A 72,089-nucleotide genomic window follows, 5' to 3' on the forward strand; every position below is an offset into this window, starting at 1 on the left:
CACCAAAGTAGATAGTGGTCTGGATTTAGTCAAGCTTTACTAGCGAAGCAGTGTTGGAGAATTCTTTATAATCCTAATTTATCGACCAGTCAGGCATATTATGGAAGATATAATTCACATCAAACTTTTTTGATAGTATTGGTGGGATGTTCCTGTTTCCTAGTTTGGCGTTCCCCTTTATGGGGTCATGAATTACTTATTCAAGGACTTCAATGGAAGGCAGGTGATGGTTAGTCCATAAAAATCTATTATGATCCTTGGTTACCATTATCCTCAAACTTTCAAGTTTCTTGTCCTCTAATTCCTACCGAATGTTGCTTGTGTTCATGAGCTTATCCGTACAGATGGTTGTTAGCATTTTGATCATATTGCGCATGTTTTTATTGAAGTTCAGGAGCTGTTTATGTTTATTTCAATTTCTTTACCTAGTTTACAAATTTATTATAATTAATATTGCACTTTCAGAACAAGGATGTCTATATCATAAATGCAGAGCCAAAAATAATCCAAAAAAAAATTAGAGCTAACACGTGAAAATTTATCCAAAGAGACAAGAATGTGCTCATTAGGCGAGGTCCACATTTGTTCCACGCGCAGTTCTACGCTTGACAAGACCTAGCTGCTAACTACAACGTCTCTAAGCTCCTCTACTCATGATAAGGAGAAAAGTCAAAGGAATGATAAGATTAATAACTAAAGCCTTTCTTTATGCTTTCCTTATTGAAGACCAACTTAATCAAGCAAGGAATCACAATCAAATCCAATCAATGATACAACGAGATAATCCCAAGATATTGTTTAATTAATAACCTTTGGAATAATTTTCTCCTCCATCCAACGGATGATAGACCTTGGCCAACCGGAGGACGACACATGACATGCATAACCCTACACATATGGCTGGCCCTATACTCTATAAATACCATTCTACACTAAATTCTGGTAAGCGTTTGCTATGTAATTAAGCTCTATACTTTCACTCTTTTTAGAGAACCTAACTTAGGCATCGGAGATCCATTGGCCAAACCCTCTCCCCTTTTCCAACTCCTTGGGTGCGTGGCTTTGGTCTTTGATCAAAGGTATTTAATTGTTTTGTAGGTACAATTTCGTCATGACTAAAGACGGTGGATCTATGCTACCACAAATTGGTGCTTTCATTAAGAGCTTGATTTAATTCTCAAAGAAGTTCTAGCAATTCCTTTCGGAATTTCCCCTTTCTAATTTTTCTAGCACTTCCAATCTCTAAATTTTTTAATTCCTTAATTTGTGTGCCTTAGAGAAAGGAAAACATGGTTGAAAATTCTGAAACCACAACGAAAAGGGTCCTCCGTATGCATAAGACATGGACCAAAGATTGGAGTCAACGGGGAGGCATTGACCCTAGCCTTGCTCCTCACGACAGACCTCAGAGCAAAGGTAGATGCCATCACCCATTGCCGCTACCACTGCCACAACCTCTCAAATTGAAAGTCAACAAGCAAAAGCTATAACAACAGTCCAAGGAACAAGGCCACATGTTAGGCTCTCCACACATTAAGCTTCTTAGGCAACCAAACAATCGCAGCAGGCTGAGGAAGCCGGGGCTCAAGTGTTGGAACATAATTTTGGCTTTTCGATGGTCAAGTTAGTAACCAAGTTCTAGACTTAAGTAGTCGGTAAGAGAATTAGAGTACAAAGATTGCGTTACGAGAGATGAACCCTAGATAGGCAGTTTGGGAGAGAGACCCTTTTAGCATAGAATCCTCGTTCTAAGCTGAGTGAATCTTAGAGGATATCTAGAAGTAGATATTGTACTCTCTTAGGAGTTATGATTACTTGCAAGGCACGCCAATTCTTAGATTGTAAGAATTCCAAGGCTTATGAAGAATCTAATTGATTATGTATCCAAATCAGGTCTCATGTCTTGTAGAACAAGCATGGTCATTCTAGCGAAGTCACTCAGACTTCGCTTGTTTCCCCAAAAGAGGGTGATGGTGGCATCGCTGCTCCGTCTGATATAACTTCGTTCAGAGCTGTTCAGTCTATGACTGAACTTCGGAGGTAACTGTATTTCGATCAGCCTTACTCCAGCCCTGGAAAATCATGGTCCACTTTTACCCCCTAACTATGTATTTGAAAGGTAACCTATTCCCTTTAAGGATGGATAGTTATCCAAATACCATGGTTTTTTGAGTAAGCTAGAGTACGTACAGTTAGTCTTCCTTTGTGTGGTAATCCGGTTCTCCGCAGAGTAGTAAAGACACTTCAGATTCAGACTTGTGGTCTCGAGTGTCGTGCCACAAAGATTGTAATGATTATGCGTAGGCATATTTTGCAAGAGGCGACCATTCATTTTTCCTAGTAACTTTGATCTTTGTATCCACCAATCTTGAGGCAAAGACTTTTGTATTCAACATTAAGATTGCTTGATGATTTGTCTTTAAATAGCCCCCTTCATGATTGTGACTCTTTATATTTTCTTATTTCTTCCATTCAGTTTACATCATGGAGCCTAATCGTTTGCTTCATGATCCTATCTTCAAACCTAGTTTACCTAAAATCCCTAAATCAGAAACTCGCTTCCATCATATCAATCTTTGGCAAGCAAGGCTAAGCAAGCCTGAATTAAGTTGTAATCCCATAATAATCTCCCTTGTTTCTTGTGGTTTGTTCCATAACATTCATCCTCATGAGTCATCTTCCTCGCTATTTTTGCGCACGGGTACAGTCTCAAGAAAGTATTGAGATTCTTCAGAGGGTTCTCCATTGAAGCCTTCTTTGTCTTCATTTGGAGTGGACACCGGTAATGACTGAGCTTCATTTAGAGTTAATGACCTTGGCCAGGCTTACTTCATAGTCTTCATAGAAAAACAGTTGTACACTTTCGTGCCTTTTTTTATGGGACTTTGACAATAAACATGTGTTTGCATGAATCCTATCTTTTTCTTATTCTTCATTTCCTTATTCATAGAATAAAATCTTAATCTCATAAATCTTTCCAAAGTAAATGAACTTTTAGAGAAAATGAGTAGCGAAATACGAGTAAGTTTTTGGCTTCTAGGTCAGGGCACCATGTGTTTGTGCCCGTAGCTCGCCAATCATAACCGCGCTTATTACGACCTAAGTCTCTCACTGCTAACCGAACAATACGGGATAGCCTAAGGGAGACTTCTCTGACAGCCTTACTTTGAAATTTTAGACTTGCAATCAGGCAAAGTTTTCAAAGTTTGTGCTTTATCCAAAAGAGTGAGGAGTTCCCTTCATCACAAAAAAAATGAGAGAAACAAGCATTGAACATAAGAAATAAACTTCAGAATTTCTTTGTTGATAAAGGGAATATGATTGTTTGACAAAAGGGTGTGATTGAATTCGAGAAGGAATTACCTACATATCTTCAGGAAGGAGAATCGAATCATTGGTGTAGTTCTAAGAAAAAATGATATAATGTAAGGATTACATCAGGGATCACTTTTGAGGACAAGTCTATGGTGGGGCGTTGGGATATGAGTTCTCTATGTACTTGTCTTAGCGCAGATGGCGGCGTTGCCATTGAGCTCGGAATTGACATCCGATGATAGGATTTTTACCACTTGCAAAAGTAGGGGTAAAACCACTTAATATTCTTGCAAGGGAACAAGGTAATTATAGTATAAACGGCTCAAACAAGATTGTTCTCCACAGGGATTATTAAAACAATTTATGTAAAATCAAATCTTAATTAATTATTTGAAACAAAGTTTGGAAAATATTGATTTTGAAAATGAATTTAAACAAAAGAAGAATTTTAAGAAAATCAATTTGAAAGTAAACAGTTTTGAGAAAACAATACTAAAAAGACATTAAGGTTCCGCCGCCACCTTAACAATCCTACGTAGTTCTCCCAATCACTTATGAATTACCCATGCATATTTTGAAGGTTAGGTTTTCCTAAAGTATGCTCTACTTGGACCTCCAACCTAGAACTTATATCAAACATACAACCTGTCCGAATGTTCCTATCAAATGTGAACATGAAAGACTCATTAAACTTCATCGAAACCCTTTGAAAAACCATGCAACCCTTAAGACGTGGTGTTCGTCCTAAGTGAACTTACAATTATTAACCACAAGAATCCATCACCAATTTCAGGGAACCTTCCGACCAAAATTGCATCAAATTACTTTTCTAAATATCCTAATGGTCGGGAATCACTAAGACACATAAATAGTTTAAATAGGGTGAAATTGTTTAAACACAGTGATTAATAATTCAAAACATGCATGCATAATATCATAAGTGAATTCAAAAGAAACTACATATTCTTGCTAAAATTTGTGGCTTTACCTTAGTAAAACAAATTAGTTACGAATAATCATAAAACAAATATAATTAAGAACATGGATAGAAACACCTTGAAAGAAGAGTACAAATCGTCAAAGCCTAACAAAGTTCTTCGAATTGATCCTCTCTAATCCAATAGCCAAATAGCCTTATTTATACTACTACAAGATAAAGTCCTACCTAGAAAAGCTCTTAGAATGAAACTAGGAAACATAATAAAATAATAAACTAACAAAGAAAAGGTTTCCTTTCCTATTTAAAGTCTAATTGGGACATCTTAGAAAAACAGACTTTTGACCAACCAAGTCAACTCCAATTTGGTCCCAAAGGTCTCTTGTTAAAGCTTAAGACGTCCCCAACAAATCCTCAAAAGGAATCCTCCTCAAAATATGCCAAAGATGCGATATGGGAAAGTTGCACGCTGGGCATTCTTTTCTTAGCCACAGTCAAACGGCTTGGTAGAAAATTTTGAAATTTTGATACAATCAACGTGAAAGACCCATGAACATCCTCCAATTGGAACCACTCTAAAATTCATCCATTTGGTTACTTTATGCCCAAGATGAAGTAGCATGTCCTACATTGAAAATACATAACAAAGTATCAAAATTCTACCAAAATAACCAATAAATTATAACTAGGAATAGGGTAAAATTTATAGTATCGACTCATTAGCCTACATATCCCAAGAAGTGAATCAAACTGCATGTAGTTTGGGTGGTGCATCTAATGGTAGCATCGCTTGAGCTTAGCGATGTTCCATTTTTTGTGATCAAGGTCTCATCCATTCGTTCTAGATAGTAGGTTCCTTTGCCTCATACTCCAACAATCTTATATAATTCTTCCCAATTTGCCCCGAGCTTGCCTTCTCCTAGAATATTTGTATTTTTGAAGACTTCTCTTAGGACCAGATCCCCAACTTGTTGACTTCTGAGTTTGACACCTTTGTTGTAGTATGATCACACTTGAGGATTCCCACATTTTCTAAAGTGGTCCGTTCTTTGGTATGTAAATTTGGCATCGTGGTGACTTATATGGGAATGACGGCTTCTATCTTAAAAGCCATGGAGAACAATGTTTCTCCTATAGCTTTCCTTAATGTTGTTCGATACACCCCACAAGACTCTAGGCAGCTTTTATGGCCACTTACTTTTCTTTTCAAGTCTTTTCTTCAAACATTGCAAGATGGCCTTGTTTGAGGCTTCCACCTGCCCATTGCTGTGTGGGTATCTCAGAGTGAAATTGAGATGATGGATCCTAGGTTTTTTTGTACCAGTCTGTGACTTCGGAAATGATGAACTACAACCTGTTGTCCGTGAGTAAAGTGTGTAAGATTTCGAATCAGTAGATGATGCTCTTGTAGACAACGGACTTGATAACAACACCCGTGATTCGTGTCAAAGTTTCTGCCTCTATCCATTTTGAGAAATAATATATTGCTACTATTAAATCTTCTTTAGTTCCTTGAGCATTCTTAAGGGTCCAACCAAATTGATGCCCCATTGCATGATAGGCCACGACCTATTAAAGTATTAAGTTATTCTGCATGTTGATGGTTTATAGGTTTGTACCTTTGACACTTGTTGCAACTTTGCGCCCAACTAGTAGCCTTTTATCACATGGTGGGCCCATAGTATCTTGCAGTTAATACCTTCTGGGCCAACAATCTTCCTCTGGTATGGTTGCCACATACTCCAGAATTGATGTCATTCAAGATCTGCAAGCCTACCTTCGAAATGACACACAAAGAATGAGGTCCAAAATAAGAGCATCGGTAAAGTTTTATGTGGATGACTGTGTATCTTGAAGCCTTTTGGACCAATTTCTTGGCCAAGTAATGGTTCTCTGGTAACCTTTCATCGTGTATATAGTCGATGATTTCGTCCATCCAGTTATTTCGTGCATCAATAACGGCAACTACCTCTGGCACTTGTTCGTGGACACTTAGAATAGTAAGGTACTCGAAGAGGATCGTTCGTTGAAGAAAATAGTCAATGGTCAATCCTATACTCCCCAGTCTATTAGAATGACAATTTTCTCCTCTTGGGATTTACTGGATTTCATATTTTCAAATTTCTCGAGTAGCACCTTGACTTTGTTAAGATAAAGTTCCATTGTGGGATGATGAGCAGCATAGTCTTCTGTGACTTGGTTGACTATGAGCATCGAGTCGTAGTGGATTGATAATTCCTTCACTTGGAACTCCTCCACCACCTTGAATTATGCTACAAGTGCCTCGTATTCTGCTTCATTGTTGCTTACCTTAATTCGAGCTTTAAGGCTTGCTTGAGTATGGAACCATCTGGTGTTACCAAGACCACTACTGCTTCAACCATTATATGTTCAAGAATCCATCCATGTAAACCTTCCAAAGGTAAGGGTTTTCTAAAGTCTCTGGGGAGTTCATTACATTTGCAGTATCTTATGCTGTTGAAGTGCACTCAGCCATGAAATTCGCCAGCACTTAGGCTTTAATCGAAGTTCTAGGCTGGTAAATGATCTTGTGTTGCCCCAATTCAATGGCCTATTTGGTGAATTTGGACAATGCATTGAGGCTGTGTAAAATGGACCGTAGCAAGTATTCCATCATGTAGACTACTCTGAATGATTCAAAGTATAATTGCAGCTTTCTAGCTACTATTACCAATGCGAGGAAAAGCTTTTCCATTTTTTGGTATCTGGTCTTTGGTTATAGAAGAACTTTTGACACATAGTACACTAGTTTCTGCTCCCCTGAGTCTTCTCGAATCAAAGCTACACTTGCTGCACAGTCTGATACTGCCAAGTATAGGTACAAAACTTTTCCCTCGATTGGCTTGGACATTAGTGGGGTTTGGACAGGTATTCTTTTAACTTTGTAAAGGCCTCTGCGCAATCGTGTGCCCAAAGTAAGCCTTTACTTTTATTTATTTTTTTACAATGAATAAGGGTTTGCACTTGTTGGTGGATCGTGATAGGAATCGGCTGAGGGTGGTTGCTCTTCCCATTAAGCTTTGTATCTTATTTTGGGCAACTTTATCTCCATGATTGCCTTGATTTGGTTGAGATTAACTTTGATTTTGTGTTTAATGACCAGGTATATTAGGAATTTCCCTGATGCTACTCCAAATGTGCATTTTTCCAAATTCAGCTTCATGTTGTATTTTGGGAGTAGGTCGAACAATTCTTGGAGGTGGATTAAGCAGTCCTTCTTATCCTTGCTCTTGACGGCCATGTCGTCTACATAAACTTCCATCATTTCTCCAATATTTTTTTTGAAGATTCGGTTGACAAGTCTTTGATAGGTTACCCCTGCATTTTTAAAACCAAATGGTATAAACTTGTAACAATACATACCTCGGTCAATAACGAAGGATGTTGCTTTCATGTCCAGCTTATACATCTTTACCAGATTGTATCCGGAGTAAGCGTCCATGAAGCTCAACAATTCTTGGCCAGTAGTTGAGTTCACCAGCAGATCAATCCATGGTAAAGGGTTCAAATCTTTTAGGCAAACCTTGTTTAGGTCCGTGAAGTCCACACACACTTTTCATTTGCCCTTTTTCTTCTGCACCAATTCACGTTTTCTAGCCAGTTTGGGTAGTGCACTTCAACGATAAAGTTGGCTTTCTTGAGCTTGTCATTCTCATCTTCTATGATCTTGCTCTGTTTTGTTCCATGAATTTGCTATGTTGGATAAATGGTCTTGCAATTGGGTCCATGTAGAGGCGATGGCATATCACGGACGAGTCGATTTTGGGCATGTCATCTACAGACCAGGCAAACACATCTTTGTTGGCCACAAGAAGCTAGTAAATAGTTCTTTCTCTCGATCGGTCAATTCTAGTATGATCCTAGCTTTTTGCTCCAGTCTGGCGGGATCGAGGCTGATGTACATGACATCCTTATTGGCTTTCGACTCTAATCTATTATTGTCTTGAGGGTTAAGATCTAGGTCAAATTTTTTTAGATTGTTTGTTGACCCCTTAGTTATGATTGCTATGACGATTCATCAATGAGAGCATTAGAGCTTCACTTTCATTTTCAGATCATGTTCATGTTTTTAACAACGCAGTAGTGTGCTGCCGCTTGATATATTTTTATTTCTTTTACTTTATCTCAAGCGGTGTAACGGATTAGTTGATGGTAGGAACGAAATGGCTCTCATCTTGTGTAACTAGTTACGATTGAGAATGGCATTGTGAGTAGTAGGGCAGGTCATAACATGTAAAGTCACCAAATGGTTGTAGAATTCTGACTGAATTGCCAGCTTCATTGTTCTTAAGGACTGGACAAAGGCCACGTTGAAAATGTGAATGGTGGTTTTCTGTTTGTTGATGCTTGTTAAGAATCCCTATCTTTTCTATGGCGTCCTTGAAGAGAACGTTCACTCCGGACCCATTATCAATCAAGACTCAGCTGACAGTGTCGTTGAAGATTTGCACCTTGAGAACAAAGGCATCATCATGAGGTGAGTAGGCATCTTCTAGGTCTCAATCAGAGAACAAGATGTTGGAGTCAATGGCCAGTGGTTTGTTGATTAAACCCGCCATTCTAGGCTTCTTGCATATCGCATTTCTTTCTTTCCTGGTGTCTCCTATATATTCTTGTTCGCCATATATGCAATTCACTCTAAGGAGTGTTTTTTTGCCCAAAGGCTGAAGAATATGAGAACCTTAAAGCCTTTTGCATTTTTTTGTGGTGTGTTTCAGGAGCGAGTCATCAGGGTGACGTGTCAGGACTAAAACCTCTACTTTATGTTGAGATTTGGTTTAGCATCGCCTGGATTGGTGCCTCCTTGAAATGGGAGACAATGTCTTCCAAATCTTTCACTCATGTCTTCAGGTCGGTGAACCTTGCTAGTTCTTTGGCCAGCGGGCTTCTTTAAACGTTTTCTAGGGAAAAACCTATCTTCATCATGTCTTCCCACCTATAGTGGTAGCTCCATCATTCTCGGGGTTAGCGTCGTGTGTAGGGACGTCGTGACCATAATAAGATGACTTGGGGGGAATCTCCATAGAGGTTGAGTGATTTGGTCGAGATGAATATGAGACCATAATTTTCTAGGGTCGGATTAAGGCTGATCTGAATACAGTTACCTCAAAAGTCTGGTCATGGACTCGCCAGCTTTGGGTGAAGCTGTATCAGACAGAGCAATGGTGCCACCATCACCCTGTTCTGTGATGTGAAAATTACTTGACACACAAATTAAACCCTCTTTTTGACAATTGTAGTATAGATGTAAGTAGGGTATCGTTCTAGGCCGGGGATTAGGAGGGATTGCTAATCTATTCTAAATTAATTTAAAAATATTAAATAAGACTCAAGGACACAAAATTAGGCTAAAAACTCTAATAACTCGAAACACACTTAAAATGACTCAAAATAATGAAAACAATTAAATTAAACACTAGGAACTGAAATGGACGGAAATTAAATTAAAAGACTAACAATAAAGAAAACTAACTAAATAATATAATTTAATAATGGATGGGTGTTTGGTTTTGATTAAAAGTAAATTAAACTTAATTAAATTACAGAATTGATAAAAACATAAAATTAAGGTAAAATGATAAATGACGGACTAGCTAGAGGGTTCTTCTCCACACATGACACATATGCAACCTAAATTGATTTTCAGTTGTTCTTTCAATAAATTGTAGTATCTCAATACTCCAGATTAACCGTGAACAGCACTTTTTTAATCTTCAAGTTTTCCTTAAGTTATTGAATTGGACGGGAAAACGCATACAACAATTCAAAACATTCTTCAAAAGTCCCCTACGTGAAAAGCACAATAGAGATACAATCAAAGATCATTAAACTTTGTGAAAACTATAAGCATTGACGAGGCATTCGTAACTATGAAAAGCATGATACTCTTGCCAAGAATTTACTTAACGTGATTGTGACTAGCAATCTTTACTACTTGTGAAAATAAGTTCATAACGATTAGGTGAAATTCACTTATATTCTAGCATCAAATTCATGCATGTAAATTAAGCGTGCACTCTCAACCAACATACACAAATCAGTTTTTATACGAACTGATAAGTAAATTGAAATCACAACTTATGAAATCACAACCGAAGGTAATCAATTCATATTACAAATATATTCATGGCTTTGAATTAACCTCTAGCCAAAATAAATTTAATTACACATTATTAAAACAGAAATAAAATAGGAGTTTGGAAAAATTAAACCGAAAGAGAGAGTGCTTCAGTGTTCTGTCTGTCCCTGCGCACTGCTTCTGCTCTGCTGCCGCGCCTCTGACCTGCCCTCTGACTTCCGTCAGTCTCTCCTATTTTTCTGTGCAGCCTCACGCTGCCCAAAGGCAGCTTATTTTTCTGCGTCTTTTCCGCTTCTCCAAGTCTCTCCGCGTCAATCTCCCCCAGCTGCAAAAGCAGCTCCCTGACTTCCTTCTGCTTTCCGTCTCTCCCTGACCTCACTGCCAAAGGACAGCGTTATTCCCCCCGTGTCTCTATCTCCACGCAGCTCAGCTGCTTCTGTTCCTGTCCTGCTGCACGCTGCCAAAGGCAGCTCTCTCCTTCCACCTGTCTCTCAAGCTGCCAAAGGCAGCTTGGCTGCTTCTTTCCGTCCCTCTCTCCCCCCCCACTTCAATTTCCTGCGCACCTCACCTTCTCGTGCTCACCTCTCCAGCTGCCAAGGCAGCCTTCTCTTTCCGTGTCTATCCTTCACGCTGCCCAAAGGCAGCTTGTCTGCCTTTGCCCCAATCCTCCTTTCTTGCGCCTCCTGCGCACTGCTGCCAAAGGGCAGCTCCCTTTCTCCACCCCGCTGCTCCCAGGCAGCTTTCCTTCCTTCTATCTTCTTCTCTCCTGTCTTTTATTTCATTCTCTCACACGCTGCCAAGGCAGCTTTTTCCAATCTGTCCCGTGTCTGCTTTTCCTTCTATCTCTCCCCGCGTGCTTCTTGCTTTCCCCTCTGGTGCACTCTGACCTCTCTACTGCCTTGGATTCTTTTCACCGTTTCTTTATTTTGTTTATTTCCTTTTTCTTAGCTGCCCCAGCAGCTCCCAATCCTTTTTGATGTCCCCCCCGCGTCTGCTCTATTATATTTTTCGTTTCTGCCTCCTAGCTGTCTCTCAGCCTTCCACTTCCTTGGATCCCTTTTGTTGTCTAGTTGGAAAGCCACACTTGCTTATGATCATAACAGCTAAGAAGCATCTGATGGGCAATTGCACTTCTAAACAGCTTACTACGAGTATTGACTCCCGAAATGCATTCCACAATTCTTAGGCAGGTCACGTCTTTAGGAACTCTGCAAGCAAGAGAATTTGCTTGAAGTTGGCGATCAGAAAATAGACAAATAATGACTTCAATTAACTCTTCGACTTCAATTATAATCGCAATGAATAAACTAAATTAATTGACCTACAAAAAATCATAATGTTCGAAGTAACTATTCTGTTTATTATTTAAAACTCATTTGTGCTATTTTTATTTTCTTTGCATAACAGATCCTATAAACACAAAAATAATGTAAATAGCTCAAAAATATAAAGAACTAACTAAGAAAAGACGAGTGAATTCGAAGTAAAAATGTATATAAAAATGATCCGATCAAATACCCCCACACTTAACTTTTGCTAGTCCTCGAGCAAAACAAAGAAAACTAGAACAAGAAGTAACAAGAAAAACATTAGCTTCCCTCTATGTGACCCTCATAGAATTTCATTCAAGAAAACAAATCATCAAGAACCATAGCTAGCATCAAGGAACTAATCTAAGTTCATCTTCCTGTTTCAAATATTAGCAGTAATCTTTGAATCATCCTTGAAGTGTAGTGTGTGAGATAGCCATGCTAATGCAATTTCAAGTTTTTATTTTTAAAATCATCATATGCAAACTAGTGACCTTCTCACGGGATATGCACTCAATCACACATGTGTTTAGTTTTAATGTGTTTCGCTCAAAGAATCAAATGTGAAATTTCTACCATAAGCTTGCATAAAGATCTCATTTCCACAATCATAATTGCAAAACTTAAATCAAGAGGACTTTTATTGGATGTAATGAGGTTTAGGGAGAGGGTTATTGAAATGAAAGAATAGGTAAACACAAGTTCCAAGCTACATTGCAAGCAATTCTTTTGTCTAGATTTATAAGAACTCAAGCTCTCCAACGATTCTTCTGAAACCTCCAATCACACCCTTAAACTGAAACTTTAAAAACTTTTTATTTTCTTTTTATACAATCTTTTTTTTTTTTTTTTTTTTTTTTTTTTTTTTTTTTTTTTTTTAATACAAACATGAAATACCCCCACACTTATTCTTTTGCCAAACACCTTCAAAGTATTTCACAAACATTTCTCATAAGACAATCTCACATTGCTCACTAGCTTACTTGGAAAGGGTAAGGAAAAAAAAATGTTTCAGGTATAAGGGTAGACATATCTGGTGATAAGAAATAAAAGGCTCAACATACATGGCTCAAATTGGCAATCTAATGATATCATTTTTCTTTGGGAAACATGGTTATTTGGGCCATAGTGGTAAACCTAATGCCTCTATCATTTCCAAGTTCATGCAATCAATGACAAACATTTCGAAAGATCGTTACGCAAGTTCTAGAGATGTATCTCACATAAGTTCATCACACATGAAAGAATAGGAGTGTATGAAAAATGCACACACTTTCAATAGGCTCAAAAACTCACATAGGAATTATATATGGTCACTAAATTCACATATGAAGCTTTAATTCATACTTTAGTTTCACATCAACAAGGCTATGTGCATTTGGTTTTTCAAAGATGGTCAAACATGTACAAAACTAACAAGAGAATTAGGAATTTCACAAAATACATGTTAACTAAGTTCTTGATGATCATGGTTCAAATTTGATCCAATTATATCATTGGGTAGGGAAACTAACAAAAAAAAAAAAATCTAATTCAAAACAATAAGGGAAACAAGACAATATTTTTGGATTTTTTTAAATTTTCCGATTTTTTTTTTTTTTTTTTTTTTTTTTTTTAAGAAAACAAAAACTAACAACACAGAAACAAATGAAATTCTAGAGATTTCTACCCCCACACTTAAACTGGACATTGTCCCCAATGTCAGAAAACACTATAATGCAAATAAAAATAAAATAAATAAATAATAAGAAACAAAATAAAACAATTGGACTGAAAACTTCCCTAATTTGCAGTAAAATCAAGCGATGACCCCCAAGCTAAAATTCTGCAATCAACTTCAAGGGTGGAAATAACTAAAAGTTCCTGCAAAGAAAAGAAATAATTCAGTTAAGTACGCAAGAAAATTAATTAAAAAAAAAAAAAAAAAAAATTGCAAACGAAAAATTGAAAATTACGATAAAAGATAATGAATAAAACTAATAAGTAATCATTGGTCGTGCTTGTTGACTTTCCACAGCTTTCCTCTTGAACAGGGTGACACTTAGCTTTTCACTTGCAAGTGATGATTTTATGCTATTGTACTGCAAGGCTTTGCTCTTTGGGAATGTTGCAGTTCCTTATTTGTTCTCCAAACAGATGTGGCAGCTTCTCTTGTTCTTCATCTCAGACTTCTTCCGCTGGGATGATTGCGCAAGCTGCATTCTTCTCTGCTTGTTTCCTCTGCATGGCGGGCAGGCACGAGGTAGAGGTATTGGTCTGTTTCTTTCTTCAATCTTTCCAAGTGCCCACCTCTTGCTCTCTTTCTCCTTGTCCTTAGTTGAGGATGAATCAGCACGTTGTCTCCACATGCTTCGAGGTATCATCTTCACTTCCTTTATACGTAAGAGACGAAGAGGAAACACAAGATGATGAGTACTCGAGAGCAAGTGCTGGCTGGAGAAAGGACAGGGAGAAAGCATGATATGAGATACTCTTGCTTTCAACCTTCATGATATGAAATACTTTTGCTTTGAATGGGTTGTTCGCAGGAGTATCCCAAGGAATGAGGAATACAGAGTGACTCGAGAGGGTTCTTTGGGAATGCATTTTCGGAGATGAAGAAGTGCTGAGAGGGTGTGCTGAGAGAGTGTGCTTTTGCTGTGAAAGGCGAAGGTAGAAACTTATAGGACTTGTCTTCACAACCGGAACTGTTCTCTCACTTAGTGTCGGCAGCCGGTAGATGGATGAATAGTACAAATTACGCGCTTTCTGACAAAGCTGCCCGTAATTTCCGCAAAGCAGATTCCTCATTGATATCTGGAATCGGCGTTTCGAGCTCTGAGCATCGTCGATTGTAGAGGTAGCATGTGACACGTGCGGATAAATCTGGAAAAGAAGATTTGCCCGTGGGTTGAAGCCCAGCTTTTGAGAAAGCTAGCGTGTCTTTGACTGTTGAATTTCCCTCTTCGATTTCTGAATTGGTGCTTCGACAAACTGCCCGAGAATTTCGCAAAGCAATTTGCGTGTGACAAGTGACGACACGTCTGGACAAATTGATCTTTTGAAATCCGGGGTTCGGCTCGTGGTTTCTGAGCAAGCCCAGCCTTTAAGAAATGAAACGCCTCTTTTGAGAAAAGAATCCGGCTTTTGAGAAAGGAGCCCCGCCTCTTCGATTTGCGAGAGGACGCTTCTCTGAGGAGCGCCTCTCCGATTTCTTCTTTTTATAGAGGCGTTAAGCTTGTTCCACAACACACTTGAGCACCCTCCTGTAAACACTCCCTTCTTGCACTTGTTTAATCTTGATCATTCCGACTCTCTTCTTTCTTCACCACCTCTGAAAAATGTCTGGCCCTTCCGATCGTCGTTTTGACTTGAACATTGGTGAAGAGGCAGCTCCGCCTTCACCAGACAATATATGGCGCCCATCCTTCATATCCCCTACCGGTCCTCTTACCGTGGGGGATTCGGTGATGAAAAATGACATGACTGCCGCGGTGGTGGCCCGGAACCTTGTCACCCCCAGAGATAACAGACTGCTCGCTAGGCGGTCTGATGAATTGGCGGTTAAGGAGTCTCTGGCTCTTAGCGTGCAGTGTGCGAGTTCTGTGTCCAACATGGCCCAACGCCTATTTGCTCGAACCCGTCATGTTGAGTCGTTGGTGGCTGAAATACAGAGTCTCAAACAAGAGATTAAAGGGCTCAAGCATGAGAATAAAGAATTGCACAAGCTTGCACACAGCTATGCCACCAGCATGAAGAGGAAGATTGACCAAATGCAGGACACTGATGGTCAAATTTTACTGGATCATCGGAAGTTTGTGGGTCTGTTCCAACAGCATCTACCCTCATCTTCTGGAGCGGCACCGCGTAGTGAAGCTCCAACTGATCAACCTCTGTTGCCTCCTCCTTCTGTGGCCCCGCCGACTACTGAAGCCCCGCCTACTACTGAAGCACCACCCGACCAATGAATACTATTAGTTTACATTATTGTAAAATATTTGTACCTTTTTTTTTTTTTTTTAATGTATTATTTTATTTTTTTTTTTTTTTTAATTTTTAAATTTTTTTTTTTTTTTTTTTTTTTTTTTTTTTTTTTTTTTTTTGCATTAATTTTAAATTTTATCTTTTTTTTTTTTTTTTTTTTTTTTTTTTTTTTTTTAATGTGTAAATTAATGTAAAGAGACTTTGGTTAACCTTCCCCCACACTTAAACTAAATAACACAAACTCACAGAAATCAACCAAATAACACAACTAACTAAACAAAACAAAATGAAAGCAGTAAAGATAAGGGTGGAAGAATGCAAAGCTGATTGGGTTAGTGATTCCAAAGTCTCCCTTCGTTGAATGCTTGGGTTGCCTCCCAAGAAGCGCTTGATTTAACGTCTTTAGCCGGACGCATCTTTCCTTTAAATTTCCCTCGGCTCCATTTGAACCTAAAATCAAAGAAAGAAAAATAAATCAAATATCAAAAGTAAAATACACAAACACCAATATAAACATAAACAAAAACAAAAATAAAAGGATTAGCAAAGTTGCTAATCCCCGGCAACGGCGCCAAAATTTGATGCGAGAATTACTTGACACACAAATTAAACCCTCTTTTTGACAATTGTAGTATAGATGTAAGTAGGGTATCGTTCTAGGCCGGGGATTAGGAGGGATTGCTAATCTATTCTAAATTAATTTAAAAATATTAAATAAGACTCAAGGACACAAAATTAGGCTAAAAACTCTAATAACTCGAAACACACTTAAAATGACTCAAAATAATGAAAACAATTAAATTAAACACTAGGAACTGAAATGGACGGAAATTAAATTAAAAGACTAACAATAAAGAAAACTAACTAAATAATATAATTTAATAATGGATGGGTGTTTGGTTTTGATTAAAAGTAAATTAAACTTAATTAAATTACAGAATTGATAAAAACATAAAATTAAGGTAAAATGATAAATGACGGACTAGCTAGAGGGTTCTTCTCCACACATGACACATATGCAACCTAAATTGATTTTCAGTTGTTCTTTCAATAAATTGTAGTATCTCAATACTCCAGATTAACCGTGAACAGCACTTTTTTAATCTTCAAGTTTTCCTTAAGTTATTGAATTGGACGGGAAAACGCATACAACAATTCAAAACATTCTTCAAAAGTCCCCTACGTGAAAAGCACAATAGAGATACAATCAAAGATCATTAAACTTTGTGAAAACTATAAGCATTGACGAGGCATTCGTAACTATGAAAAGCATGATACTCTTGCCAAGAATTTACTTAACGTGATTGTGACTAGCAATCTTTACTACTTGTGAAAATAAGTTCATAACGATTAGGTGAAATTCACTTATATTCTAGCATCAAATTCATGCATGTAAATTAAGCGTGCACTCTCAACCAACATACACAAATCAGTTTTTATACGAACTGATAAGTAAATTGAAATCACAACTTATGAAATCACAACCGAAGGTAATCAATTCATATTACAAATATATTCATGGCTTTGAATTAACCTCTAGCCAAAATAAATTTAATTACACATTATTAAAACAGAAATAAAATAGGAGTTTGGAAAAATTAAACCGAAAGAGAGAGTGCTTCAGTGTTCTGTCTGTCCCTGCGCACTGCTTCTGCTCTGCTGCCGCGCCTCTGACCTGCCCTCTGACTTCCGTCAGTCTCTCCTATTTTTCTGTGCAGCCTCACGCTGCCCAAAGGCAGCTTATTTTTCTGCGTCTTTTCCGCTTCTCCAAGTCTCTCCGCGTCAATCTCCCCCAGCTGCAAAAGCAGCTCCCTGACTTCCTTCTGCTTTCCGTCTCTCCCTGACCTCACTGCCAAAGGACAGCGTTATTCCCCCCGTGTCTCTATCTCCACGCAGCTCAGCTGCTTCTGTTCCTGTCCTGCTGCACGCTGCCAAAGGCAGCTCTCTCCTTCCACCTGTCTCTCAAGCTGCCAAAGGCAGCTTGGCTGCTTCTTTCCGTCCCTCTCTCCCCCCCCACTTCAATTTCCTGCGCACCTCACCTTCTCGTGCTCACCTCTCCAGCTGCCAAGGCAGCCTTCTCTTTCCGTGTCTATCCTTCACGCTGCCCAAAGGCAGCTTGTCTGCCTTTGCCCCAATCCTCCTTTCTTGCGCCTCCTGCGCACTGCTGCCAAAGGGCAGCTCCCTTTCTCCACCCCGCTGCTCCCAGGCAGCTTTCCTTCCTTCTATCTTCTTCTCTCCTGTCTTTTATTTCATTCTCTCACACGCTGCCAAGGCAGCTTTTTCCAATCTGTCCCGTGTCTGCTTTTCCTTCTATCTCTCCCCGCGTGCTTCTTGCTTTCCCCTCTGGCGCACTCTGACCTCTCTACTGCCTTGGATTCTTTTCACCGTTTCTTTATTTTGTTTATTTCCTTTTTCTTAGCTGCCCCAGCAGCTCCCAATCCTTTTTGATGTCCCCCCCGCGTCTGCTCTATTATATTTTTCATTTCTGCCTCCTAGCTGTCTCTCAGCCTTCCACTTCCTTGGATCCCTTTTGTTGTCTAGTTGGAAAGCCACACTTGCTTATGATCATAACAGCTAAGAAGCATCTGATGGGCAATTGCACTTCTAAACAGCTTACTACGAGTATTGACTCCCGAAATGCATTCCACAATTCTTAGGCAGGTCACGTCTTTAGGAACTCTGCAAGCAAGAGAATTTGCTTGAAGTTGGCGATCAGAAAATAGACAAATAATGACTTCAATTAACTCTTCGACTTCAATTATAATCGCAATGAATAAACTAAATTAATTGACCTACAAAAAATCATAATGTTCGAAGTAACTATTCTGTTTATTATTTAAAACTCATTTGTGCTATTTTTATTTTCTTTGCATAACAGATCCTATAAACACAAAAATAATGTAAATAGCTCAAAAATATAAAGAACTAACTAAGAAAAGACGAGTGAATTCGAAGTAAAAATGTATATAAAAATGATCCGATCATTCTGGGGCAATAGACGAATTCCTAACGACTCTGCTGGATGACCATGCTTGTTTTGCAAGATATACGATCTGATCCGAATATGGACTTAATCAGATCCTATAAGTCTTAGAGTTTTTACAATCTAAGAATTAGCATGCGTCGCAAGTAATCACAACTCCTAAGGGATGGAACGTCTACTTCTAGATATCTTCTAGGATTTTCCAAACCTAGTAGAGCATGGTAGGCTTTATTAATGTCGATCACATGGAATATGGTGAGGGATTAGATAGGCTCGATCTTCAAATCGACCTCGATGTAGCCAATGGTTTCCTCATTACTATTTATAAAACCATTAATAGAGATTTAGAATCTTACCACTTTCTATAAGGTGGGGATACATGCTGCTGTGAGTACTCCTAAGGGTAGTATGACAAAAGAACATGTGTCAACTAGAGCTCGCAAGATGAAGACGTCGTTGATTTGGCCTTCCAAGTACAATGGCTGTTAATGGTCTAGGAAAGCAACTTCATATCCTCGTCTGTGAAGATAAGGGTGTTGTCATTTTCCAAGAATGCCCTATGTGGATGGAAAGTAAAGCATTGAGGGCAATAATCCTTGAAAACGTGCATAAGAGCTTCAACATCAATTGTTTTTTCTTCTAGACCATATCCGAGCTGACCAAAGAAAGATTTGAACTTCAGGTTTCTTTGGAAGACTTGCAACTTGGTTGGTCCCTGATTTGTGCAAGGGTAGCACTCGACTACATTAGTCTCGGTGTTGGAAATGTTGTACAAGGTTACCGCTACCATCTCTTGACCAGCTTGCTGTCCAAATAAGGTTTATGCAACATATTCTTCTAACATCTCGATGGTGAAAACTTCATCGCTAAACCCTGGATCTAGGTCCATAATGTTTCCATCTCTATCTTCCTACCCCTTGGCTTCGGTCGTGGTTTCTCATAACTATGGGTCTTGGAATACTTGCACTAGTAGGCGTTTTCCATGTTTCCAGAAAATTCCCAAATGGCCTCCAACGACTTGGGATCATTTTTCCATGGGTGATATGCATCATCATCATTAGAGCATGTTATCGCAACTACCGCTTTTTTTCCCTCTAAGCTTCAGTAAAGGGTTGGTATCAATGGCTTATTTTTTACAAGGCAGCTCTAGTGGTCATTCGTGGATTTTTGCATGAAGGATCCTTCTTAGAATTTGACAAGCAAAGGAAAGGTATCTCACATACTGATGGTAGCAATAATACCTTTGATCTTTCCTATCCGCTTTGAAATGAAGCCTGGAGAGTCTTGGTGGCTTGATGACTTCGTCTGTGAACATGTTATCGAGGATGGCATGGAATTCTCCATCACTGCATGATAGTGATGGGTAGGTTTCTTTGTCTCCATCTCTTTCCTTCCTCTTTCGTGGATTGTAGTCAGGCTTGTCATCAAAGGCTAATGATTGATGGGTTTCCTTCTTTTCATTCTTCCAAGACCTTCTGACATTGGGTTTGACCGATATACTAGTTTTTCTTACTCCTTTCAAGAGCCTTAAGAACTGGCTTATACCGATGTTCTTGAGACGTACCCCATAGTCCAGGACAATGTTTCTAATACAAATTTCCACAAGGTTTCGTAATTTTTTTCATCATAACAATCAAGGGCAAGGTATTGGAAGTAGCGAACAAAACTTACAGGGTCTTCTCTATGCTTCTAGCATGTGTTGTTGAGCTGGGTTATAGTAACCATATCTTCATGCTGGAAATACTTCTTGCAGAACTTGTTTGCCAAGTCTTTTTAGGCTCGAATAGAACCTGGTACAAGTGTGGCATACCAAGTATAGGCACAATCAGTGAAGCTCTTTGAAAACTCTCTGATATGGAGGTTATGGTCAGCAGTATAAGCACCTAAAACATTGATGAAGAGGTTATGTGCTCCTTTGGGCTACCTTTCCCGTCAAAGAGAACGAAATTAATAGTTTCGTAGTTTTTTGGATATCTCATGTGAGGAGATTGATTTGGTATGGCGGTTCAGGAACATACTTTCAATCTTTAGAGCTCATGTGCAACTCATTTTCCAACATGGCAATAACATATTACTGGGTGACGAAGGATGGCCCCTTCTTAGAACCTTTTTAGGTACCAACAATTGATTCCTCCTGAATGGTCTTTTCCTGCAATGTACAATCTTTTTCGTTCATATTCTCGCTTGGCTTTGGGATTGAATCCTTTAGCTCTTTTACTGATGTGGCAATCTCTTTTTGGGCTTCTCCCAGAGCATGAATATTAACAATGATGCATGGGGGAGAGAGAGAGAGATTGAGAGAGAGAGATAGAGAGAGAGAGAGAGAGCTTGTGCTTGCTTACATGGTTTAAGGGTGGCTAATCTTGGATTTTTAATACTCCTGAATTATTGTGGTGACTAAGGAAGCCTAAGTGAAACTTAAAGAAATCCCCAGAAAGTGAGGAAAGCTCATTCATTAAGAACTAAGGTTTCCTGCACTAAGAGAAAGCTTGTCTTGCTTGGTGTGATCTTGCATTACTCCTTTATGTTCCTCGTTGTTGTTGTTGTGTTGACTCCCCTCTCGTCTTATAGGCGTAGGGATACCTTCCATTTTTAACTGGGAATCCCTTGGTTTCCTTTTTTTTCTTCTTATTTCTGCTAAGTCTCATCTTCTTCTTTTCATGGGCGTAGCTATAACATTCCTTTTTGGTGTAACGTTGAAGAACGTTTCTAGCCTTATGAAGACTAGGTTGAACACATTGCCTATAGTGTCTTCTTCCAATGTCAGTTTCCACATACTCCTTTTTGGCAACGCACCTCCTTGCTTTCCCTTCTTGTTTTCTTATGTAAGCTTGGAAGGAAAAGGTTCCTTTTCTCCCAATTAATGAGATGTGCAATTATATTTTTGAATGTGATCCTGTTGGAAGCTCAACTTTGGGTTTTGGTTGTTTCATAAGTGTCCTATTTGGTTTGTAAGGGAAATGGAAAGCTTGGTTTATTCTTTCTCAAGCTTGCCCAACTGGAGCCAAAGATTATGGACTTGGACTTCTGGTGCTCCCAAGCAGCCTAAAGTCTTCCACAATCCTAGTTCCATGTAGTCCTAATAAACTTCTGTAACTATTAACATCACGATCCACTTGGCAAGTCCTGATATGTAGTTTAGGCCTACTTTAGTGTGTAGTATGGTTGGCGTGATTTATTGACAATGTTAACCTCATAGCATGACTTTGCATGATAAATATGCATGAATTTGCATGTGTGGTGTGATAAAACAAACGTTCAATGTATAAATTATTATTTTATTGGCATGGCATGGTGTGATCGTAAATTTACATAAACCTCGATTTTGCAATTTTGCATGAATTTAAGCTTGGTGTTTTGACAATTTCATGATGATTAGGCTTTGAAATATGATTAGGTTTGTAGGTAAGATTTTTTTTGGCCCTAACAATACAAAGCCAAGAGTGATAGAGCGATCTAAAGCAAGATTTTGAAATTTAGCATTAGGGTTTTCAATAAATTCTTGCAGCCATGTTGTTTTCTCGTACATACTTTAGCTTGCACCTACAGCTACACGTAACTAATCAAATACTAAAATAACAAATAAAAACCAAATAAATAAGTTTTAATCCTAATAAATGAGTCTGACAGGCTTAGCTTGCGCCTACACCTAGACCTAACTCCAAATCGGATGGTTAATCGTATATTGTGCGATCAGTTTTCGTTAGGTATTATTTATATTTAATTTTAAATTTAAAATGATTTCTGACCACACGATATACGATGAACGATCACGATCACGAGATCCTCCAAATCTTATTGTTTGTTGCACCGGTCATGTTCCGAGAGAGACGGAGCGGAAGAAGGACCAACCAAATTCCTTAATCCACATCATGAATTCACAAGAATACTCACCCGCCTAACACCAATCCTTTTTATCAACAAACATATACATTTACAGGCTCTTTAAACAAAGAGATTTCTATTTTTGGATTATAACGCGACTAGTTGTAGGCCTACTACACGTTGAACTTCAACGAGTTAAATTGTCTATTTTGTTATCCTTACAAAATTCAATTTAACTCAAAATCATTTACCTATTTAATTATCACGATAGACTTCGTTGTATCTTGTAAAATAAAGTGTTCGTCAATTTCTTTGATCTCAAATAGATGTCTTAAATATTTCCGATTTGACTAATATTTTGCAAGGATGATCTATGAGGTCCAATATGAAAAATAGACGGTTTGGATCGTTAATGTTCGATATGGTGTGTGCCCCACAATTAATTCCTATTTTTTGAAAAAACTAGGGATCTCTTCTGTAAAGGCCTCCTATACATTTATATGATAAATTATTTAATAGTTGTAAAGTAGCGGTTTTTGAGTTTCAAGAGTAGGGTGAGATCAAAGTTGAAATCTAGAGAGTATAACTAAAAAATAAGCCTAAACTTAACGTTTGTTTAACGAAATATTCAAAACAAGCTAAAACTAGAACGAATAATGAGTTTCAAAAAGTAAGATAGCGACTTATGAGTTTGAAAGGTTAAAGTGAAATCGAATTAGAGTACAAAATCGTAGCTAAAAATAAGTCTTCATTCAAATTAGAAAATTGAGTAAATTGTAGCAATAATCCATCAATTTTAACTCAATTGGAGCAATGATCTTTCAACTAAAAATCAATTACCATTGGTCCCCCAACTCATCAAAACATGCAGCTATGGTCATTTTCGTCAACTCCGTTAGAAATTCCATTAAAATAAGTTACGTGTCATGCACGTGAGGTTAAATCAAGGGGCATATATGGAAAATCAAGTAAGAAAAGTTTTATCGATGGTCCCTCACCTTTAATTCAACTTGAGAAATTGTCACAGCCCGTCCCGATATTCTATTTATCGAGGTTGTGAAATGACGAAAGTACCCTTGACGGTTACTAAGGTATGTGTGTGGCATGTTATTGAATATGCATATTTCCTAAGTTTTGGAAAATTTAAATTGGATAAGGTTGTATTTTTTTTTGGTTAAGGAGTTAAGAAAATGGATGGTGATGGTTTTGGGATGGACCACACACACATACACATGGGGTCAAACCCTTCCTCTCTCTTCTCCGTGCTCTCTCTCTTCCCTCTCCGTTTCAGTCTCACTCTCTTCCTCTCGAAACTGTACGGACAAAGAGCAAAACCCTCAAAACGTCGCGGATCGACGCCAAAAAGGGAATTCCAAGCTTATAGTGAGCTTAGTGAGGTCCTAAGGAAGTTCGGAGTGTTTAGTTTGAAGGTTTTGGACGTCGAGATCACTGAGCTCGAAGTTGGCCGGTTTTCTTGAAATTTCTCCGTTGTTTCACATATAGGTGATACCTATCCCGAGGACGAGCGCATCCAGGGACGTCACGGGGGTTACAACCCTTCGACTTATCAGTGAGTGGGCAGTATTTTCTGTATTTACCTATATACTATCAATGTTTCCCAAAAATTGAATTTAAATGAAAGTACGTTTTAAAATGCCATGCATGCATATTATGAATTATATGAATTAGTAATTGATGCATATATATGTGAAATGGTGCTGTGGACGCACAGGTGAGTATCATGTGAGTTTTATGTTATTCATATGATTTATTGTTGATGTGAATTGTGTTGAGAGCTCATAACCTGCACCCTTGGTGTTAGTGCTTATATTATTCACCCGCACCGCACGCTCACCTTGAATCCAAGTAGGTGCATGTCGTACAGACCATGAGAAGGTTCCGACATGCTATTCATACAGATCACTAGAGGTGGTTCCAACTGGTAGGTGACCTTAGATTATGTGCACAGACGATTGATGAAAGAAGCACTAGAGCGTATTATTACACCATTCTTGTCGTACAGACTACTTCAGGTAGTTTCGACTTATATGCAGAGTAGTGCCGTACAGGTCATCGTGGTGGCTCCGGTTGGTTTGGATATTGAGCTATGGAATTAACCGTATAGGACCAACTGCAGGGTCTCCAGTTGATTCATTATATCACATGTTATATTGATGCATCCATATTCTGTTATTGACATTTATGGCATGGCATATTTTCTGGATTTGATAAAGATTGATGATTTGAGATATATGGGGATTTATATACTATTATGTTATTTTTTGAGAAAGTATACAGGTTTTACAGCGAGGGGTTAGAATTCTTTTTTATGAAATGTTTTCGAAAAGCTTTGGTTTTATTGACCCACTCAATTTTGTTTTGCGCCCCTCCAGATTCTAGTTAGCAGCGTTGATGGCCTACGAGGATTCCCACGGCGTACTGACAGACTACATAAATGTAGGACTCACCTGCGGGTGTTGTAATTTAGTTATGGTCCTACTTGACTGCACCTAGTACTTATGCTCTGAATTTGTGTGTTTCACACTTAAACTTACTCTAGCATGTTAGTTGGATATTATTGCTAGTAGTTGGTTTTTATTCCTTCGTAATTCCTTTATCTTGTGCTTCCGCATCACACTTTTGGTTACGTCACGCTCACGTGACGACCAGCACGCCTTGATTCTAAGATCGGGATGTGTCAGAAATGGTCTCTCAACTTTAACCCAATTAGAGCAATGGTCTCTCATTTCTAATCTAATTGTGGCAATAATCATTCCAACATAACTTATTTTGACATAATTTTAACGAAGTTGATGAAAATGACCATAAAGTTACACGTTTTGATGAATTGAGTGGTCAATAAGAATGAACTTTTAATTGAAAAACTGATACCTCAATTTGATTAAAGTTGAAATGCAATTACTACGATATACTCTTATCAATTTAACTATGGCTTTTTATCATTCATTTCTTACACTTTTTCTCTTGAAGAAAAAAAAAAAAAAAAAAAAAATCCACCTCTCTCCCTCTGGGTTAAAGCTGTTTCTCTCCCCTCCTCTGCAACTCATAAGGAAAAAATCAGATCATACTCACCTGGATTTTCTCACCTTTTCCCTCACTTTCTCCTCCCCTAGATTCTCTCTCTCTCACTCACTCTCTCGAGTCAGCGACTCGGTGACTCGCCAACTTACCGCTTCCCCAATTCCGGGAATCACTGAATTCTCGCCCCATTTCTCTCTCGGCTTCGTTAGGCACCGGACGACGGAGCTTGTGGACTGCACCGGAAGACGCGAAGACTCCAACACCCCGAGAGCGTTGGTTTCTATACGGACTGAGGGAGTTGGATTGGAGTTGGACTGAAATTGGCGACGATGGTGGATTTGAGTGTCGGTGGAGATTGGCGGCTGTTTGGGGGAGAAGATATGGGGTTTCACTTGGAGGCTGAGTTCAGAGTCTGTGAATGGCGGTGTTTGGTTACGAGAGTGGTTGAGTCCCGGATTGGGGTTTAGAATCTAGACTTGTTTAGGGTTTTTGAGGAGGAGAAGAAATGTCGCGGACCGATAGAATGGGTTCGGATCTTAGCAGGACCGGCCCCGTCGAAAGAGACATCGAGCAGGTATTGTTATGAATTGGGGTATCGATTTTTTTTTTTTTTTTAATTTGATTTTCTGCTGTTTAATGGTGTTGCTGCTAATGTTGAATGCTTTGAGTATAAACTAATTAGGAGGTGTTATTTGATCCAAAATTGAGTGGTTTATCTCGTTGTTTGAGATGCTATATTGGTGGTGGTGATGATGGCGATGATGATTTGCGAGTTTTGTTCAATGTGATCAAGTGGCAATGAGTTGCTTATTGCATGAAATGATTTTTTGAATGAGACTGTAACTCGTGGGATGTGAAGCGGCTGCAGCTCGTGGAATTTAGAGTACTACATTTAGATTAAGCCATGGAGTTTAGTGTTTGCTAACGTTGATAGTTGGGGGTCACATTATTGAAATTCACTATTTTTTCCACTGCTTTTTGCGATATGAGTTTGTGGGTTGGGTAGTTGAAGGGAAGACATTTGATTGCTCTAAGTTTAGGGATGATAGTTGTTAAAGGTTTACGTATGAGTTTAGCAATCGAGTTGCAGTACCTTATATACAAACAAAAGCAAAGAACCAATTAAATTGATCATTGTTGTATCACATACGAAGGATTTACTCTATTTAAATCATGGGACCAAAATGGGTTTGATTTTACCGTATTAGAGGTGGAGGATGTGGGCAATATAATTCAAATTTTCTTTGATGAAAATTAAAAAATTAAAAAAGAAGAAGAAAGGGGGTTAGTGGAATAGGATATTTGTTTGATGAGAATCTGGGGCAATAATTGAATAATGACGGAAATGAATTTTTTGTAACATTTGAAAATAGGAACTTTTTTTCTCATTCCCATCCTCCCTTGCCGATAGGTTTCTCTTCTTTCTATCAACACTTCAGACTGGTGCTTAGGAATATTGCATCCATAACATTGTAGAGCATCTCTTCCCAGGATTAATACAAGTATAGGTTGAATTGTTATGAGTGTTTATGTCATCTTTCACTTAATTCAGTATGATCTTCATTGGTTGAATTAAGTGTGCTGATCCTTCAAAGGAATTGTATACTAAATGATAGCAAAACTCAATATGAATTCTTAAAAGGAATTGTATCTACGATGCATGGACATGGTGGTTTCCCCTCGTATCCCCGTGTGGTGTCCCCTCATATCCCCGTGTCGTGTCATATTCCCTTGTGGTCATAAATCAATTCTTCTGGTTAATTTGACATATCCCCATGTCATGTCGTATCCCCGTGTCCGTATCCGTGTCCATGCATGGTAGAATTGTATATTAAAACTCAGTTTGAATGCTAGCTCCTATGGATTTATGCACTTCTTTCTTTAAAATGTCTTTCTCCTCTTCATATTTTTATTAGGTTTAATGAATAAGTAATTTATTATCCTTTCCTATACTTTACTATTATTCTTTTCTTAATATTTTCTTCTCATACACGAAATTCCTGAATATGCTTCAGTTAGATTCTTGACTGTTTCTTACAACAGGCTATTACTGCTCTAAAGAAAGGGGCATACTTGCTCAAGTATGGAAGAAGGGGGAAGCCTAAGTTTTGTCCATTTCGTCTTTCCAATGTAAGTTTGTTCCTGAATTTTCTGATTTGCTGTTATAATATTGTGCTTGGGTGTGCCTACTTATCTATGTTGTTCTTTTCCTTTCCTTGCAAGAGTACCATATGTATCCATTTTTTTCATCCATTCTCATGTTGGAAGCCATCCTTAAACATAGAAGGATTTAATTACATGATCATATTCAGCACCTACATCAGGCAGAATAAAATGGTGTTAAAACTAATTAAGTACACCTACTCAGATCTTCTGCAACCGTTTCATCCATTTCCCTTTCTTATCAACAATCTTATATGATATATATTCTTGAGGCGTCTAATTGTAGCTAAAAGCTTTGTACTCTTCAATACAGTAGTTTCGTAACACTGTCATACATAATTTTTCCTGTTAATAGATATAATTCATCATTGGTTGTTGCTTTCAGGATGAATCCGTTCTAATCTGGTTCTCTGGGAAAGAGGAAAAGCACCTTAAGCTAAACCACGTGTCTAGAATTATTTCTGGACAAAGGACTGTAAGTTTCTTAACTGTGAAGATGCATCATCTATATATCTTACTCACATGTACAAATTTTTTGACAATGTGGTTGCATGACTACATCAGTCAATGATTTTTTATTGAAAGAAAGTTATAACGCTGGAAAAAATTGGTATGCTTTTAATATGCGATTAAGTTGTAACTTTAACTTTTAAACCCAAAAACCACTGGTTATGTGAAAAAGATGGATATTTTGACCATATTTAGCCATGGGTTATCTGTTTATTTTTTATTCTGTTTTCCATCTTTATATATATATCACTGCTTGTGTAGTACTAGTATATAACATGTGCCATTCTGGATCATAAGAAGCCTTGAATTTCCCTACTCTTGTGCCATTTCTATTGTTATTCGTCCTTCCTCCTTGAATTTATTAATCTTAAGGATGATTTTTTTTTAAGGATTTGTTTGTATGCTAATGATTCTAGTGATTTCTCATTATAACCCTCATATCTCATTGATTGTGCTTTTGTGCTTGCGTATGTTTCTGTGTTTTAATTTTATCAGAGCTCCATATCTTTATGCATCTGCAGCAACATGATGCTAAGGTCTGAGTAAAAATTAAAAGATAAGACTTTTCTGGTTTCTACTGATCAAACATGGCCCTATTTCTTCCAGCCAATCTTTCAAAGGTATCCACGGCCTGAGAAGGAGTACCAGTCATTTTCTTTAATATATAATGAGAGGTCACTAGATTTGGTAAGCTTCAATCTACTCTCTTTTGAATTTTATCGTCTTTTGTTCTATCCTATGGTTATACTGTCATAGTAGAATGGTTTTGATATTGTTTTAAAGTAAATGTATTCAGTGATCTGATTCTGATGTACTAGATTTGCAAAGATAAAGATGAAGCTGAGGTTTGGTTTAGTGGCTTAAAAGCATTGATATCCCGCAGCCATCATCGAAAATGGAGAACAGAGTCAAGGAGTGATGGAATTCCATCTGAAGCAAATAGTCCTAGAACATACACGCGGAGAAGCTCTCCTCTAAATTCTCCATTTGGTAGTAATGATAGCTTACAGAAGGTATGGCTTCTTTTTCCTTTGTATGGGAAAGGGATCCTCTCCGGCTCCCTTCCACCAAGTCCACCAAGGCCAAAAATCCGGGCCTTTGAAATTTGATCCAACGGCTACAAACAGGGGCCCACTTTAAAAGTTATAATAACTTTAGCAGTTGGATCAAATTTCAAAGGCCCGGATTTGTGGCCTTTGTGGACTTGGTGGAAGGGATCCAGAGTGGATCCCCTTCCCTTTGTATGCTCTTCTTCACTTGCGTCCAAAATGTAAATTAAATTCTTTTATTTTGTTCCATTCAGGATAGTGCAGATCACCTTCGCCTTCGTAGTCCGTATGAAAGTCCTCCTAAAAATGGTCTGGATAAGGCACTTTCAGATGTGATACTGTATGCTGTTCCTCCCAAGGGTTTCTTCCCTTCAGATTCGGCCAGTGCTTCCGTACATTCTGTGTCATCTGGGGGCTCAGACAGTGTACATGGGCAGATGAAGGCAATGGCAATGGATGCTGTTAGAGTTAGTCTATCCAGTGCTGTTAGCTCATCAAGCCAAGGTTCTGGTCATGATGATGGTGATGCGTTGGGAGATGTTTTCATGTGGGGAGAAGGCACAGGAGATGGTGTTGTGGGTGGTGGTTCTCATAGAGTTGGAAGCTGTCTTGGTGCAAAAATGGATTCTTTGTTGCCCAAAGCCTTAGAATCTAAAGTTGTACTTGACGTCCAAAACATTGCCTGTGGTGGTAGGCATGCTGCTTTAGTAACTAAGCAAGGGGAGATTTTCTCTTGGGGAGAGGAATCGGGGGGCAGGCTTGGGCATGGTGTGGATGTTGACGTTTTGCAACCAAAGCTCATTGATGCACTTAGCAATATCAACATTGAGCTTGTTGCTTGTGGTGAGTACCATACTTGTGCTGTTACGCTTTCTGGTGATCTGTACACATGGGGTGATGGAACTTACAATTTCGGTCTACTTGGACATGGAAATGAAGTGAGCCATTGGGTCCCCAAAAGAGTAAATGGACCCTTGGAGGCTATGCATGTCTCATCCATATCTTGTGGACCCTGGCACACAGCCGTAGTAACTTCTGCTGGGCAGTTGTTTACTTTTGGTGATGGTACATTTGGTGTTCTTGGCCATGGTGATCGGAAAAGTGTTTCAATTCCCAGGGAAGTGGAATCCCTGAAGGGCCTTCGCACTGTGCGAGCAGCTTGTGGTGCTTGGCATACTGCTGCAGTTGTAGAAGTCATGGTTGGGAATTCAAGTGCCAGCAACTGTTCATTAGGAAAGCTGTTCACTTGGGGAGATGGTGATAAGGGTAGGCTTGGGCATGGTGACAAGGAAGCAAAACTTGTGCCTACCTGTGTTGCCGCTCTTGTTGAATCCAATTTTTGTCGAGTTGCTTGTGGACATAGTATGACAGTTGCTCGTACAACATCTGGTCACATCTACACAATGGGAAGTCCTGTTTATGGCCAGTTAGGAAATCCTCAAGCTGATGGAAAGCTTCCAACTCGAGTTGAGGGAAAGCTCTCCAAGAGTTTTGTGGAAGAGATTGCTTGTGGTGCCTATCATGTTGCAGTTTTAACTTCAAGAACTGAAGTGTATACTTGGGGAAAAGGAGCAAATGGTCGTTTAGGTCATGGGAATATAGATGATCGGAATTCCCCAACATTAGTTGAAGCTCTGAAAGATAAGCAAGTCAAAAGTATTGCTTGCGGTGCTAATTTTACTGCAGTTATATGCCTTCATAAATGGGTTTCAGGAGTTGATCAGTCAATGTGTTCGGGCTGCCGGGTTCCATTTAATTTTAAAAGAAAACGCCATAATTGTTATAATTGTGGGCTTGTGTTTTGTCATTCTTGCAGCAGTAAGAAATCACTCAAAGCTTCCATGGCACCAAATCCTAGCAAACCTTATCGTGTCTGTGATAATTGTTTTAATAAACTGAGAAAAGCTGCTGAAACTGATACTTCATTACCAACATCTATAAGCAGAAGAGGAAGTATCAATCAGGGTTCAAATGAGGTTATTGATAAAGATGATAAGTTGGACTCCAGATCTCGTGTGCAACTTGCCAGGTTTTCTTCAATGGAATCTCTGAAGCATGTGGAAACCCGTTCATCAAAGAAAAATAAGAAACTAGAATTTAACAGCAGTCGAGTCTCACCTGTTCCAAATGGAGGATCACAGTGGGGAGCTCTTAATATTTCTAAACCTTTTAATCCAGTATTTGGGTCATCCAAGAAGTTTTTCTCAGCCTCTGTTCCTGGATCAAGAATTATTTCTCGAGCTACATCCCCAATTTCAAGGCGCCCCAGCCCACCTCGTTCTACAACACCAACTCCAACTCTGGGAGGACTCACATCGCCAAAGATTGTTGTAGATGATGCTAAAAGGACAAATGAAGGCCTCAGACAGGAGGTTATCAAACTAAGATCACAGGTATCAACTACTTATCTTTTTATTTTCAACAAGTGTTGGTGCACAGCTCTCTTGTAAGTCAGCGGCTAGTGAAAATTGACTTTGTTTACTTGATTCTCTTTTTCTCCTTTCACCAGTTTTTATTTTGATGAAATAAGTAATTGTGTAGTGAGCTATTTGTGGAAATTAAACTCCGACAACTCAATTTCAACTTTTTTCATTTTGGAATTAATATAACTATTGGCAAGAATTTTAAGAAATTGCAAGTCTGGATCTTTATGAATTTCACATAGTAATATTTCACATATAGAAATCAAAATCCCTCTCCCCTACAACATGAGAAATTTTCTTTAAACTAGAAAACGAAATATGCCTTTTCATCGAACTATATCCAAATAAAAATTCAATTACCAAGTATTTCAAATGAATTGAGGTCACAACTGGCGATAATTTTTTATTGATCAACAGGTAGTCGAAGATGAATTTTGTTATTCTCAAATGTGGAGCAGACAATGTGGCATGATTTTTCGTTTTAAGTGACTGGGCAATTAACAGTAAGAAATATAGCAAAGAGAGAGCAAAAGAAAGAAATTAAAGCAATCAGTGTTACTTTTTACTTGGTGGAAAATTAACTTTTTTTTGAGATAATTGAAAAGAATCATAGATAATTAATAAGAAACATACCAAGAGAAAAAAACAAAGAGAGGAAAAAAAAAATTGAAACAATCATGTTATTCTTTTTCTATTTTTAGAAATATGACATTTGTCAGATAATTGACTTTATAAATGTAATTTGTCTGAAGACGTGGTGTTGGGCTGTCCATGCCCTTCAAATTTACTTTCCAAGACCAAACATATTCATATTAGACTTGTTCAGTTTTCTCCTTGAGCGTTTTGTCTGACTACTATTATCTCTAAGGTTGAAAGTCTTACTCAAAAAGCCCAACTACAAGAAGTTGAGCTGGAACGAACAACTAAACAGCTGAAGGAAGCAATAGCAATTGCAGGTGCGGAGACTGCAAAATGCAAAGCAGCAAAGGAAGTGATCCAGTCACTTACTGCCCAAGTAAGAATACGATAGATGTTTACTTTCTTGGTACAATACTTAATGTTATTTTTAACCATTGTTTCAAATGTAGTTTGTTAGTTAGATTGATTATTGATTTTTCTTTATGTTATAAGTTCTGCTATCTATCGAAAATGTATCTAGGTGTACTTAAGAGTTCTTTTCCACCAGAAACGGTGAAGAAATGGATTCTCAGTTTGATTCTGGTTTTCATTTGACATGTGGTGACTGCTTGCTTAGTATATTTGATAGAGATCAACTTTTTCTTTTCCACAATAAATGTGTATGACATATTGAACCACATGGAATGGTTACAGTGCCATGCGCTAAAGAGATTTTCCTGAGTCAGTTCTGGTGATCTATTCAAGTGGTCGGGCACAAATAGATCCTTCCTGTATACTGTCACTTGTGCTCTTATAGGCCAAGTCTAGCTGATGGTTAATTTTGTGTTTTGTATATGTTGACCAGTTGAAGGACATGGCTGAAAGGCTGCCTGTTGGAGCAGTACGGAATATCAAATCACCCTCTCTAGCTTCTTCCTTGGGTTCTGATCCTTCCAACGAAGTTCCTATTCCTTCGACTGACCGATTGAATGGTCAATTAACATTCCAAGAACCAGACTCCAATGAACCAAACAGTCAGTTGTTTTCTAATGGGTCCAACACCACCAGTAACCGCAATTCAGGTCACAACAAACAAGGACATCTAGATGTGGCAACCAGAAATGGGAACAAAATTAAAGAAAACGAATCTCATCATGAATCTGAATGGGTTGAGCAAGATGAGCCTGGTGTATATATCACACTTACTTCCCTACCGGGAGGCGCCAAGGATCTCAAGCGAGTTCGTTTCAGGTATATTGTACTTACCTACATAACAATATGTGGGTATATGTGTTTTTCCCTTTTTGATAATAGCATGTATTAGTGTATATATGGGACAATGTTCTCTTGCCAGACTGGTAACATACCTATGAATCGAGACTACATTTTCGGGCAAGAAGAATCTACCTAATCAATGATTTGGATTCATAGATTGCTTATGTTGCCACACTGTCTGGAAGAGAACATTTCATTCATACAAATATAATATATATATATATATATAGAGAGAGAGAGAGAGAGAGAAAGAGAGAGAGTAAATTGTATATGCACTATAGAAGTTTACCATATAGTATATTCATACAGTAATCCAAATTTATATCACTGGTGAATGCAGTCGGAAGCGATTTAGTGAGAAACAAGCAGAACAGTGGTGGGCAGAGAACCGAGCAAGAGTATATGAACAATACAATGTGCGCACAGTAGACAAGTCTAGTGTAGGCGTTGGGAGCGAGGACTTGGCTCACTGACATGTGGGAACAGTCATCTGTACATGGAAACAATATTTTTGTTTCAGGTTCAAGCTTGGGTTACCAAGGTCTGATTCGTTAATTAGCGTTGGCTTTGATTCTTATAAAGGTTTGAAGAAGCAGAGGTTTGGTATAGGGGTTTGATTGCGTTTTTACTTTTCCCATTTTTCTCTAATTGTATTCCAATTTTTCCCTATGTTCCTTGTGTGGGGGTTTGAGGGTGAGAAATGTAAATTCCTATTAGGTTGCTGGCGCTTGTGGAAAGCAGCTGAGGTGTAAATTCCATAAGCGATTGTATCTGCAAAAAAAAATTCGTCTTTTCCGCAATGGTTCATAAATTTGTTTATATTCGAGGCATCGAGGATGCGCGTTTTGTACATGATATAACCAGCTCTGTGTTACCATATGATGTGCACATAATTCATCACATTACAATGTTGTGTATTGGAACAAAGGAACGGTTGTAGAATTGGTCCTCTTGGTTTGGGAGACCTCTTGAATTGTAGAGTTTTTGAAAGTGGATGCATGGTTTACTAGTCTATATGTGACACAATGGCTCTTTACAAATTCAACAAAAATCGCCTACCTGCATCTGGAGTATTCTATACTAGGGTTGCAACGCGGCACGTTGGAAGGTCAACGCAAACCTAACCCAACTTTGACAATTCGACTTTGGGTTGGGTTTGGTTTCATGAGGGTTTTGTTGGGTCTGAGTGTTAATTGGGTTCGGGTTTATCCAACTCTATCGAGTTCCATTTTATAATACCTTATTTTGCATAGCTTTTCAAATGTTAAGCCAAACAATGTCAATACTAGTTAAAATTTCATTTACATATCACTACCCACACAGAAAGTTAAGCCAAACAACTTGGAAACACAAACTAAGATGAAGATTAACTGTGTGGTGAAAATACTATTATAATTCAAGAGAGAGATGCAGTCCGCAAACTATTGTTAGGCATGGGATTAAAGTACTCACATAAAATAAACAATATGCAAATGCAAGTTATGTAATGTAATGTGATACAAGGATTCTCAGATGCTTTGGTATTTCTAGATAGACTTTGTTCTGATAGTTTCTTGATTAAGAGAAAAGATCAAATCGAATAATCCCACTTCGCTTCTAAAGAAAATTATCGATATACTCAGATCTTAAATAATCAAGTTAGTTTTCTAGTAAGAATTTCTCATGCAACACAAAAAGTCAATAATTTACAGTTATAAATTAAATCATACACGCACTAAACTTACAGTAGTATATGAAGAAACAAATGTTACTACCTTTGGATGTTTTCATGAGAATTTAACTTATAACTGTAAATTCATAGGTAAATCATATTATTGCAACTGTAAATTTATAGGTAATTTAATTCAACTACCTTTGGATGTTTTCAAACCTAACCGTTGAATTTGAATCAATTATTGCAACTAAATAGCTTACCCCAAAAAAAGGGTTAAGAGAGAGGCTACATTTGGCCAGCATGATGCCCTTTTAGCCAAATGATGACCTGGTGGGCTTTGTAAAATTATAGCTCAGCCATCAGTTGGAGATGAGTATTTGGACAAATTAGGTCATTTTTTTGGTTTTTGGACCTTTAGCCTTCTCCATTGGAGATGGCCTTAACAATTCTATTTTAGATTGTAAGTTATAGAAACAGAAGGGCTGGGAAAAACATAACAATGAAAGCATGTATTAACAATCCCAAAAAATAAATGATAGAATATGGAAGTCGTGGTATTAAAGTACTTGGGGGTATTTGTTTACCCTCGTTAGCCTTCATTGGATTGGATTGGATTGGATTAAGTATTAATGTAGTCTTGTGGTTCGTGGCTTGCGGGACTAACATTAATGGTACTACGTGGGACTCGCATTCACAAACGGCTTCAATAGCTAGTCTTAACGAGAGACCTCGAAACCTACAGGACTAGCTAAGACCTTCCTTCGTCCTCTATTCCCTTCGTCCACTCTCGCATGCATCCTATATCGCCTTCATCTGCTTAGTTGCCCTGGGCTTCAATGAAAACAGGAACTTGGAAGGCCTAGCTTCTCTCCTAAGTTCGTTGCTTTCTTCTGCGGCGATCGAATTCTAAAGGGAGAAACATGGTGTTCTGAGTCAAAGCTCAACTGTTCGTCGGCAATTTCACCATTTTCATGAGCTCGACAAGTTCGAGAATGAGGAGCTCATCAAATATGGCTTCCCATAAGACATTTGATAACTCCCTCCCCCATCTTTGTCTCCAATTTTCAAATTCTCAAATCTAATTAGCAATTTATCCCAAATTTTCATTAGGAAAATAGAAAATTTGCATCTACATTTCTTGTCAAGTTTTAGAATTTTCTGGTCAAGCATCAAGAGTTGACTTGAATTTGGGGATTAGATTAGGGAGAAAATTGCAATTTTCTCACAATTGAAGAATGTTGCTACTTGTAATTTCCAGCGAAAAAGAAGAAGAGAGTCCATGTTTGGACCCAAATGATGGTTTTTGGTGATTTTTGAACTTGGTGTTTTGAAATTTAGCATTTTAGTGCATATACTAAGTTAATTTTGGTTGAAAATTTGAGTCGTTTGTGCTAATTTGGTGTTGGATTTGTGAATTGCATGTTGAAAATTTTATTATTCTGCTTCTTAATCTAACACTGCAGTAAAACACTTCACTAAATCAGTCTAGTTTAGTTTATTCTAAGCCAGTCCAGCTTAGTCCCTGAAGATAGTTCAGTCTGAAATAATTCGGTGCAACAAGCGCACCCTTATTGATGCTTTCAATGAACGATGAAATAGATTTCAAATGCACAGTAAACAAACTCATGCATTGAAACATTTTCTCCAATTGTAGAGAGATGCATATATATAATAATATAAATAGGTTAAACAATCACATCTACCAATTAACAAGGGAGATTATATTCACACATCCTAAATTACTTCTCTCACACCTTTTTAATTTTTTAATATTTTTCTATCAAGTGTTAGTGGTGTGTAGAAATTATTAAAAAATTAAAAGGATGTGGGAGAAGTAATTTGGGGTATGTGAATATAATCTCTCTAACAACATATATAACCACTCGCAAATGGCCCTTTATCACAAATGTGGAAAGATATTGAGCCATTGCATTATGGCTTTGGTTTGAACTCTATCAGTGATTAATCTAACATCTAATCTAACAAAATCTATTATTTGACAAAAAAAAAGAAAAAAGACAAACAAATATAACCACTCAAAATTTTTGCAATTGTATTACAACCTTAGTTGTAGGATAATATAAATGATCATAATCATAATACACATGTAAATTCAATCAATTAGATAATACCCAAATGCATCAACACAAATATCAATAAACAAAGCTGGCCTGTGATATCAAAAGAGGGGTGTTGTTACTGTCCTAAAGCAGTAGACAACTCCCTACGTGCCAATTATAACGACTGCCTACAACTCCAAGATACAACCCTTGAATCTCACAAAGTGTCTTATCCATAAGAAAGATACAACAGAAGGGGATATATATCTCTAGCGGATATAGATATTCTTTCCCTGTAGATTGTGATTACTCGAGACATAAGCCAATCCATAGATTGTAGCAATCTCCAAGATATAAGAAACTAACCTGATCCCTAGTTAGATCAGATTCCATGTCTTTCAAAGCAATTGTGTTCATTATTGGCAAGACTTGCAGGCCTTGCCTACCATTCCAAAAACAAGGTATGGTGATACCGCTGATCGTTCATATAGTCAACCCAATAAGAGCCGGCTAGTCCATAACTGAAAATAAAAAGCACTTGTATTCCGATCCGCATTATTCTGACTCAAAAAAATTCATGGTACCATACTTGTGAACACAGAAATTTCTTGAAACAAGAACACGTGTACAAAGAAATATTTTGGTGTTAATGATTTTGGGGTTACAATCTCTCTCAATTTTGATCCTCTAATTCGATCTCCGTAAGGTGTTGATTTGTGGATGTGTGATTGATCCAAGGGCCGTCAAGGCTTGATCTTGGATGAATGGTTGGAAGTTTCTTCAAGGGCCGTTGGGGCTTGAATTTATAATGAACGGATGATGAACGATGAACACTTTCTTCAAGGGTCGTCGAGGCTTGATCTTAAATTGGTGGAAGTTCTTCAAGGGTCGTTGGGGCTTTGATCTTGAAGGAGGATTTGACGAAGAACGAAGAGGGCTTTCTTGATCCTTCAGGATTTTCTTGAGAGCTTGAGAGTTTCAAAGCTTCAAGGATTTTGGATGTGTGGGGAGTATTCTCTTCCATTTTGGGAGTAGAGAAATGTATTTGTGAATTTTAGGATGTTTGATACCTTGATGGAGAAGCCAATTGATAGGAGCATATTTATGCGACTTAGTTAGCTTGTTTCTTGGCATTTATGTTGTTAGTTCGTAGTTATTTTAGTATTTTAAGCTATTTTCGTGTGTTTGTAGGTCCAAAGGGTTAATGTGGCAAAGAAGTGCATTTTTGAGCATTCTGGAGCATTTTTGGGCATGGAATGGATAGCATATGCTTGAAGCAAAAGGAATGGACGAAATTTGAAGTTTGTGCATCATCATCTCCCTATAAATAACCATTTTAGCACACTTATTTCACCCAACACATACATTCACCTACCACTACATCCACTCACCTACCACTACATCCACTTATTTCACCCAACACATTCACCTACCACTACATTCACTCATTTCACCCAACACATCCATTCTCCAAACATCCATCCACTACACCTATTACATCCACTCATTACCAAACACTCATTCACTACACCCATTACATCCACCCACTACACCCATTACATCCACTCATTACCAAACACTCACCCACTACACCCATTACATCCACTCATTACCAAACATTACTCATGACCAAACACTCATCCACTACACCCATTACATCCACTCATTACCAAACATTCATCCACTACACCCATAACATCCACTCATTACCACAACACTCACCCACTACAATCCACTCATTACCACAACACTCACCCACTACACCCATTACATCCACTCATTACAACTCCATACACTTCTCTCCCTAGCCTATAAATACATCCACCCTTCACCATAATTTGGGGGCCATCATCCAAAGACACTACATTTCACATCTCACAACTTCATTCACAAACACAATTTCCTTGCCGTGACCTCCATCCATTCATCTAGCCATACTACATCTCACCAATCCATACACTTTCATCTCTTAGCCGTGCAAATCCATTCCATCCATATATCCATACACATCCTAGACACTTGTGCTACAACAAGGTGGTGAAAACAAAGGTCCTTGACGTTTCAAGCTTGGAACTTTGGAGCGTTTTAGGTGTACTCCGTTCTTGCTTTCAATGTCTACTTTGTTATTTTCTAATTTTGTTGCAATTATGAGTGGCTAAACCCCTATTTAGTTAGGGGAAAGTTTGAAGCCATGAACATGCTTGAGATTTGAATTGATTTCTTCCAATTGTGATTTGATAAGTTGTGATTGCAATTCAATTATCTATTTTATTCATAACTGATTCTTGTATGTTTATTAAGGATGCATACTTAGTTTTCATGCATGAATTAGATGCTAGAATATAAATGAGTTTCACCTAATCGTTACAAGTTTATATTCATGAGTAGTGAAGGTTGTTTATCACACTCGCGTTAATTGAATTCTTGGAAATTGTATCATGCATTCATAGTTATAATTGCCTCGTCAACACTTATGATTGTCATTGAACGTAACGATCTCTGATTGTGTCTCTATTATGCATTCATATAGGGGACTTTTAGAGAATGATTTGGGTTGTTGCATGCATTTATCCAACTCAATGAGTAAAGGAAAATCTGAGGGTTAATTTGTGCATCACGGTTAATCTGGGGTGTTGAGCATCATAGTTTATTGAAAAGCAATTGGAAATCGATTCATGTACAAGTGTGTCATGTGTGAAGAACGGACCTCTAACTAATCAATCCATCATCGTATTCCTTAAATTTGTCTTACAATCTGCCTAGTTTTATAACTTGTTTGTTTGTTTCAAATTCATCAAAACCAAAATCCCCATTTTACTTTCGTGTTTCAAAGTGTTAAATTTTGGTTTTGTTTGTGTTTTTGAATGTTTTGATTCAAACCAAAACACTAAATTCGTCCAAAATTGTGTTAGAGTCAAATTTGCCCAGTTTGTGTTTTTAGGCAGTTTTGAGTCTTTAGAATATGTTTTGAGTCCCTTGAGTCTATTCAAACGTTTTTAACTTTGTTTTTATGTTTTTGAGTAAGTTTAGAGGTTTTAGCAAGCCCTCCTAATCCCCGGTTTAGAATGATCCCTACTTGCATTATTACTACAATTTGACAACAAGAGGGTTTAATTTGAGTGCTTAACTTTCATCGCATCACCTATTTATAGGCTTTGAGAATGAATCACCACCACAATTTTTTTTTCTTTTCCAAGCACCATTGCCTAATTTTCCCACTTAAAGCAATATTGAAATTGAAGTGGTGTAACTTATGGCCTAATTTCCCACTTAATACCATTTTAAACTTGAAATGTGCATGCTTTGTCATTGCCCAAATGAGAAAAACTTGCTTTGATCCGTAATGGATTAAAGTGTGCTTGCCTTGTCATTGCCCAAAATGAGAAGAAAAACTTGTTTTAATCCTCAATGGATTGAAGTGTGCTTGCCTTGTCATTGCCCAAAATGAGAAGAAAAACTTGTTTAATCCTTCAAGGGTATTTCTTCTTATTTTGTTGGGTCACACGCCATGTGTACAATTTGTACAACACGTGGCATATGCCATGTATGCCCTGACACGTCAAAACTTTAATGCGTTGGTGAACATTTGTTTTCACCGAAATTTCGATGTCTACAATACTCTATACAGGTGGTGCAAGGCCCATCTTACCTGAAGAGAAGCTATGAAGGAAAACTACATTAAGTGAATGTCTGAAATTACAACCATAATCCATTGTCGTCCAGCGGTTAGGATATCTGGCTTTCACCCAGGAGACCCGGGTTCGATTCCCGGCAATGGAATTTTTTTAACTTTTAAATTTAAACGTCAAGCCCATATTCCTCTCCAGCTCCATATCAATCAACCTTTTGATATCGTTTTTTAGTTAGGCTTGCTTGAGGGAGATGGCTGAGGAAAATAGCTGCTTCACACGGGTGGCTACCGCCCCCACTGACAGTGGTGCCATTGGTATTCCTTTAAAACACCCTTCACAAATCATCTTCAAAACCCTTACTTATATGTTCTGTATTTTGTTTTTCTCTGTTGATATTCTGGGTTTTGAGCGAATGGGTTTGAAATATGCTCACATTCTTTTTGTGTAGAAGGGAAGTGTATCCCAATCTATTTTGTTAATTTTCCGTGTCGTCCTAATGGATGTTCAGATGGTAGGCTCTTGTCGAATGACTTTGTTTTTTATGTTTTCACAAATCTCTTAAGGAATCCTGCACACCGTCTTGCTTGTTTTCTGTCGTGTTATTCTCCTACGATATTATCATAAGAATTCTATGAATATGTCCAGGTTCGGAGTATGGAACGTATGGGGCTTTAAAGTTTAAGGTACATTCTCCGCTCTCAATTCTCATGCTGTAATTCAACTCAAGAGTTCTAGTCATTTTCATCTTTTGTCTTTCTAAATACAAATCCCACATGTTATGTTCATGGTGTTTCATTTCAAGCAGTTTTTGCTACCATGACTAATGTCTAAAAAATGACTGAGAATACGAGTCTTATCACCCAGAGAAAAGGATGAGGGTTGATGAAGGGTTACTAATCCCATCATATATGGCCTAATTTTGATCCCATTTTGGATTGCTGTTCTGGAATATGAGACTACTGTAGAGAAATTTATTTGTCAAATTTGCTGTCATCCTGGTGAATGTGTAGATGAAAGGCATTTTTATAACCCATTCATGGCTTGTCAATTTTCAACTTCGGCGGTAACATGTCTTTTGTACTATAACCTGCATTATATTCCACTGATATGTGGTACTGATATAGATATAATGTTTACCAATTTTATCAAGTAAAACCTAGAAGCAGTAGATTGAACTGAAAGAACACAAAAAAATACATACGTTTCATCTACTAGACATCCCACAATGACTAATATTTTGCTTCATCTTCAAATAAGTGTCTCTTATGGGACTGTTTTAACTTGAGAGTTACTAGATTATTAATCATGGGAGATCGTTTTTAAATCATTTTGCTTGTAGAAATTTTTTAGAGCATTTCCGTCCTTCATTAAATGGCAACTAGGGTGGAATTAATAAACTGATTTGTAAGATTGCTTGAGAAATATGGGTTGACATATGTTCCATTTTGCTGTATAACTATGTTACCGGTTCATATTTAAAAGTTTGATTGAGGTGATTTGCACTGTTTTAGTTGATCATATTTCTGTGTTCAGGTGCAGAGTTTGGAACATATGAGGTGGTAGGGTTTAAGGTACATTAATGGCACTCAATGGTTTAAGGCTCTAAGGTGTAAGGAGTATCTTGGGCCAAACTTCAACTTGTGAGTTTTCGGTCAGCATTCTTCTACATTCTTATCACCTTTTCTCTACTACACCTTGAATGGACACGACAAAACTATTATGTATCTTATGAACGTGTAGTAGTTCCACATCTCTGAAGCAAGGAAAGCTTATCCACCAAAAAATGCTCACTCTAGGCTTACAGAATGACCCTGCTCTCTGCAAAAACCTCATAGACTTGTACTTCTCTTGCTGTTTTTATGACTCTGATTCAATGAAAACCATCCAGTATTTCCTTGTGGAATGGCCTCATGACAGCTAATACCAAGAACTTCATGTTCAATGAAGCTCTTGACCTCTTTGGCAGTTTACCGTGCTATCCTCATCTTTGTCCTGATAGTTGCACTTATCCAAGTGTCCTTAAGGCCTGTGGTGTACCAGGGGAAGTTGGTTCAAGATTGATCCATAGCTGGACTCTCGCTTCCAGTCGTTGGCCTTTTTGATCTCATCTGTATTCTGATAAAGGTTGATAAAGATTGCTTTCGTATCAAATATTGCTGTTGCCAACTCTCTCGTGTGGTGTGCATGTATGCTAAATGCAAAAATTTTTAGTGTGCAATACGGTTTTTGATGAAATGCCCGAGAGAGGTGTGGCATGTTGGAATACTGTAATTTCTTGTTATTATCAAGATGGGCAAGCTCATAAGGCAACAGACTTGTTTGAAAAGATGAGGAGCTTTGGATTTATGCCTAATTCAATAACGCTTACAACTGTTATTTCGTCGTGTGCAAGACTTTTAGATTTAGAGAGAGGCATGGAGATTCACAAGGGGTTGATAAAAAATAGATTGATTTTGGATTCCGTTGTTTGTTCTGCTGTTGTGGATATGTATGGAAAATGCGGATGTTTAGATATGGCAAAAGAGGTTTTTGAGCAGATCCCAATAAAGAATGTAATTTCTTGGAACTCTATGATCACAGCATACAGTGTAACAGGCGACAGTAGATCTTGTATCCAACTTTTTAGAAGGATGAATGATGAAGGAACGAGTCCCGCTTTAACTATTTTCAGTAGCATACTATTGGCAAGTTCAAGGTCAGCCCAACTACATCACATAAAATTGATACATGGGTTTATTATAAGAAACAATATAGAGACCGATATCTACATTTACAACTCGCTTATGGATCTCTACTTCATGTGTGGAAGTGTCTCATCAGCTGAGAATGTCTTTGAAAAGATGCCTAAAACAAACGCAGTTTCTTGGAATGTTATGATTTCTAGATATGTGAAAATGAGTTATTATTTTGGGGCTCCGGCCATGTATGATGACATGAAAGAAGCTGGTGTAAGGCCAAATGCCATCATAGGAAGTTAGGAACTAGTATCTTATCAGCTTGTTCGCAATTTGCAGCACTGGAAAAGGGTAAGCAGATTCACAGGACTCTCATTGATAGTGAGTTAGAAACCAACGAAATAGTGATGGCCTGATGGGAGCTCTCCTTGACTTGTATGTTAAATGCGGTGTGGTGGCTGAAGCACTTAATGTTTTTAATAGATTACCAGAAAGAGATCTTGTGTCATGGACCTCCATGATCACTGCTTACGGTTCTCATGGTCAATCTGAAATGGTATATGGATGTCTCGCAACTCTTACCCGTCACATGGAGAGAGATGAGTTGTTTCCAAACAGAGCAGCAGGCACAGGATATACCATATAGAAAGCAATTTGTATTAAGATTCCCAAGATTTGTCACTGGAGAACTTGAAAACAAACACGTTAAGGATCCTTTGTACATGATGGGTTGGAATTTAGGATTATTTTATTGTTTGAATTTGTACTTAGTCCATTAGTATTAGGGTTTCGTTTTCTTGCTTATTAGGGTTAGATTAGTTCTTTATATATATGATGCTTTGTAGCTCGTAGAAATCAATTCATTCACAATTTAGTCTCTTAGGGTTTTGTAGCCGTTTCGGCATTATCAGTTAGTTTAATAAAATTCTTATTATTTTGTTAGTCTTGTTTGTTCTGCATTCTGATATTCAATTTGGTATCAGAGCAGGTTCAATCCTTCGGGATTTAATCTGCTTGGTTGTTATCAATTTGTCTTCTGAAGCCATGCCAAAATTGAGCCACCAGAGCCGGCCCGCGCTGGAGCCATTCCTCACCGCTGTTTGTCAGTCTTTAAACTCGCACCTTCCACCGACCATCGTTACTGCTTCAGGACCTCATAATCGAGAGCCACCCATGATCTGCTGCAAAACAGCACAACTGAACCAAGACACCTGCCTGGCTTCCTAGCCTTGAACCTCTTTTGATCGTCTCCATCCTTGTTGCATTGCTGCCCACACCCGCCGTCGTTACCCCTCATATGGATCCTTCTCCATCATCCTACACTGGCGAAGAAAAAGAGCTTGTTGCTGAGTTTGTTTGCATAGAAGGAAAAAAAAGGAAGAAAAAAAGAAAAAGAGAGATTGGCTGTTTTTAAGTCTTTGGGGCCCACGTGATTCTGCTATTGGGCTTGTGTTCGGAGTTTGTCTTGTCGTATCCGTCTAACGGAGCTTGTCTTGTCGTGTCCGCCTAACTGAGCTTTCCTTGTCCTGTCCACCTAACGGAGCTTGCCTTGTCGTGTTAGCCTAACGGAGTTTGTCTTGTCTTGTCCGCGTAACGGAGCTTGCATCCACATCTGCTTGTTGGTAAACTCATCATGAGTTTGACGGGGGTGTTGGAATTTAGGATTATTTTATTGTTTGAATTTGGGCTTAGCCCGTTAGTATTAGGGTTTCGTTTTCTTGCTTATTAGGGTTATGTTAGTTCTCTAAATATATGATGTTTTGTAGCTCGTAGAAATCAATTCATTCACAATGTAGTCTCTTAGGCTTTTGTAGCCGTTTCGGCATTCTCAGTTAGTTTAATAAAATTCTTATTATTTTCTTAGTCTTGTTCGTTCCTCACTCTGATATTCAAATGAATAGAACTTCGTGTTGCTTCCAAGGACAAGGAGATGTAAGGAACTTTGCTTCTGATTTTTTCTCATATTTGGTACCCGTCTATGTCAAAAGTTGATGCGATACTACCCTGCTGGAACAAGGAACTTTGTAGGGTTGTATTAAGATGAGTGGCCAACGATTGTCTTCAAGTATATTTTGCACCTTCGTGCAAAAATGATAGAGGATTATCATAGCAAATCTGGGCACTTGAAGAAGTTGGAGTCACGAAGGTTGCCTTAACATTGGGCACTTGAGATCAAGGTTCTAAAAGATGCTAAGTGCTAGTCGGGTGGCCGGCTGGGGCCTAGCGCCTAGGCGGACTAGGTGGATTTAAGTAAATCTATTATATTTCATGTGAATAAGTGCTTGTTTATACTTTAAATATATATAATTTCATCATAAACTACAAAATAGAATAACATAAATATTATGAAGTATTGGAATATAATGAAAACATGGGGAATAAGGATATAATGTGTGTTCATTTAAGTATGCAACAAGTCTATTACAATTTATGAAAAAAAATAAAATGCAAAATGAAAGTTATCTATTTTTTGTCTAAGTGAGTCACGACCTAGGACGGTCTGGGCAGGCTAGGCGGTCTAGGTGGACGCCTCAGCAGGTCTAGGCATCATTTCTTAATTTTCAAACGCCTAGGCATTAATTGGGGCGGTGGCCAGCCGCCTAGCGCCTAGGCGGCGCTAGGTAGGGATTTTTAGAACAGTGCTTGAGATGAATGTGAAGCCCTCAGCGGATAAATTTTTTGTTCATTTGTCACAATACATCAAAGACATCATCACAACAATAATGACATGTTTACTTACCATAGAATGACAATACAAGTTGTGTGTATCATGCGTTTACTAACATGAGATGAAAAAGTAAGTGGGTTCCACATTGAAGATATAGAGTTCATATACAATCTCAATCGTGTATCATTCTAATGAAGAAGTTTATCTCATATCTGAACAAATCATTTAAATCGGAAACTGTCAAATCATTCATGTCACAACAAAGCTATTCCGAATCAGTGATTATTGGAAGATGAAAGTCAACCAAGGAAATTAAGGCTAAGTAGTAGGGAAAAGTGTAGTGCAGCTGTCTCCTCTAAGGTAGCTAGTTGCATTAGTCAAGGAGTTTATTGTCCATGTCTTGTCATGTCTCCTTATTGTCAAGGAATTTAAGGAAGGCAATATTTTTTTGTCTTCAACCTTGCCTTTATATTGTAACCTGGCTTCTTGTTCTTCACACAGAAAAATATATACAAAACCTTCAAATTACAACAAAAATCAACCTGGTATTAGAGTAGGAACCATAATCAGCCTGCTTCTGAATTTTTTGTTGTCTGTGCTGCTTTCTTATCCTGCTAGGGTTTCTAAGACCTTTTTGCTAAAATGGCAGAAGAAATCCTTCATTTTTAGATAAAGCTTATCAATTCTCACCTCCAAATTTATTTGAGGTTGATGTTAATCCCAACCAACGCTTGAGTTCAGTGCTACTAAATGAATTCAACTATTTACCTGGTCATCTCACTCTTGCTCTCAGTGGGCATGCAAAATTTGGCTATATCAATGGTAGCATCAAAGCTCCTGATGTCGTTTCTCCCAACTATGAAGTTTGGCTATGCAAGGACCAGTTGGTCATATCATGGCTTCTCAATTATATAGAAAGAAAAATTGCTAAAATCTTCAACTTTTCAAAGTCCTCTCATTTTCTTTGGCTGTTTGTTAAGGAAATGTATGGTAATCAAAATAATGATGCTTGATTGTTCCAACTAAAAAAGAATCTTGCTTGTCTTCAATAAGAAGGTAAGCCTTTCGTTCAACTCTTAGGTAGCATGAAGAACATGTGGAATGAACTGGAGGTTATTCGTCCACACACCACTGATGCTGCTGTATGACTGAAAAAAATTGAGGAAGACAAAATCTTCCAGCTCTTGGCGAGTCTCAGTTCTGAATATGAAAACCTTAGTAGTCTATTCTCATGAACTCTGAGTTACCCTCGTTTGCAGTTGTCTGTGCAACAATCCAGCGAGAGGAAGTTTGCAGGAAAGTTATGAATATGGAGGGCTAGGGTGTATATGTCCAATCACAGACAACATGAAGAGAAAGTGTGCAGAGGCAAACGACCAGACTCGAAGTGCCTTCTTTGCAATTATACTGGCCCTGTGATTGAAAGGTGTTGGATACTACATTCATAACTGAAGCCTAAGTTCATGAAGGAGAATACCAGAAGCTCACAAAGAAGGTTCCAAAGTTCCATCTCTACAAGGCTAATCACATTACCTTCACACCTACTGAGGGTCTAGCTAATTTCACGGAAAATCCAACAAATCTCATTAATGAGTTTGTTGCATTTCTTCAAAAAAGGCAAGAGGATGTTGAAAGCAATGGAGAAACCAACCCTAGGGCTGAAAGTTCAATTGCTTTACTTGGGAAGTTTGCTAGATTCCTAGCTGAAACTAAGTACCCTTCACAAGATGATGTATCAGATATTTTAAATGCTTTCTCAACAGCCCTGAATGTAATTTCTATGCATGATCTTTGGGTTACAGATTCCATAAATTGTATTGCTATTTTTCACCTCACAAGGTCATTTTTCAAGATTTAATCACCAAGAAGATTGGTGAAGGTTTTTACTTGAACGGGCTATATTACCTGTCAAAGGACTTTCAAATTCCCACGGGACAGTAGAGTCAAATTTTGTTCAATATCACCACTTATGGCATCAATGGTTGGCTCATCCTTCTAAGCTTGTTTTGTCCAAAATTTTCCCTAGTCTAAGGAAAAACATGTCTAAGTGTGACATTTGCCACTTGTCCAAACGTACTATGTTACCTTTCAACTCTTCCACAACTAGGACTAGCAAGCCTTTTGAACTAGTTCACTATGATGTTTGGGGACCTATCCTTGAATCTTTTGATGGCTATAGGTACTTTGTAACCTTTGTTGATTACTTTACTAGAGTCACTTGATTGTATCTTTTGAAATTTAAAAGTGAAGTTATGGAAATGTTCAAAAACTTTCACAATCTTGTCAAGACTCAATTCTCATCTCAAATTCAAACCTTAAGATCTGATAATGACATTGAATATATGTCCCATGTTATGACACAATACTTGAGTAATTATGGAATCATTCATCAAACCATTTATGTTGGCACTCCTCAACAAAATAGGTTGGCCAAGAAGAAAAATAGAGATTTACTTGAGAAAACAAAGGCATTAATGTTTCAAATGAATGTTCCCAAAAGATTTTGGTCACAAGGTGTTCTCACTACTACATACCTTATTAATCGATTGCCAAGCAAAGTGTTGAAGTTTAAATATCCTTTGGAAGTACTAAAAGGAAAGCCACTTGACTTGTCACACTTGAGAGTGTTTGGAGCCACTTGTTTTATTCATGTTTAGTCTATCCACCGTGACAAACTTGATCGAAGAGCTGAAAAATGCATGTTTATTGGATATTCTTCTACCACCAAAGGGTACAAATGTTATGACCCCAAGTCTAAGAGGGTGTCTTGACAAGAGATGCATACTTTGGTGAAGGAACTCCATACTACCAAAAGGTTAGAGATGGTTCCAGTCATGGGGAGCTCTTTCAAGATCTATTTCCCTTACCAAATCCAACTACAGTTGAAGATGTCTCAAATAGTATTGGTGCTCCACAAGATGACACCGACAATGTGTCTAATCCTAGTGCTAAGGAATAAGAAGATATCACTTATTCAAGTAAAGAGATCATCATCAACAAGCCTGCTAGTTTAGCCCCAACACGCAAATATCCTACTCATGAGCGTCATCATCCAAAAAGACTGCAAGAATATGTTACTTACATTGCAAGGCATCCAATCGCCAACTCCATTACTTATCACAGAATGTCACCCTCACATTTTGTGTTCCTCAGTACAATTTCTAGTCATTATGAACCCCAAAACTTTCGGAAGTCAATCTTTAAGATGTGTGGAGAAAGGCAATTAAGGAAGAGCTGCAAGCCCTTGATGAAAACCAAACTTAGAGCATTGTTGAATTGCCAAGGGGAAAATGGGTTGTCGACATTAGATAGATCTATAAAACCAAATTCCATTTAGATGACTCCATTGAAAGACATAAGGCAAGGTTGGTTGCTCGTAGCTTCACTCAAACCTTTGGAGTGGTACAAAGAAACCTTTGCACCAGATGCAAAATATGAACACAATTAAAGTTTTATTATCCATCGCAATCAATTATGGGTGGTCCCTGTACCAAATGGATGTTAAGAATGTTTTTATTTGGCATGGTTAGAAGAAGAAGTCTACATGAAGTTACCTCCAGGCCACCCCTTAAGCCTGTTATCCTAATTTGGTATGTAAACTTTATAAAGCCATATATGGATTGAAACAATCCCCTCGTGCATGGTATGCTAAGCTTAGTTCTGTCATTGAAGCTGTTGGATTCAAGAGGAGTAATGCTAACTCTTCTCTATTTGTTCGTAATGGATCACTTAGGAAACTTTTTCTTATATATGTTGATGATCTCATCATCATGGGGATAATATAGATGAGATTACAAGTCTCAAACATTCACTTCGACAAAAGTTTGCCATCAAAGACCTAGGAGTGTTAAAATACTTTCTAAGTATCGAGATAGCCATTTCCCAAAAGGGATTGTTTCTCAACCAATGCAAATATGTGCTTAGTTTGCTACAAGAGGCTGAAATGAGTGATTCTAGACCCAGTTGTAGTCCTCTGGACAATAAGCTAAAACTAGACATAGTGGATGAACCTCTTAGCAACATCACTCACTAGCAAAGGCTTGTAGGTAAGTTCATCTATCTAACCATCACAAGACCTAACATTACCTATGCAGTTAACATAGTCAACTAGTTCATGCACGCACCTACTTTAGCACATTTGAATGTGGCTAAAAGGATCTTACGTTACCTTAAAGGGTCCATTGGGCATGGTACTTTCATGAACAAAAATGGTCACACACATATTATAGGATACACTGATGCTGATTGGGCTGGTAATGCTACTGATCGTCGATCTACCACTGGTTATTGTACCTTCGTTGGAGGTAATCTCGTCACTTGGAAAAGCAAAAAACAAAATGTCATTACTTGCTCTAGCGCTGAAGCAAAATATAGAGCTATGGCATCCATTGCATGTGAGCTCATCTGGTTAAAAGATTTGCTTTCAGACTTAGGGTTTCCTATTCATCAACTAATGTCCTTATTTTGTGACAATCAAGCTGCCATGCATATCGCCTCTAATCTTGGATTCCATGAGAGAACTAAGCATATTGAAGTGGATTGCCACTACGTTCGAGCACAGGTCCAATCTTAAATCATTCAAATAAACTTCACTTGCAGCCATGAACAACTTGTAGATATCTTCACCAAGGTTCTTCCCACAACTCAGTTTCATCTATTACTTTCCAAGCTTTGATCAATCAATCCCCTTGATCCAGCTTGAGGAGGAGTACTCGAAGATGAAAGTCAACCAAGGCAATTAAGGCTAAGTAGTAAGGGAAAGTGTAGTGCAGTTGTCTCTTCTAGGGTAGCTGGTTGCATTAGTCAAGAAGTTTATTCTCCATGTCTTGTCATGTCTCCTTATTGTCAAGCAATTTAAGGAAGGCAAGACTTTCGTGTCTTCAACCTTGCCTTTATATTGTAACCCGACCTCTTGTCTTCACACAGAAAAATATATGCAAAACCCTCAAATTACAACAAAAATCAACAGTGATGAATCAAAGTTGATAGAAAGTAACAGATCATGGAAAAAGAATATTGAAAGTGCAATTGACATGCAGGAGCAAAAAAAAAAAAAAAAAAAAAAAGACCAAGAACTTAAATTTGTGCCTCGTTCATATTAGATCACCATAAGGAAATATTCACCACAAAAGAAGAGGTAAAAAGAGGGGGAGGGGAGAAGCGAAGGTGCCTTTACCTTCTTTCCTTCCACTAGTGACTACGGTCACTACTGTAAATTTTAAGTAAAAGAACAAGTAATGTTTATCAACATAGTAATTTTTTTTTAATTGTGAGGAAATAGAGTTTATTTTTATTTTTATTTTATTTTATTTAGAATCATGTGTCAACTCTATGTCCGTTAGATTAAAAGTTTTAATGAGACAAGCAGACTGAGTGGAAAAAAAAATGGTTAGTACAATATCTAGTTGTAAAAGATGGTTAGTACAATATCTAGTTGTAGCACGGAACTTGCATGCTTTTGTTGAACGAAAACTTGCATCCATGTTTTTGTAGTAGATAATCTATTTGCAGAAGTGTAGAATTATGACTCCTTGTAGTGATGTGTGAAAAAATCATAATATATATGGGGATATATCAATCTCTATTGAGGTAGGAATCCTACACTATTTACAATTGGAAATTACATTCCTATAATACATGCTATAATTATGGAGAAGATTCACGTTTAATTAATGATATTCTAACACCCCCTTTAAACTGGACCAGCCTGGTTGGAAAAGTTTGAAACAAAGAAGGGCATGATGAGACTGATGAGGAGCTTTAGTGAGGAGATCAACCAGTTGGTCAGCAAAGGGAATATAACAAACACGATGACTACCAAGAGCAGCCTTTCCACGGACAAAGTGATAATCAAGTTCAATGTGATGCGTGCGTGCATGGTGAACAAGATTGGCAGTAAGATAGGTAGCACTCAAATTATGACAATGTAGTAAAATAGGTGTAGTCAAGCAAACTCCAAGCTTACCAAGAAGAAAGCAAACCCAAGTAGTGTCCAACGCACGCACATGAGCAAATTAGTGATACTCAAACTCAGCACTAGAGCAGGACACAGTTGGTTGTTTTTTTGGAGCACCATGATATAAGATTAGAACGCGAATAAATAAGATAGCCAGTAGTAGAGCACATATATCCGGTCAACTTGCCCAATCAACATCCGAATAGGCAGATAAAGAAGTAGAACTCTAAGGACCCATATGAATGCCAAAATCTAAAGTACCTTTAACATAGCGAAGAATCCGTTTAGCAGCATTCAAGTGAGTAGTATGAAGAGCACTCATATACTGAGCAACCGTGTTGACAACAAAGGAAATATCGGGACGAGTAAGGGTGAGAAACTGTAGAGAGCCAACTAACTCACAGAAAACAGTGGGTGAAGCAAGCAGAGAGCCATATGTAGCAGTAAGAGCAACCCTTATAGCAAGTGGAGTCGAGGCCGGGTTACAGGAAACCATATCAAATTTTGTACTTGGTGTAAGATTCCTACCTCATGTTTCGAAACACTTAATCTTTTGATTAAATTGGAATGTGTGGGATGTGTGGATGCTTAGAAAATTAAACGTTACACTTTTCTATTTTATTTTATTAATGTGTTGGAATATGCTTATACCTATTAAACCATGGTTTGTTTGGTTTGGTTTCGATGTATGGTTTAGTTTGATGTATTGGTCAAATTCAAACCAAACCGAATCATTGAGTGTTAATTGGTTATGTTATAATTTTTATGTCAAATTGAAGTACCCCACACTTATTGGTATATGTGTGTTATTTATTGTGTGGGGTCCCTTTTTGTGTGTAAATATAGCTATATATTTACATTACAGAGTGAAGGATTTGAGCTAAGATAAACAATAGACTAGAGCGATAATGTTGGGTTAGAGAGTTAATTGTTAGAGTAAGGGGAGTTTTTATAATAGTGGCATCACGTTGGTAGCTACTTGGCCCATCGATAGGGAGACTAAATTTGTAAGTAAAATTTAGTAAATTAAAAAACTTAGAAGTTGATGATTGGATTAGTATTTAAGTGTATAAACGTGTTCATTTTCAATTGGTGACAATCATTTAGTTTGTAAATTTTATCTACAAATTTAGGCTCCTTACTATTACTCTTTCTCCTTTCTACTTGGTGAGAGTTTAGAAACCAGTACGCATAGTTAGTATAGAAAACATGTTTAGGTTGATAATCAATAATCCGTTGTCGTCCAGCGGTTAGGATATCTGGCTTTCACCCAGGAGACCCGGGTTCGATTCCCGGCAACGGAACTTTTTAATTTCATTTACTTTTCTTTTTAATTTTTCAAAAAAAAAAAAAAAAAAATTTGTGCTTTTAGTAGATTATCAGAAAGACGAACATTAAACATCGGACGGACGCCGAGTCCAACTCCAACTCACGGAAGGCTTCCATACACCCAAAAGCCCTACTTCTGCATCTGCCGCTGCTTCTGCGTTCGTGTGTGTGCTCTCCAAGCAAACTTGTGCCCCACTCCTTTACTCTCTCTCCACTTCCCCTATTTATTATTTCTTCGCCCACTTCCTCTGCATATCAGTTGAGAGAGAGAGATGGCTAAGGAAAACAGCTGCTTGACTCGCGTGGCCACCGGCGCTGTAATTGGCGGAGCTATCGGCGGTGCCGTCGGTATTTCTCTAAAACCCACTTTCTAAATTTGCTTCAAAACCCTTGTTTTTGTTCTTTTCGCTTTCTTCTGTTGCTTATCTTGGGTTGTTGTGGAATCATCCTTCGATGTTCTTATTTAATCTGGGTTTTTGAGATTTTGTTTGTTCGAATACTTTGCGATCTTTTAAATGCATGTTGTTTGGTTTGTTTTGATGGGCATCTGGAAATCAAAGCTTTAGGTATTTCTGTCACTTTGTTTTGGATTTTCAGTGAGTAGGTTAACTTGAATTATGCCCACATTGTTATCGTGTAGCGAGGAAGTATAGATCATTCGATTTTGTTAAGTTTCCGCAATGTCTTGATACATATATAGATGGTAGGCCCTTGTTGAAGGACTTTGTTCTCATGTTTTATGATGATCTTGATTCCAATTACTGTATAACTTTCCGTTCAGATTATTGCCACTCAACGGGGATCTGAAAAAGGAATGGGAAACCTTGACGTATTATAGCAAACTTTAGCTGGCCTGAAATTGGCAAAAGCTGATCACCTATTTCTCTTCTTGACTTTTCACAAATCTCTGAAGAATCCCTCACTTGTTACTGAAAGAAATGTTTTCCTTGTTTTCTCTCAAGTACTTCTCCAGGCCTGTCATGTTTTCTAATGCTAATAGTACACTCCCTTCTTGTGCTGATAGACATCCCGACCAACCCTTTCCTTTCCCGGGCAGTATTTACAAAGCTAAACTAGTTTGTTGTATAACATGCACTTCTTCTACGGTACAAGTACTATGTGATATTGACATGTTATGTAAGTTTAACGTTTGTATAAAGTGAAAACCTAGAACAAGTAAGAGACAAGTAAAATCATACATTTGTTCTACATGTTACAAATCCCGTCACTACCCTACTCCGCATGTGTAGGGAATATAGCTTAGACATTAGATTAATATAACATTTTGCTTCCTCTGAAAAACGTTTCTTTTGTTAAATCTGATGATTCATTACTACCTTAGTCCACATACCTCTTTCGGCACTATAATAATATAAGAGTTGTGGATTATGTAGTCTGGAACATGATCTTTTATGATAAATTAGTCAGCTAGCTTGAGAAAAAATGGATGTTTGCTTTACCTTGTCTAATCGTAATTTATCGAATATGTCCAGGTTCGGTGTATGGGACATACGAGGCTTTAAGGTTTAAGGTACGTCCTCAGATCTAGCCTCTAGTTATTTTCATCGTTTTAAATACAAATTCCACAATTTTCTGCTCATGGTTTTTCGTTAATACTTTTTTGAGCTTCCATGACTATTGTCTAAAAAAAACTGAGAATACGGGAACATCCATCTGAACAGTATGTTCTTAGGCCACAAACACCAAACAAGAAAATGGAGTGGCCTTCAGGAAAAATATTGGCTGTATTTTGAGTGATGGTCATGCTAGTGGCATAAGATGAATGAAAACTTCGAATGGTACATTTGTGATGATTCAATTTACATTAGATGGTCAAGTTTTCTAAATGGGTCTCTGTGTTGAGAAACATAAAAAATTTACAATCCCACCATTCGTCAATATGTGATAAGACTTTGTATCATTGCAATTGTTTTTCACATGTTAAATTGTCAAACAATGCTATCCCTTAAAGAGTCTGCCATGCTTGCATTTAATTTTTTTTTCTTTTCATAATTATGCTTGCAGGTGCCAGGATTTCTGAAGATCAGGCACATTGGACAAAGAACAGTGTCGAGTGCGTCTCTCTTTGGTCTTTTCTTAGGTGCCGGGAGCTTGATACATTGTGGGAAGTCATATTAAGCTCTTTCCTGCCTTAGATGAAGTAATTTGTTCTGTTTACAAAGTTTTGCTTTTGAACATGAAACTAGATGCTGCGCAGAAGGTGTGTCGTGGCGAATAGTTGTTTCTTCAAAGTCGGTAGTTCTGTTCTGTTGTTTCTGCCTTTAACGTTGTATCGGAATTGTTTTTTATTTCTGTCTCTCAACGATTATTCATAGTTGTCCTACGGCGATGCAGACAATTGGATTATCTTAACCGGTTACTTTGTGTGTTAGTTGACTAGAAAATTTGGCTATCTCATCGATACGTTCTTTCAATAAAACAAGATAAAAAAGAATGATTTCAAATTAAATGATGCGCCACCGATAAAAAAACAACTTTAACAATACATCAAAGACATGTACAAGATACGAATTTTAATATAACTGTAAAAGCAACAACTTCAAAGAACTAAACAACCACAAAAACCTAATTATCAATAGCTAAATAACGAAAAAACGAGACGCATAATAGCCAATGAGTGAGATGTACTTAAGTCGTCCATATCTAACTTACCAGTATGGAAAAGTAAGATCCTTTTGTTGCATGACTTTTAGCTCAAACCCTGCATTCGAGTGAATTTTCTGTGAGCAATATTTGTCGTTTTTGGAGTTTCGAGTAATCTTGGTGAGAAATTTTCTACTAAGATTGGTTGGGTTTCCATTTCACAGGTCAAGAGAAGAGAGCACAAGCAGCACCTTTGTGGCCCTTGTCAAGATAGCAAGGCAACCTGGCCATACGAGAGCAGAGAAAAAAAATACCCAAGGTAAACAAAATTAAATGAGTGGGTACAACATGTTATAGAAGGCGTAAAAGTGCTTGGAGAACAACAATGCTGAACAAAACGTAACAGCTACTTGCTACCCTACCCTAAGGGCTGGTTTGGTATTGTTGTGCTTTGAAAAAAAGCTGCTGTGAGAATAAGCGGCTGTGAAATAAAGCCAGTAGAGTGTTTGGTAAACTTTTTTGTGAAAGTGCTTTTGGAAAAAAGAGCAGGATGATAGTGTGTCTTTTCATTAAAGGAGCACTGTAGCTCCGTGTGCTTTGAAAAAACTGGCTTTTTTTCAAAGCAGCAAATAGCAGCTTCAGCTTTTCCTTTGATTTTCAGCTTATTCTCACAGCAGCTTCCAAAATAAGCCCTTTTTTTTCAGTTTACCAAACACAAAAATGACCCTCAGCATTTTTTCACAGTGGCTTTTTTTAAAATCACCTCAATAAAGATACACATCACAGGATTTTTTTTCATTACATGATAGAACTGTAGCATTACAGTATCACAGGATGTTTTTCATTACATGATAGAAGTGTAGCATTAACAGCTGACTAAGAATAAACACTGATGAAAGCGGAAGCAATCCGATATTTCCTAAAACAAATTTGGCGTGTTATACCTACTTAGTAATAAGCTTGTGTACTTTAAACCAAATGTAGGTGAGACTTTGTACTCTTGATTTTAACAAACTGTCATGATAGTTTATGGAAGAGTAAGCCATCCATATATCATAATGGTAGCATGATTGAATAGTGAATACGTAGACAAGATCTACACCAAGGTTACCAGAAGTCGAAGAATAAAATGAGAACAAGAGAATTATTTTTTTTGAAGGAGAATTTAGTGAGGTACCTTTTGTGAAACCACCAGAGTATGCAAACAATTAGAATATCTCTTGGATACTAAAATATTGCAGTTGGCAAGGATTCCCCCATCAAAACATTCTGAATACAACCTTTTCATCTTCAGATTGCATGTCCACTTTCAAAAGAAAGACCTTGCGAACAAAAAAGTGTAGCTATGAGCATTGACATCCGTAAAGAGTAACAAGAAATATAAATCAAAGGTGAAAACAGAAAACTAATAAAAAATATATACAAGGTTCACGTCCTATAACTTTTCACAACCATTTACAAAGCATATCGTAGTCAAGCTAGCATGCCTTCATTCTAACCAATAAAATATAACAAAAATATAACACTGAATGTCAAATACTCATGTAGTCATGCAGTGAAGAGAAGAGTCAAAGATCGAATAAAAGAGTCAAATGTCGTATAACATTTAATGATCTGATAAATGTCACATATATAGAATGGACTCATAAGATTTATAACTAGTCTGATTTGTCTGTTAGTTCTAAATTGTATCATAGATCAATCATACACTCAAGATCAAATTTTACAATATGAGATATAGAAGCCTGAACAGCTTACCTTCCAATGAAACGCATTACATAACCCATCAGTGTCACTCCCATTAAAATACTTCAATAACCACAAAATGGCAGAGCGGTTTATCATTCCTGCTGAATCATGAATGACGAGATCCCCATTTTTGCCCTCAACTTTTTCTGAAAACTCAGCCAAGCTTTCAAATAGCATGGAGCCATTAGATACAGCCCATTTAGCCATAACAGCAGAAGCAAAATCCTGAAAGACACTGTTAGGTAATAACATGACAGCCCCAACAAGCTTAGGCATGGGTGGACAGCAACTACAGAGTGTAAGAAGACCTTCAACCGCAATGGCACTCGCATTTGCATCTAATTTCTCCAACCAGAAAAACTTTGAAAGTTGTTCCTGCACTTGCACCGTGGAAACGGCTAGCTCTGATCTAATCAAGCCCCAGAATTTATGTTGTTCAACACAATCCCAATTAAAGGAATTCTTCATTAAGCGGAAAACTGTTTCAGTATTCTCACCAAAAATGGAAAATCATTTCAAGCCAATCTCAATCTGTATATTAACAAGATCAGCATGATCTAATTGACCAACAAGTAGCTTGATGATGCCATCCTCACCAATGGACATATCAGAAAGATGAGAATAGACACTGGAAAACAAGAATTTTAATCGCTTCCTCTCCCACACAGAACAAGTCATTATGTCAGAAAAAAGGAGCCGTGGCAGAGAATTTTCAGCATCCTTGAATAAGGCAGTTCTTGAATACATAAGGAAGCATTTGTAGGCAGCAAAGGCACCATCGACTAACATTGCAACTAACTTCTTTTCTGCTTTAGAAATAGATTCAATGGTTTCATATGAGTTTTCAGTTCTGCCATGCAAAAAAGAAAGGTACCCATTGACATGATATAGCAGCAGATGGATGCCTGATTCACTTGGAGTAATAGCATTAACGTCAACCATGGCACCTCCAAAAAAACCCACCATGTGTGCCTCATAAGCTAGTCTTGATGCATACGATAATAACCTTGCTCCAACTGGAAAACCATTCTTTAACCAGAATAGAAGCATAGCTTGCATATTTTGATGCTTAGAAAGAACAAACACACGGATAATTAAGGATGTGGCAGACCCAACTTCATCACCGTTTTCAGGACTATCTGGATGAGAGGAGAAAATAATTTGGACCCACTCAATTTATACAACATTTTCATTATAGAAGATAAAACATCAGGGAGAATGAAGCCACTCTCTGGTCCTTGGCCATCAAAACTCACAAATAAAAGTAACAGTTCTTCCAAAGTATGAAGAGCCATTGGATTTGAATTTTTAATTGCTTCTCCAAGATTATGAATCAAATTGTCTATATCATGAACTTGACCTTCCCTGGCCACTACTAATGGACTATGGGAAGGAGCTGCATCATCTGATATCATAACTTTAGTTTCAGCTAATTTGGTTCCAAATCTGTCTCCTTGGCTACATTTAGGTTGCCATTCTGTTAATGGTAATGGAGTTTCCATACATGAAGAGTTCAAACTCACAAAATCACCAGGACGACAAGCTTGTTGAACCTCCTTAGAGATTTCAAATTTCCTACGTGACAAAAACCTACCAAGCCTCTCTTTCAATATAGGAGACAGTGCATCACAAGAGGTCAAGACATCAAATGAACGAATCACTCCTCTCTTAACCAGTACACTAAAAGAAGATGACACACCTTTAGCTAAGATATCGTAATGTTCCACATCATAGTTGTCCATAAGAAGGAAGAAAAATTCAAGAATAGTGTGAGTTACATCAATGTATCTGGGTATAGAATAGACCATTAATAACATTGCAGGTTCAATATCCATAATATTGTCTACTCTTTCCTCGAAAAAGAGCCAATCATAAAGTAGAGCTAGTTTCACATTTGCTTCAACATAATTCTTAGTGCAAGATTTGAAATACCAACCCATAACAGCCCATCTTGGAATGACATCTGACTGAATGATTTCATTCGTTGGGTGGTAAGGACAACATATAAAGCGAACAATGTCAATTATGAGAGTCTCTCTGTTTGGTTCAAATAGATACTTCTAGGAAAACCATGCCTGATGACGCTTCTGGTTTCCCAACTTCACATGAGTGAGCAAAAATCGTAAATGGGCCTCCATTTTGGAGTAATCCGAAGTAACATATAATCGCTTGGAGTCCTTATGTTATAGAGTTGTGGAATACCTGAAAATCCCTGAGCTTTAAATTCGCCGCGATTCAATACCAAATCCTTCCATATTGCTCTAAACTTGGGTAAATGAACCAAATCTTGTAGAAGTCGAACAAGATCCCTACCAATCTTCAAACACAAAGGAAACTTCTCCTTAAAAACTTTAATGCAAAAATTGACCTCCAATTGCTTTAAGTAAGCCCAAAATCGAACTCTCCCCACACATTATCCACCTACTCTCTAACATAGTAAGAAGTCCTATTTCTTTCCCATCTCAACCGACCATCTTCATTACGATCTCTCTAATAGATATGGGATTCACATACCCACCTAAATTAGAGAGATTGTATACAACACGAGCACTAGAGATGGTTATTATAGAGCAACGGTCAATTTTGACTGAAACTATTTTTCTTAGAAACAATATTTTAGGCATGTGGGTTATGCACAACCTCATTCACGTAATGTCTTCTTTTTCCTTTTTTCTGTCCAAGAATTTTCTTTTTATTAAAAGGCAACCTCATTGATGTAATAATCTTACTATTAAATGTTCAGAATCCTACATTAATATTAGTAAAATACAAATATGAATATAGGTATGAAGGGTTTTCTGACATTTAGTATGAACGGTATAATAACATCGGCAAGTAAACGCAATTGTTTCGTTAAACCTATAACATTTAGCCCTTCATGACTAGAGATTAAGCTGGATAGAGCAAGTGATTATGCAATAGAGCAATACCATATTCAGATGTTTTAACAAACACCTGGTGTGCAACGCGGCCAAGAAACCCCAGCGCCTTCTTAACTGGCAAAGGCATACACAACCAAGAATTTCAATTTCAAGGAGCCTATGGAAACGATTGGTGGATAGCAGACAATAGGAAACATCAACTCTACAGATATACGTATACATATATGTGTGAGTGTGTGTGTATATATATATATATATATGTATATGTATATATTCATGAAAGAAGAACACTTACATACACGACTATACACGATATATCGGGGGAGCTCGACGCGAACTTGATTACTTGACCGCTGTGACTGAGAAGAAAAGGCGCGGAAGGAAGAGAAGGTCGGGAAAACGGTGACGAAGCAAGCGTGGCGACATAGGTGCGTGCGAGTAACCCAAGTATCACGAAAGGGTAAATGCTACGGAACAAATTTAGTAAACAAAACGCATGAAAGTTGATAATTCACGTTCTTATTTCTTATTGTTACATATTATTGAATTTGTAAATTTAGTCTACTTAACATTACTCATTGCAAAATCGTTTGCGTTATTGAGAATACACTGCTAAGATCATCTCCAACACTTAGAGATAAAAGTTTAAAATTTTAAGTCATAACCTAGAAACTATTTTTTCCCTTGAATAGTTATGACCTAAAATTTTAAGAAAACTAATGAAAGGGTTTTAAAACTTTTAATTTTATGCAAAAGTCATCTAATAACTTTATTTAATAATAAGAACAAGAGGAAAAAAAAAGAAAAAAAAAGAACCTTATCAAACGCACGTGTAGTCTCCTTTGCCGCTGCATCTTTTGACTGCTTTTTCTAGTCCTCATCAATTGGGGTCCAAAAATTGCCTTGCGAAGCAACTCTAATCTTGGCAGCTCCAATATCTATAAAAGCACACACCTCTATATATTTGTACTATATATACATAAACACCCTGCTACATATTATACATTATAGACATATGAAGCATTGAAGAGTACCTTGTGCAACTTTATATAACAAGCCACTACCTTTTATACACACAATTTTGATTTACATGATGCATAGATTAGACGAATGCGATGTTCCCAACAATTTTTATCCACGAAACTAATGGTGCCATGAGATGCTTCAGAAATTGTATGGTAACCAAAATTCAGGGTTTTTAGGTACACACACATATTAAAATGATTGAAGATTTGAGATGTTTATGAAATTGAAGGACAAGAAGCGGGAGTACAATCTAGGCTCATATTCGTGGGTGTATTCGATTTTATTGATTTCATTTGTGTTTTATTTATTTTATTTTGTAGAGGGAGAAGGTGAGATTGTAGGTGGATGAGAAGAGAAAGCCACAAATGGACAATAGAAGAAAATTAAGTAATTGGCGTAGAAAGTTAAGAAATTAAAGAGATAGAGAAAATTTGATGAGTATCAAAGAAAATTAGAAGAAGAAAATATGTTTGGAAGGTGAGAATGTGCCAAGAAAATTCAAGAAGAGGAGAGAGAAGAATATAGTACCGTTAAGTTCCATAAACAGTGTAGCACCATTAAGTTTCATAAATAGTGTAATACCATTAAGTTTCATAAATAGTGTAGTCAATGTAATATCGTTAAGTTTCATAAATAGTGTAGTACCGTTAAATTTCATAAAAAGTGTAATAAGTTTCATAAATAATGTAGTACCGTTAAGTGTCATAAACAATTTGTGTGAGGACGCGTGCCTCAGAATCTTTTTTAATATTAAAATTATATCCTTTTTAAAATTTAAATTCTTTTGTCCTTTTTATTAAAATTTAAGTCATTTTCTTTAAACAAAGTTATGGCATAGTTTTTTTTTATTAAAATGTACTTAGCCCAAGCCCTTTTCATGAAAGTTCCTAAAATTTTAGCCTAAATTTTTTGGTAACCCTTTAAATCTTTTTTTTTATAAATTATACTAATTTATTTTTATGAAAATTTTGACCTAAAAATATTTGAATTTTGATAATTAATTAAAAATCATACAAATACATAGGTATTTATAAAATTTTAAGTGAAATTTGATTTAGATAATTATTTAGACATTAGATTTAATTTTGGTCCGTCATATCTTTTTTTTTTCTTTGTAACCGTTAGATTTAATCTCATTTGATTACAACCGTTGATTTAGGAAAGGGATCCCCGGATCCCTTCCTCCTAATCCACCAATTCAGGTAATCTGTGCCGTTGAAATTTGATCAAATGACTGAAGTTATTATAACTTTTAAAGTGGGCCCCTGTTTGTAGCCATTGGATCAAATTTCAACGGCACGGATTCTCTAATTTAATGGATTAGGAGGAAAGGATCCAGAGAGGATCCCTTTATGTTGATTTATAAGTAAAAAATAAACAAAGGTTTGAAATATGACATATTGTTGGGTCCAAAATAATTTAAGCTCGGCTTAATTTCCGAGGTGAATTTAGCCCAAATATATATTCTCTCCCAAGGCTTATTTTAGCCCAATGGTTGGTAGTAGTGGGTTAGATTCTAATTGGTTCGGTTCAGTTGTTTTCCAGTTCGGTTTGGATTTTTTTTTATTTTTTAAACAATATAGTCTGGTCACACGGATCCTTTAAATCTTATTTCTATAAGTTCATGTCGAAACCTGCATGTTTCATATATAAAACCACAATTAAGCATTACTACCTAACACCTGCAAGACTGCAATACTAGATGGAAGCAGAATACTCTGATTACAACAAATCTTCTGTTCATAATGGTTTACATGGAAGGGAATCCTCTCCAGATCCCTTCCACTAATCCTCCTCATCAAACAATCCGGGCCTTTAAAATTTGATCCAACGGCTACAAACAGGGACCCACTTTAAAAGTTATAATAATATTAGCTGTTGGATCAATTTCAAAGGTCCGGATTATTTGATGAGGAGGATTAGGTGGAAGGGATCTGGAGGGGATCCCTTTCCAGTTTACATCCGTCGGTTACAGAGAAATTCCTTCAATATTTATGACACAAAAGAAACTAAGGATACTATCTTGTTGCTTACCTGTTAAGTTACTGTACTAACTTTACCATGAGAGACTTTTTGTAAAAGGACTCTATGTAGGGATGGGCAAAATACCCATGGGTTTGGGTAACCGCGGTTACCCGCCCATTTAAAGTTCACGGCTATGGTTATGGGTTTAGACGAATAAACGGTTATGGGTATAACCGTTTATCCGTGAAATTTAAATGGACGGTTATGGGTATTACCTGTAGTTATAACGGGTATCCATCGGTTATGGGTATTACCCGCGGTTATAATGGGTATCCATTTACCCATTTAATTTAATATATGTAAAATTAAAAAAAAAATTAAAAACCCTAAATTTTCAATCTCTTCGTGTCTTAAACGCCCCGTCTCCCGCTCATCTCTCCTTCCTTGCTGCCCTCTCTCATCTCCGCCGCTCATATATTAAATTAACAAATTTCCATAATTAATTCTTTACAAACATTGACATGCGAGAAGTTGTATATATAAATATTCTTGCTATAATTAGCTCCTCCAAAGTGATTAACGACCGCCCAACCTTCAATCTTTCTCTCAAGAAAAAGATAATTATGACTTCAGGTATGTTTCTTTTGTGCTGGCTTTAGTTCTTATATGTTTTGAAATAATTATTGTGAACTACGAATGGTTTGATCCCTATGTAGGGAGAAATTTTTAGGTGTTCCCGTCACCCCATATCACCATGGACACTTGGTGTACCCATCCAATCAGGGGATGCCACGTTTCCCATTAAAGAATCTTTCTGATTTATTTTTTAAGAAAATCAATTAAACAAACACTTTAATGGGAAACGTGGCATCCCCTGATTGGATGGGTACACCAAGTGTCATGGTGATGTGGGGTGACGGGAACACCTAAAAATTTCTCCTATGTAGGGTACGTAGGCAGTCTAACGAGATGTTAGATGCATCCATACAATAACTGAGACTAATTAATTGAGAAAATAGCCTTGTGTAGGGGATTGAATAATGTGAGGGACATTGGTGGAAAATGTGAGATTTAACCTTATGAATTAGTGGTTAAATGTTAGTCATAAATCAATGTGTGAAGAATCAAGAATTTGAAGTACGGAAACATAATTAATGATAGTTAATTAAACTAGTGTCTAGTTGGGCTTATCACCAATAATTATTCCCGAAAATAAATAGTTCGGGAGTAGGGCGTTACAGCTTATGCATTTTTATGCCATTATATATATATATATATGTATGTATGTATATAATTGAAAATGCTATAACATGGTTGAGTATTAAATTGCATCATGGTTTATATATATGTATATTAACCACACATAATTATTGTGAACGCTTGAAGTGCAAAGGTGAACGCCGGACACCCAGGTAAGTTCAGGTGAGTTTATAGTATTAGTTGAAATGATGGAGTTATGACATGACTATATAATGTATTAAGCAACTCCGACACTATTGTTGCCCACAAAGCCACTCATTTGATGTAATAGCTTTTTGGAATACTTAATGTATTAAACTTTTATATGTTTAATGAAGGGCAGAGCTTATTGTTAATCACTATTTATTGTATCATGTGTTTAAGCAATAAGGGAATCCTAGGGATGTATTTGATCTAAGAGACAAGTGATCTAAGTGAGTTAGATTATCGAGACCATTCTCTTATGTTCATTCCTAAAACGTTCCTAGCCATAGGATTGCCAATTGGGCATTGACAATCCGCTAAGGTTAGTATGTGTTATGTTGACTCAAGCGTGAGTATGACTAGTCTCAAGTCATTTAGTGTTGGACACTAAGACAAACACATAGGTGCTCGAAAGAGTAATCGAGTACACTGAACTACGATCGAAAAAGAGTTCGAACATACATGTCATGTAAGAACTCGAAAGTTGCAATATGCAAAGTAGTCCTTTGACCTGAGGCATCATAGATGTCTAATGGTTAGGTCCTTGATCTTTGATCATGTCAACGGCATTCCATCCGAGTGTCCACGGCATTGTTGGGGTCAAGCTATCTAGTCATGTAGGCATATGAATGCACAACAAGGGATCTCTAACCTTCCATGGTGGAAGGAGAATACTCTAAGATATGATTCGTAAGTCTTTGGCCAAAGCAAATGAATATGACTTAGGAAGTTTGTTCCAATTCATATTCAAAGGAATCATATAGAAAAGTATCACATTGGATAATAGACATAAAACAAACTATCACTTAAACAATGTGATTAAGAGTATTGTATTAGAGAAGGACCGTATTGCATTGTAGTTGTAACTGGATAGGTTCTCTAACCAGTTCTACTTAGCTTGGGTAACCATGACATACTGCTAGGTGTCACTCATGGTTTGTGGAAGCCCTAATGACTAGCAAACACTAATCATAAAGGGAGAATTGAAATGTGGTTTCAATTCACAATCGATAGTTAAGAGTAACAATCGCCCACTACCTCGCTAATTGGAACCTAATGGATCGTACACCGAGTAAGGGCGATAGTGAAGAAATTAAATGAAATGGATATGCAATTAAATGGTTTAATTGAAGAATGGTCAAGATTAATTAATTAGTTAATTAATTATACGAAAGGTTCGTATTGGGCTTTTAAGTTGGTTTTGGGTTTCGGGGCCCAAAAGTGTTTTGGTCCATAAGGCCCATTATGTTTAAGTTGTATGACAACTAAAACAAAATGGGCAATAAGCCCAATCACAACATATAGGCCGGCCATGGTGAGGAGATGGTGAAAGTTTGCTTAATTGCAAGTTTGCCACTCACCAAAGAAAAGTGTTATAAAAGCAACTTTATAGCTATTTTCTCATTAGGGTTTTCTTTGAGGCAAAGAGGTGAAACATTTTCTCTATTTCTCTCTACAAAGAGGCCGGCCACTTAGGGAGATTAATCTAGCAATCTCTTCTTCCCTAAGTCATCCATTTCATCTTCACACTTAACCCTTGGTGTGGAGACTTAGAGACACCAAACTTTTGGTGTTTTGGAGATCCTTTCCTTACATCCACAAAGTCCAAAGGAGCACAAAAGGAGAAGGAAATCACAAGCAATATCCAAGGAGCTAGGAGGTGACTTGAAGGCCCTCTACTTGGGCGAATCCCTTGTGTAAACAAGGATGAGTTTCAAGGGTAAAGAAACTCTAAATCTTTACTTCTCTTTAATGTTGTTAAAGAGTTTATTGGTTCACCATATACTAGGCTTTGAAAGTCATGGGTTTTATGAATTGTTTTTTAATGCATGCCTACTTTAATGTGTTAATAGTTTGCATATGTATTCAAATGTTCTTACTTGTTCTTAGCTAGGACAAAATTTTTCCTTCAACTATTGTATAAGTTGCCTATGAATCGTACATGCTATGTTAAGATGCATTGAGAGCTCATAAACCTGCACCCCTGTGTCAGTCCTTCACGTGATGTTCACCTCCCGCATCTTACGCTTACCTTGGATCCAAGGTAGGTGCACAGTCCTGTCGTACAAACCACTTTAGGTGGTTCCGACTCGTAGGTGACCCGCGATTATTCGCACAGTCTTCACGTAATCGTAGCACTTGAGTGTATTTATTTACACCCAGTCATGTCGTACAGACCACTTTAGGTGGTTCCGACTCGTGTGCTGGTAGACTTATTGAGCTATAGATTCAGTCGTAAAGGTCATAATAGGTGACTTCGACTTATGAGCTAGCATATGTGATGAGATATGGATAAGTCGTACAAGTCACAAGAGGTGACTTCGACTTATGAGCTAGCATTGATTGTTGAGATATGTTTGTAGTCGTACAGGTCACCATAGGTGACTCCGACTTATGTACTAGTATGGATTATTAAGCACATGATTATTTATATTGTTGTTGAGTTGCTGTGTTGTGGTATACTTCTGGATTTAATGTTAGCGTACATTTGATATCATACTTATACATGGTGAATTCTTAGATATTATACGGTTTTACAAAGAGGGGTTATTACAAAGATAATTATGGTTTCAAAGTTTTGTTTTTACTCACTCACATCTTCTGTTTTGCACCTCTCCAGGTTTTAATTGCTGAATGTTCGTATCGATGAGGATTCTTGGCAATCTCAGGATAGAAGGCTACTTCTGAGGGTATAATCCTTATCCATTCTATTGTACTTACTTATGCTCTAACGTCACATGTGAAGTGGGTTCATTCCCACTCCCCAGCGCACTCTGGTATTTAGGCACTCTTAGGTTCAAATTTATTCATATTTTTCCACATCTTTACACTTTATGGCTTCGTAACCTTCCAGGTGTCGACCAACACAGCTCGATTCGAAGTCCTTGTGGACATTCTGGGTCGGGGTGTGTCAAAAGTTGTGTGTGTAAAGTTGCACCTTAAATCAGCATTGCCTACTTTTTAGTCATCCTTTTAAGGCCAACTTAAAAAAAAACTAATAATTCGAAATCTTTTAGTCATTTACACTATGTTTGGATGAAGAAATTTAAGATTACTTAGGAATTTTAAAATGACGGGATTTTATTTTCTAGAATTTGTGAATTTTGTTGTTTGGTTAACCTAAAAGAACAATGGAATTGAAAACGGAATTTGTTAATTTTAAACTCTCAATCATAGAAATTGGGAAATGACACATATTTACATGGAATTTAAACTTGGAAATTAGAGGCCCCAAATTCCAAGTTTTTTTTCCACGTGAAAATTCTAAATTTCTATGTTATAAATCCAAACAAGGGAATTTGTGCATGTCAATTTATAAATTCTAACTTTTATCCAAATTCCAAGTTTATTTCCTTCATCCAAACATAGTGTTAGTGATTATTCAGTAAATAGAGAAGCCATGAATGCATATTATTCAATTAAGAACCATAATTTTGACAATGTTAATGAAAAGCTTAAATGAATATTACTTAGTACTCACATCGTTGATGTACATTCTACCAAAAAAAAAATTACATTTAACTTTTTCTAAGAATACCACATTTATTCCCAAGCTACCCTGAAACACCAACACACCACATCGCCCACTCGCGTGACCAACACCATGTCACAACTTACACTAGACCTGGCATTCGTGTCATGTTTCTCGTGTTCGTGTCATTTTCATGTCATACCCGATAGCTTAACAGGTCGTGTCGTGTAATACCCGCGAAAGTAAACGGGTAATATGACCTAACCTGAAATCAACCCGTTAATATTATCAGGTAATATGACCCGACCTGTTACCCGTTAAGAAAAATATATTTTAAATCAATAAAAATGAAAATGAAAAACATAATTTGACCCAAAAAAATTTAAAACATAATACTAAATTAGGATATACATACTAAATTTCGGAGTTGACGCCTTCATGAAAGTTATAAAGCTTTTCATTATGAGTGATTACATTTTTCACACTTCTACAATAATTATTATTAATTTTATTAATTTTGTAGTCAAATAAAAAACATTGTTCATGAGATTTGAAGGGTTTTAAAAATCTAAACGACCATATAACTGACACACCCCGACCAGAATGTCCACTAGGACTCTGAATGGAGATGCCTTGGCCGACACCTAGGAGGTGACGAAGCCATACAGTGTGATGATGTGGAAAAATGTGAATAAATTTAAACCTAAAAGTGCCTAAATGCAAGAGTGGGCTGGTGAGCGGGAATGAACCCACTTCACACATGACGTTAGAGCATAAGTAAGCACCGTAGAGTAAATTAAGAATCATACCCTCGGAAGAATCTCCAATACTAAGAATTTCCATGAATCTTCGACGATAAGAAAGATCAGTTAATAAAACCTGGAGGGTGAAAACAAAACAAGGGTGAGTGGCCCTAGAAATAAAATTTTAATAGAAACCATCTAAAACATTATAACCCCTCGCTGCAACACCTGTATAATTTCCAAAAAATCATACCACGTATCAATGAAATCAAAAGTGTATATCAACAGTAAACCATAAATATACCACAACACAACATCCCATCAGCAATATTAATAATCATGTGATTAATAACCCATATTAGCACGCAAGTCGGAGTCACCTATGATGACCTGTATGACTGCACCCATATCTCATCAATCAATGCTAACTCATAAGTTGGAGTCACCTATAGTGACCTGTACGACTTATCCATATCTTATCACATATGGTAGCTCATAAGTCGGGAGTCACCTCTAGTGACCTGTATGACTTATCCATATCTCGTCACATATGCTAGCTCATAAGTCGAGAGTCACCTATAGTGACCTGTACGACTTATCCATATCTCGTCACATATGCTAACTCATAAGTCGAGAGTCACCTCCAGTGACCTGTACGACTTATCCATATCTCGTCACATATGCTAGCTCATAAGTCGAGAGTCACCTATAGTGACTTGTACGACTTATCCATATCTCATCACATATACTAGTAATATGTCAGCCGGATCCACCTCTTGTGGCATGTACGGCTGAACCCATAGCTCATCACATATCCCTGCACACGAGTCGGAACCACCTATAGTGGTTTGTACGACAGGATTGGGTGTAAATAAGTACGTTCTAGTGCTACAATCATGTGAAGACTGTGCTAATAATTGCGGGTTACCTACGAGTCAGAACCACCTATAGTGGTCTGTACGACAAGACTGTGCACCTACCTTAGATCTAAGGTAAGCGTAAGGTGCAAGAGGTGAACATCACGTGAAGAACTGTGCCTTGGCCACGGGCGGGAGCACTAACACCGGGGTGCAGGTTTATGAGCTCTAACTGCATCTATTGTAACATATACAACTCATGGGCAACCTGTACGACAGTGTCGGAGTTGCCTAAAACTTACATGTAGTCATGCCATAACTCCATCATTTCAACTAGTACCATAAACTCACCTGAACTTACCTGGTTATCCTACGTTCACCTTTGCACTTCAAAGCGTTCATAATAATTATGTGCAAGTAATATAAATATGGATATACCATGATGCAATCTAATACTCAACCATGTCATAGAATTTTCACTTATATATATATATATATATATGGCATAAAAATGCATAGGTTGTAGCGCCCTACTCTCGAACTATTTATTTTCTGGAATAATTATCTGTGATAAGCCCAACTAGACACTAGTTTAATTAATTATCATTACTTCCGTTTCCTTACTTCAAATTCTTGATTCTTTACACATTGATTTATGACCAACATTTAACCACCAAATCATAAGGTTAAGGCTTGTATTTTCCACCAATGTCCCTCACATTGCTCAATTCCCTAAACAAAGCTATTGTCTCAATTATTTGGTCTTATTTATTGTATGGCTGCATCTAATGTCTCGTTAGACTGCCTACATACTCTAAATAGGGATCAAGCCATTCGTATTTCACATTAGTACTTCAAAGCATACACAGTAATTATATGCAATAACCAATTTATAACCGTTTGTGGAATTATCAATCATATATATATATACGATAGAAAGGAAAAGACCCACTTATCTGAGGTATGCGCTACGAATCCCTAGCATGCATATCGAGACATCACGAACCATCGTCACCTATGACCAATTATCAAATCACATCTCATCTCAAAATTCATACCGATACAATACACAATTTACATAAAATGCATCCCTACATAATTCAATTCGGAAGATTTGCATCATTGATTTCCGATCCGTTGCTTCCAAAGATCCACATTATACTTCTAGACCGACATCCTAAAGTCCCATTACGATCCAACGGTCGGATCTCCGCCAATTGCCAAAACCAAGAGGCAGTTAACCTTTTATTTTACGAACTTACAAATCTAATTCGGGAAGATCTGTATATCAGATTCTTGATCCGTAAGTTCCTATGGTCCTCAAATATTACGTACTATAACATACTAAAGTTTGGTGATGATCTATCGGTCGGATCGTCGATTCATATCTTTACAAAGTAACGTATCCTAATGAGTTTAGGTCCAAGCGATCAACCTACGATATACAATTGCCGAAAATAAACTCAAGACATCTAATTTAACCTAAGGATGACATCGACTGTCCCCTTGCCACGCGCCGCTGCAGGTGGCGGTTGGCATCCCCGACTCGCCGGAAAATTCAACTATCTCTAAAAATTCTCAAATTTCACAAATATGAAGATCTCAATGAGAGGAACAACTTTCATACCTGCCACGAAGTCCAAAAGTTAACGGAAGATGGTCAATTTTGCCCACGAAGCCGATGGGTGCCTAAAGCTGTCCGATGTCGATTTGTCGTCTACGGTGGTCCAACGGGGTCAAGGTTGGTTGGGTTTTGTTTTTGGGATGATGAGCTACAAAGCCCAAGTGGTGGCATCGGCCATTGCTTTGCCGATTTACTGGAAAAATAAAAAAGGGTGGTCGGAGCACTGTGAGAACCGTC

General features: G+C 37.6%; 2 protein-coding genes, 2 non-coding genes and 2 pseudogenes across 4 annotated transcripts; 5 read left to right on the forward strand and 1 right to left on the reverse strand.

Annotated features, from left to right (window-relative positions):
* Positions 1–25,410: 25,410 nt before the first annotated feature.
* On the forward strand, positions 25,411–34,508 carry LOC126588875 (PH, RCC1 and FYVE domains-containing protein 1-like). Its single transcript, XM_050254020.1, has 9 exons — positions 25,411–26,049; positions 27,519–27,605; positions 28,024–28,113; positions 28,755–28,835; positions 28,967–29,161; positions 29,452–31,590; positions 32,489–32,635; positions 33,104–33,489; positions 33,854–34,508. Exons 1-9 carry the CDS (start codon positions 25,981–25,983, stop codon positions 33,984–33,986), a joined length of 3,327 nt encoding a protein of 1,108 aa, XP_050109977.1. The 5' UTR covers positions 25,411–25,980; the 3' UTR covers positions 33,987–34,508.
* Positions 34,509–40,935: 6,427 nt separating this feature from the next.
* Positions 40,936–41,007, forward strand: TRNAE-UUC (transfer RNA glutamic acid (anticodon UUC)). The gene has a single exon. It is a non-coding gene; the product is annotated as a tRNA-Glu (tRNA).
* Positions 40,969–44,476, forward strand: LOC126588877 (pentatricopeptide repeat-containing protein At5g27110-like; annotated as a pseudogene).
* An 8,914-nt stretch (positions 44,477–53,390) lies between these two features.
* TRNAE-UUC (transfer RNA glutamic acid (anticodon UUC)) lies at positions 53,391–53,462 on the forward strand. The gene has a single exon. It is a non-coding gene; the product is annotated as a tRNA-Glu (tRNA).
* Positions 53,463–53,537: 75 nt separating this feature from the next.
* Positions 53,538–55,867, forward strand: LOC126588878 (uncharacterized). Its single transcript, XM_050254021.1, has 3 exons — positions 53,538–53,835; positions 54,981–55,018; positions 55,513–55,867. The coding sequence occupies exons 1-3, from the start codon at positions 53,760–53,762 to the stop codon at positions 55,624–55,626; spliced, it is 228 nt and encodes a 75-aa protein (XP_050109978.1). The 5' UTR covers positions 53,538–53,759; the 3' UTR covers positions 55,627–55,867.
* Positions 55,868–55,932: 65 nt separating this feature from the next.
* Positions 55,933–60,253, reverse strand: LOC126588876 (uncharacterized; annotated as a pseudogene).
* Positions 60,254–72,089: the final 11,836 nt, after the last annotated feature.

This window comes from Malus sylvestris, chromosome 11, assembly GCF_916048215.2.
Source record: "Malus sylvestris chromosome 11, drMalSylv7.2, whole genome shotgun sequence".
Classification (NCBI taxonomy): domain Eukaryota; kingdom Viridiplantae; phylum Streptophyta; class Magnoliopsida; order Rosales; family Rosaceae; genus Malus; species Malus sylvestris.

Coding starts and splice junctions, on each gene's coding strand:
- LOC126588878 (XM_050254021.1), top strand. CDS start 53,760: ATGGCTAAGGAAAACAGCTGCTTGACTCGCGTGGCCACCGGCGCTGTA. Junction 53,836..54,980: donor AGCTATCGGCGGTGCCGTCG/GTATTTCTCTAA, acceptor GAATATGTCCAG/GTTCGGTGTATGGGACATAC. Junction 55,019..55,512: donor ACGAGGCTTTAAGGTTTAAG/GTACGTCCTCAG, acceptor TTATGCTTGCAG/GTGCCAGGATTTCTGAAGAT.
- LOC126588875 (XM_050254020.1), top strand. CDS start 25,981: ATGTCGCGGACCGATAGAATGGGTTCGGATCTTAGCAGGACCGGCCCC. Junction 28,836..28,966: donor ATGAGAGGTCACTAGATTTG/GTAAGCTTCAAT, acceptor CTGATGTACTAG/ATTTGCAAAGATAAAGATGA. Junction 29,162..29,451: donor GTAATGATAGCTTACAGAAG/GTATGGCTTCTT, acceptor TGTTCCATTCAG/GATAGTGCAGATCACCTTCG.